This window comes from Leucoraja erinacea, chromosome 4, assembly GCF_028641065.1.
Source record: "Leucoraja erinacea ecotype New England chromosome 4, Leri_hhj_1, whole genome shotgun sequence".
NCBI lineage: Eukaryota > Metazoa > Chordata > Chondrichthyes > Rajiformes > Rajidae > Leucoraja > Leucoraja erinaceus.
The window spans coordinates 40,137,911-40,209,999 of record NC_073380.1 but is presented as its reverse complement, the minus strand read 5'-3'; positions in this window follow the sequence as shown (position 1 = coordinate 40,209,999).

Here is a 72,089-nt window from a genome sequence, read left to right as displayed (position 1 = left end):
GAGCACTATTCGCGAAAATGCAAAGTGTGTAATAGACCCCGAAAGTGGGAAGACATAATGAATGATGTTTTGTTTAAGACCTAAGAGCTATTTAAAATAGTCCTTTAGTACCTGATACTAATATTATTCTGTCATCTATAACGGCAGAAGCCGACACCTTTACAGTTATTGACCTATGTTTAACCTTTTTTGCCCATATCCCTGCATAAAAGCCTATTGTTCCGTGATTTACCAACAGTGGTGGAATAGCATGCCAGCCTGCTTACGCGCTGTAACGGCTAAGGGCTACAATTATAGAAGTGTTAAGCAGTGAACTAGCTGCTGTAAGGTAAACAAGCTTCTTTATCTGATTAGGATGTTGGGTTTGTACCATAGCCCATTACGACCTAAAGGACAGATTCAAAACCAAATTACAATCAGACACATAGTGCTTCTAGTTCATGGTATCTTGTAACATTTGAACTTATGGATGTTAATCTCTTAAAGAAGCTAAAAACTAATCTGCAGGTCCCACAGTCATGGATAAATGACATGAAGCAATTCAATGGGGGAATTTGTATAAGAGTTAACGCTGACAGACTGAAACGTATGAATTCTAAATATTACTCTAAATTTTTTTATAAGCTCTGCATAAAATAGTTGACAGCTCCATTCTCAAATCTTGATAATCTTTGTACGTGATTTAACTGTTTTACAACTATTGGATATTAAAACACTTTCTTACTATGAAATAAGTATTGATCATGAAGATAAACAAAGAGGAACCAATATTATAATAAGAAGAGTGTTGTGCCTAGATCCCTGATGAATCCTCTAATATAAATGAAAAGAGAAGATAAGTTGAATTTTTTAATTAATTTGGTTATTAATTATTTAAATATTAAAAAAAATGTTTTAACTCATTTTATTTTTAAAACATTTAATGACGATTTAAATCTTAAAATTATATATTTATTTTCAATAGTTTTAATATTTCTGAACGTAAAGAACATCAGAAACATTTACAGGTTCATGAAAATTTGAGGCTGACAAGAGTTGGTGCAGGCTTTCACTGACTGTCAAACATTTTTGAGTATTTCACAGAAAAGGGGACCTAAGTGCACCACTAAGGGACCTAAGTGCATCGTCACTGCTGCAATCGAGGATTACCAGGCTCTCAAGATTTAGACTTCACTTTAAACTTTAGAGATAAAGCATGGAAATAAATTCTTCGGCCTACCGAATCCATGCCGACCAGCAATCAACCCGTACACTACCGCTATTCTATACACTAGGGACAATTTACAATTTTTCCATAACCAGTTATCCTACAAAGCTGAGATAGACACAAAAAGCTGGAGTTACTCAGCGGGACAGGCAGCATCCCTGGAGAGAAAGAATGGGTGACGTTTCGGGTCGAGTCCCTTCGTCTGGAGAAGGGTCTCAACTCTAAACGTCACCCATTCCTTCTCTCCAGAGATGCTGCCTGTCCTGCTGATTTACACCTGTTTTTTGTGTCTTTCTTTGGTTTAGACCAGCATCTACAGTTCCTTCCTACACATTTAATCTACAAACCTAGACATCTTTGCAACACGGGAGGAAACTGGAGCACCCGGAGAAAACCCACAAGGTCAAGCTAATGGAAAGTTGGCCTTCATTACAAGAGGATTTCAGTATAGGAGTAAAGAGGTTCTTCTGCAGTTGTATAGAGCTCTGGTGAGACCACATCTGGCGTGCACAGTGTACAGTTTTGGTCTCCTAATTTGAGGAAGGACATCCTTGTGATTGAGGCAGTGCAGCGTAAGTTCACAAGATTGATCCCTGGGATGGCGGGACTGTCATATGAGGAAAGATTGAAAAGGCTAGGCTTGTATTCACTGGAGTTTAGAGGGGGGAATCTTATAGAAACATATAAAATTATAAAAGGACTGGACAAGCTAGATGCAGGAAAAATGTTCCCAATGTTGGGCGAGTCCAGAACCAGGGGCCACAGTCTTAGAATAAAGGGGAGGTCATTTAAGACCGAGGTGAGAAAAAACTTTTTCACCCAGAGAATTGTGAATTTATGGAATTCCTTGCCACAGAGCGCAGTGGAAGCCAAATCACTGGATGGATTTAAGAGAGGGTTAGATAAAGCTCTAGGGGCTAGTGGAGTCAAGGGATATGGGGAGAAGGCAGGCACGGGTTATTGATAGGGGACGATCAGCCATGATCACAATGAATGGCGGTGCTGGCTCAAAGGGACGAATGGCCTCCTCCTGCAACTATTTTCTATGTTTGTATGTTTCTATGTTAAGGTGAACATACAAACTCCTTGCAGACAGCATCCAAGGTCAGGATCAAACTTGGTTTTCTGGCACTGTCAGACAGCAACTCTACTGCTGCGCCACCATGCCGATGTCTCATTAATTTTCTTCTGAAGAAATAAAATTCACACGTGTAAAGTTAACTTTTCAGAACAAGTGATGTTCAACAAAATTAAAACGTAGCTCCTCCTTAAAACTCAGCGAATCCCTGTTTAAAAGGCTTCAATTTTCAATTTAATGGGTAATGAGTTTCACACTCTGACCGTGACCTCAGGAGAGATTTTATTGGTGATGACTGAAACCAACACTCCCTCTGAAGTAGTAGAGTTCCACAAACAGCAGCTTCCGATTTTCTATGTGTAACTGCATATATGTGAGAGCCAGACAATTTTATCCATTGAGAACAGAAAGTGCTGACAGCCTCACTGTAAGCAAAATCCCTGCCAAGTTATTTAATCTCATAGCAAATCTTTTACTGGCACTTAAGAGGAAGGTGTGTTTGTGTTTTATCAAGTGATTATTGGAATTTTCTGATATTTTGTTTGAAAGAAAACTTTAATTACAAAATTAGAATAAATTGCTGTGAAATCTGCATGCATTGTGCTATTATAAAATGTATGACCAAGTATCGTGAGAGAGAATTTGCTGTTTCATGAGGGTTTGATTAGAGACTTTGGAAGCAAAGACATTTAAAACCTGTACTTTATGAATCTATGTTGCCTTTTAAATTGCTTTATGGCTTTTCAAGCTTAAAGAATGAGGATTCAGTTAGCAAATATGGATTGATCAACAACAATTCTTAATTTTGGTGGTAGAATAGCAACAAGTCAGCGAACATGAGAAGTTAATGTGAAATAATGAAGCCAAACTGCATAACTCAAAACGCAATTGTGTCAGAGACCACAGCCTGTATTACCAACCAAATTTAATTAGTCAAATGAATGTATCATAATTTCTCTCTCAAAAGCTTCTAGATTGAGCCTGTAAGTGAAATAATTATTATTACATTTAAAATTGGCATGAACAAATTAAATATTCGGAAAACATTTTCTTAAGCCTTTTAAATATGTATGCTTATTTAATAATCATATAATTGTGATTGTAGCCAACAAAAAAATATTTCTTACGCCTTGAAGAACATGTTAAACTGGAAGTTTGCAAAAGCCCGTATAAATCTCTCAAGGATCTTTGTGCCAAAGGAGCTTCATGTCTTATGAGTGTCAGAAAATAAAAGACCAAGATTTGATTGAAATATCGTGAAATTTGGTGACAATGTTAAGGAAATTCTGAAGAGTAGATAGCCCATCCTTATACTTACTGAAGTAGCTTTGAGAATGCAACAAAAGGAATAAAAAGATGGCATTTAAAATATTGGGCTAGCACAGGGCATGAGGTGAGGCCATAGTTATCTTCCTGTTATCTTAATATTAGGAAAATGCAACTCCTCCACTACTTATGTAAAGATAGATTGAGAAGAAAAACAAGGAGCGATTGAGAGGGCTGGCATAGAGGTGAAGTTGCATGTTATCAGGATAGATGTGAAAGCTGACCCCATGCTTGCAATTGATGTTGATCCTGTACTTGGAAGTAATTTTACTTGAATAACACGTGTTATTTGAAATCTGTCCTTCAGGTTGCCTTCAAGTAATTTCGGAACCCCTGAGAGTTGAAATTGCTGTTACTAAGCAAAGTGCATCATGATTATTGAAGAATGATGAGTGACTAAACAAGTGAAATGGAACAATTTTAACGGAAGTGCATGAGGAGAAAGACCATGGAGTCCTGATATACAAACCTTTAATGGGCGGATTAAGAAAGCAGTTAATTAAGCAAAAGAGACCCCTGTGTTTTGTAAATAGAAGCAAGAGTAGAATCTCCTGTAGCATTGGACATGAATTACCTGATCCCATGTGCTCAACTCCAATTTCTTGTCCACGGGCAAAAAATGTCCCAGTAAAATCTAAATTACTAAGAGCGATATTTCCCACAATGCTCATTCCTTTGGTTGCATATTGTGGTGGAGTAGCACTGTACTAATGTTTGCTTTGGAGAGGTTACTTTAATCCAGCCCAAGTCTAAACAAAAGTAATCCAGAGAATGTCCTGCTATCTTTCAGTACTCAGCACTGTAACAATGAAACAGTGAGCATTGTCTAAGTTGCACTTTAAAATAATTAGCAACGTTGAATCAGATCCCACAGTGCTGGTTGACATTTAGAAAGGATGTTTGGGTACACCCTTGCTAACAAAATGATGGGAGATAATTGTATATATTTCTCCTGGAGCAGAGAAATTTTACCATGAGATAAAATAGAAACATTTAATATTATAAGAGTCCAGAGAGTTTAAATAAAGAGAAGCTTTGACAACAGCTAAAGGAGATATAAAATCATGTGGATTGAATGAGCAAAAATCTTTATACTGATCCTGGCGTGTTAGTTAAAAATTCAAAAATAATCTTGAAAAGGGAATCAGAAGAAGGAATGGGTGATGTTTTCGGGTCGAGGCGCTTCTTCAGTGATCCGAAACGTCACCCATTCCTTCTTTCCAGAGATGCTGCCTGTCCCGCTGAATTACTCCAGCATTTTGTGTCTACCTAATTATTAGGCAACTCTGGAAAAAATGCTAGCAGAGGCACACAGGCTGAATGGGCTGCTCTGTGGCACACACTTTTATGATACATAGGATCCCAATACTAGGCACAAAACATTGAAATCTATATTACTAACTCTCTGATCTTGACCGCTTTTGGCCCACTGTGCTGCGATTTCCGACAGAACAGCGCCACCTACTGCTGTAATTTTTGGCCACCTCACACAGAGCCCCACTCCGCCTTATGGGTGTGGAGGATTTTTCCCATCAGTGAAAAATCAGAGATATATTAATGTTTAAAACAAATTCACCATTCCCTCTGCTGCCCCTGCTGGAGGGAGGGGGAGTGACTATAAAGCCAGGAAGTGGTGTGCATCAGACTCTGCAAGATGGATGAAGCCAAGGGTCACGTCTCTCTGAGCTCTGAATAATACTGAACACATGTCTACACAACTGTGAGTACCCTTAATGTGGTTTGAAAATGAAAATATGGTTTGTTTGAAGTAAAAAAGCACTGCCTGTAAATTGTTGTTTGGGTGCTTTGGCTTGAAGTTGAAATGCACTACTGACTGCAAATGGTGGCTTGGGAGCTTTGGTTTAAAGTTGAAAGGCACTACTTACTGCAAATGGTGGCTTGGGACTTTGGCGTGAAGTTGAAAGGCACTACTTACTGCAAATGGTGGCTTGGGTGTTTTGACTTGTATTTGAAAGGCACTATTTATTGCAAATGGTGGTTTGTGAGCTTTGGCTTGAAATTGAAAGGCACTACTTACTGCAAATGATGGCATGAAGTTGAAAGGCACTATTTGCTGCAAATGGTGGCTTGGGTGCATTAACTCTGGCTTGATGTTGAATTGCACTATTTACTGCAAATGGTGACTTGGGAGCTTTGGCTTGAAGTGGAAAGGCACTACTTACTGAAAATGGTGGCTTGGGATCATTGGCTTGAAGTTGAAAGGCACTACTTACTGCAAATGGTGGCATGTAGTTGAAAGGCACTACTTGCTGCAAATGGTGACTTGGGAGCTTTGGCTTGAAGTTGAAAGGCACTACTTACTGCAAATGGTGGCTTGGGTGTATTGGTTTAAAGTTGAAAGGCACTACTTACTGCAAATGGTGGCTTGCGAACTTTGGCTTGAAGCTGAAAGGCACTACTTACTGAAAATGGTGGCTTGGGTGCGTTGGCTTGAAGTTGAAAGGCACTACTTACTGCAAATGTTGGCATGTAGTTGAAAGGCACTACTTGCTGCAAATGGTGACTTGGGAGCTTTGGCTTGAAGTTGAAAGGCACTACTTACTGCAAATGGTGGCTTGGGTGTATTGGTTTAAAGTTGAAAGGCACTACTTACTGCAAATGGTGGCTTGCGAGCTTTGGCTTGAAGCTGAAAGGCACTACTTACTGCAAATGGTGGCTTGGGCGCTTTGGCTTGAAGTTGAAAGGCACTACTTACTGCAAATGGTGGCAGGTCATTTGCCTGAAGTTGAAAGGCACTACTTACTGCACATGGTGGCTTGGGTGCTTTAGCTTGAATTTGAAAGGCACTACTTACTGCAAATGGTGGTGGGTGATTTGGCTTGAAGTTGAAAGGCACTTCTTACTGCAAATGGTGGCTTGGGTGCTTTGGCTTGAAGTTGAAAGGCACTACTTACTGCAAATGCTGGCTTGGGTGCTTTGGCTTGAAGTTGAAAGGCACTAACTGCAAATGGTGGCTTGGGTGCTTTGGCTTGAAGTTGAAAGGCACTACTTACTGCGAATGGTGGCTTGGGTGCTTTGGCTTGAGGTTGAAAGGCACTACTTACTGCAAATGGTGGCTTGGGTGCTTTGCTTGAAGTTGAAAGGCACTAACTGCAAATTATGGCTTGGGTGATTTGGCATGAAGTTGAAATGCACTTCTTACTGCAAATGGTGGCTTGGGTGCTTGGACTTGAAGGTGAATTGCACTATTTACTGCAAATGGTGGCGTGGGAGCTTTGACTTGAAGTGAAAGGCTCACTACTCTACTGCAAAATAGTAAGGGGCTTCTGTGTATTGAATAAAAGTTGGGCAACTTACTACACAATGGTGGTGGGAGTACCCTTGAAGTTGAAAGGTTTGAAAATGGAAAATGGGAGCTTTGTTTGAAGTGAAAGGCACTACTTACATATGGTTGTTTGGGTGCTTTGGCTTGAAGTTGAAGGGCACTACTTACTGCAAATGGTGGCTTGGGTGCTTTGACTTGAAGTTGAAAGGCACTACTTACTGCAAATGGTGGCAGGTGATTTGGCTTGAAGTTGAAAGGCACTACACTGCAAATGGTGGCTTGGGTGCATTGGCTTGAAGTTGAAAGGCACTACTTACTGCAAATGGTGGCTTGGGACCTTTGGCTTGAAGTTTAAAAAAATCACTATTCTCTCTGCTGCACCTGCTGGAGGGAGGGGGAGGAACTGTAAAACCAGGAGGTGGTGTGCCTCACTCCATCTCTGCAAGATGCATGAAGCCAAGGGTCACGTCTCTCTGAGCTCTGAATAACACTGAACAATTGTCTACACAATTGTGAGTCCCCTTAATGTGGTTTGAAAATGAAAATATGGTTTGTTTGAAGTAAAAAGGCACTGCCTGCAAATGGTTGTTTGGGTGCTTTGGCTTGAAGTTGAAAGGCTCTACTTACTACAAATGGTGGCTTGGGTGCTTTGGCTTGAAGTTGAAAGTCAATACTTACTGAAAATGGTGGCTTGGCTGCTTTGACTTGAAGTTGAAAGGCACTTCTTACTGCAAATGATGGCTTGGGTGCTTTGGCTTGAAGTTGAATTGCACTATTTACTGCAAATGGTGGCTTGGGAGCTTCGGCCTGAAGTTGAAAGGCACTACTTTCTGCAAGTGGTAGCATGAAGTTGAAAGGCACTACTTACTGCAAATGGTGGCGTGGGTGCTTTGGCTTGAGGTTGAAAGGCACTACTTACTGCAAATGGTGGTTTGGGTGCTTTGCTTGAAATTGAAAGGCACTACTTACTACAAATGGTGGCTTGGGTGCTTTGGCTTGAAGTTGAAAGGCACTTCTTACTGCAAATGGTGGCTTGGGTGCTTTGGCTTAAAGTTGAAAGGCACTACTTACTGCAAATGGTGGTTTGGGTACTTTGGCTTGAAGTTAAAAGGAACTACTGCAAATGCTAAGATAAAATGCTACCACTTACGGTTGTGACTTTTGGCCATCTTAGTCCCCCCTCCGTTGAGCTGGTGCAGAGAATTCTTCCCATCAATTAAAAATAAAATTGTTATTAGAGTTTTTAAAAAATGTTGAGAATCTCTCTCCTGTCAATCACACCCTGAAAGCCACAACTTTTCGGGTGGGAGGGGGAGTGGTTATAAAACCCGGAAGTGTGGGTGTGGCTCAGTCTCTGCATGATGGGGGAGGGAGAAGTCATGACTCTGGCTGAGCTGTGAATCAACTGAACACACTGAATATCTACTGAACTGTGAGTTTGGTGTTTTGTGTGGTTTTATGGTGGTTTCACCCTGCATGAAATTGTATGAATCTGCATTTGAATTTGGTGGCCTTCGACCCTGCTTGAAGTGGAATGAAACTGCACTTGAATTTGGCGGCCATGGATCCAGCTTGAAGTGGTATGAAACTGCACTTGAATTCGGTGGCCTTGCACTTGAATTCGGTGGCCTTGCACCTGCTTGAAATGGTAGGAACATGGATCTGAATTTGGTGGCCTTGCACCCTGCTTGAAATGGTATTTCAAGGAATAGTCATGTCAACTGCCAGCCCACCAGCCATGAGTTAGCTGCCAGCAGATCAGGCTTGAAGGACTGAGCTGCCACCCCAAGAACCCATACCAGCTCTCCAGAAAGCCCCCCACTGGCCACCAATATTGGAATTAGTGGAGAAGTGGAATATTGCGTTGGGGGACCAGCCCACCCGTGTGAACATGGGACCCAACGGGTCCCACTTAGTCTAGTAATTCATAGTATTTCTTCTAGTCCAATGTTTTAAATAATCATCCTTTGTTATCTTTGGTAAATTGCCATTCGCAAAATTACTTAATTTAGTGAAAGGATGGGCTATGGACTCTTCAGAATATCCTAAACATTGCCACCAAATTTAACAATCTTTCAATTAAACAGTCTTCATCATCATTTTCTTTCATGTTTGGCACTCATGAAACTCAAAACACCTTTGGCACATAAATACTGGACACATTTTTATAGCCTTTTGCTAGCTCACAATTCAACATATTCCTCAAGGCTTTATAAATATTCTCATTGGCTACAATCACCATTATATGATTATTAAATAAGCATACATATTTAATGGGCTTAAAATGTTTTCAGAATACTTAATTTATGTTCATACCAATTTTTAATGAAATAATAAGATAATTGATTTCACTTGGAAGCTCAATTTGAAAGCTTTTGAAAGCTATATTCAGTTCATTAATTTAATTTGGTTCATAGTGCAGGCTATGGGCTCTAACTATGAACTCTAACTATGGTCTGCATCCCAGGTTACTTAAGAAAGTGGATCTAAAAATTGTGGATGCATTGGTGAACATGTTCCAATGTTCTGTAGATTCAGGATCAGTTCCTGTGGATTGGAGGGTAGCTAATGTTATCCCACTTTTTAAGAAAGGAGGGAGAGAGAAAACAGGGAATTATAGACCAGTTAGCCTGACATCGGTGTTAGGGAAGGTGCTGGAGTCAAACAAGCAGCACATTTGGATAGCAGTAACAGGATCAGTCTGAGTCAGCATGGATTATAAAGGAGAAATCATGCCTGACTCATTTTCTGGAATTTTTTTGAGGATGTAACTAGGAAAAAGAACAAGGGAGAGCCAGTGGATGTAGTGTACCTGGACTGTCAGAAAGCCTTTGATAAGGTCCCACATAGGAGATTAGTGGGCATAATTAGGGCACATGGTATTGGGGGTAGAGTGCTGACATGGATAGAAAATTGTTTGGCAGACAGGAAGCAAAGAGTAGGGATTAACGGGTCCCTTTCAGAATGGCAGGCAGTGACTAGTGGGTACCGCAAGGCTTGCTGCTGGGACCGCAGCTAATAAAATAATATATATTAATGATTTGGATTAAGAGATTACAAGTAACATTAGCAAATTTGCAGATGACACAAAGCTGGGTGGCAGAGTGAACTGTGAGGAGGATGCTATGAGAATGCAGGGTGACTTGGGCAGGTTGGGTAAGTGCGCAGATGCATGGCAGATACAGTTTAATGTGTATAAATGTGAGGTTATCCACTTTGGTAGCAAAAACAGGAAGGAAGATTATTATCTAAATGGTGTCAAGTTGGGAAAAGGGAAAGTACAACGAGATCTGGGGGGGTCCTTGTTCATCAATGAATGAAAGTAAGCATGCAGGTACAGCAGGCAGTGGAGAAAGTGAATGGCATGCTGGTCTTTATAACAAGAGGAGTTGAGTATAGGATCAAAGAGATCCTTCTGCAGTTGTATAGGGCCCTAGTGAGACCATACCTGGAGTATTGTGTGCAGTTTTGGTCTCCGAATTTGAGGAAAGACATTCTTGCTATTGAGGGAGTGCAACGTAGGTTCACAAGGTTAATTCCCGGGATGACGTGACCGTCATATGCTGAGAGAATGGAGCGGCTGGACTTAAATACTCTGGAATTTAGGATGAGAGGTTATCTTATTGCAACATATAAGATTATTTAGTGTTTGGACACGCTGGAGGCAGGAAACATGTTCCTGATGTTTGGGGAGTCCAGAACCAGGGGCCACAGTTTAAGAATAAGTGGTAAGCCATTTAGAACGGAGATGAGGAAACACTTTTTCACACAGAGAGTTGTGAGTCTGGAATTCTCTGCCTCAGAGGGCAGTGGAGGTTGGTTCTCTGGATACCTTCAATAGGGCTCTTAAAGATAGTTAGTCAGGGGATATGGGGAGAAGGCAGGAACGGAGTACCGATTGTTGATGATCAGCCATGATCACATTGAATGGCGGTGCTGACTCGAAGGGCTGAATGTCCTACTCCTAAGCCTATGGTCTATTGTCTAACACAATTGCATTTTGAGATGCAGTTGGCTTCATTAGCTCACATTAACCTCTCATATTATTGGTCAATAAATATTGGAGGAGCTGTATTTTCTTAGTGTTAAAACTTTGGGAATACCGTCACCTTAGTCCCTGTACAAGCCCCAGTCACCAATGGATTCTTCCCCATTGTTCACATCTCAAGATAACTTTCAAAAACCAGAATTTCTTTCTGGCACTGGATTGGTAAAATGGTGCAGAATGGGTAGAGCCTTCGAGTTATGCACCATGAAAATCCAGAATAATTTTTTGAAAGATGGTGTGCAACTATCTTTATATTAATATTATTATATCAATATTGTTTCATTAGGTAATCTTAATGTCGTCAAAACTGGAAATGTTCTCCATTAAATAAATCCATGTCATCATTCGAAGGTAGATCTTTAAATTGTATACATTGTTGTACTCATATTTAAGCCATGTTCACAACTGATTGCTATCAAATCTGTGCCACCTGTGCTATAATTTTACATTAATAAATATTTCATTAACATATTATGTCATTAAGTGAGCACTATTATAGTTCAATTCAGTTTCTGTAATTGTTTCTTCCTAAGTAATTACTTTAAGATCCTGCTGAAAGTTGAGTTGACAATCTCCAGTGTGACCATTCTTCTTTTAGGATACCTTAGAATCAGCAGCTTAAAATCAATTCTGAGAAAAAAATAAGGAAAAGAAAATTCCAACACCACTCTTCAGACACTGGAAAAACAATCGTGATACCACCATTAGTATAAATTAACAAATTACTTTCTGTAGCAAATGATGTAAAAATACATGCTGAAAACATTTAGCATGAATCTATAAAAAAAACTATTTAGAGAGATATAAAGTGGAAAGAGGGCTTTTGGTCCACTGAGTCGACGCCAACCATTGATCACTCATTCACAGTAATTCCATTGTATCCCATTAGTGCATCCTACACGCAGGGGACAATTTACAGAAGCCAATTAACCTACAAACCTACACGTCTTTGGAATGTGGGAGGAAACCGGAGCACCCGCAGAAAAGCCATGTGGTCACAGGGAGAACATACAAACTCCACACAGACGTGGTCAGGATCGAACCCGGGTCCCTGGTTCTATGAGGCAGCAGCTCTACCGCTGCAGCTCTGTGCTGTTCTGCGGCACATAACTTTTTATTTTGTCAAATTTTCTAATAACATTTACCGGACCCATAAGAGGCTTTCCCACTTGGGCAACCTAATCCACGAGTCCAGAAGAGTGTCTCTGACCTTCAACTCACGGGCACTCGCCTAGAAAGCCTCGAGCTGGATCGACCGTCCATATTGAAACCGCGAACTGTATCGACTGACCACACACACACACACACAAACACATCGCAAAGGCGGGGCCAGGGAAAGCGGGGGAGCATTGTCTGAAATTCACACCTGCGATGAAGAGGAAGGAAAACGGCTGCCACAGTAAGTCCTTTAACCATATAACCATATAACAATTACAGCACGGAAACAGGCCATCTCGGCCCTACAAGTCCGTGCCGAACAAATTTTTTTTCCCCTTAGTCCCACCTGCCTGCACTCATACCATAACCCTCCATTCCCTTCTCATCCATATGCCTATCCAATTTATTTTTAAATGATACCAATGAACCTGCCTCCACCACTTCCACTGGAAGCTCATTCCACACCGCTACCACTCTCTGAGTAAAGAAGTTCCCCCTCATATTACCCCTAAACTTCTGTCCCTTAATTCTGAAGTCATGTCCTCTTGTTTGAATCTTCCCTATTCTCAAAGGGAAAAGCTTGTCCACATCAACTCTGTCTATCCCTCTCATCATTTTAAAGTACCCCCTTAACCTTCTGCGCTCCAGAGAATAAAGACCTAACTTATTCAACCTATCTCTGTAACTTAGTTGTTGAAACCCAGGCAACATTCTAGTAAATCTTCTCTGTACTCTCTCTATTTTGTTGACATCCTTCCTATAATTGGGCGACCAAAATTGTACACCATACTCCAAATTTGGTCTCACCAATGCCTTGTACAATTTTAACATTACATCCCAGCTTCTGTACTCAATGCTCTGATTTATAAAGGCTAGCATACCAAAAGCTTTCTTTACCACCCTATCTATATGAGATTCCACCTTCAAGGAACTATGCACGGTTATTCCCAGATCCCTCTGTTCAACTGTATTCTTCAATTCCCTTCCATTTACCATGTACGTCCTATTTTGATGTCCTGCCAAGGTGTAGCACCTCACATTTATCAGCATTAAACTCCATCTGCCATCTTTCAGCCCATTTTTCCAAATGGCCTAAATCACTCTGTAGACTTTGGAAATCCTCTTCATTATCCACAACACCCCCTATCTTGGTATCATCTGCATACTTACTAATCCAATTTACCACACCTTCATCCAGATCATTGATGTACATGACAAACAAGAAAGGACCCAACACAGATCCCTGAGGCACCCCACTAGTCACCTCTAAAAATGGCGCGGCCCTGTCCAGTCGCCGTTGTGGCAGCTCCGCGAAAATTGTGTGTGTTTTTAACTTTTATGTTCCTTTTTAACTTATTTCTAAGTTCTAACTCCCTAGTACTAACAAAGTATGACAGGGAAACCCTCTTAAATCTAAACTCCAGGGCAAACGGAGACTTTTTAAACTCTTTACTCACTGATCCAGCATGGCCAGCAGAGATCAGCAGAAGCTGCTGCAGCAACAACAAAGGGAGCTCGGCTGCAAGGAAAACCCGGAGAAAACATCGAGGGAAGCGGGGGGGGATTCGGAATAGGCTGAAAGCCCAAGCCTTTCGTCCCCCTCTGCCCAGCATTCTCCTGGCGAATGTCCAGTCCCTGGAAAACAAGCTGGATGACCTCAGGGCGAGGATCAGATTCCAGAGGGACATAAGGAACTGCAACATCCTCTGCCTGACTGAAACATGGCTGACCTCACTGATTCCGGATCAGGTAATCTGCCCAACCGAGTCCTTCACTGTCCACCGTGCTGACAGAACAGAAGCATCTGGGAAATCCAAGGGTGGAGGAGTTTGCTTCATGACCAATAACAACTGGTGCAACCCTGGAAATATCAAGATGCTTTCCCGTTCCTGCTCGCCGGCCCTGGAGCACCTGACGATCTCATGCCGCCCATTCTACCTTCCCCGGGAGTTCGGCTCAGTGATCATCACAGCCGTCTACATTCCACCGCAGGCGGACACCGACGTGGCACTATCGGCCCTACACGATGTGCTATGTCGACATCAAAACAAGTACCCGGAAGCGGCTATGGTGGTGGCTGGAGATTTTAATAAATCAAATCTCAAGAAGGTCATGCCGAACTTCCACCAACACATCACGTGTGCCACCAGGGGGGAGAGAACTTTGGACCACTGCTACACACCGTTCAGGAAAGGCTACAAGGCCGTTTCACTCCCTCCCCTAGGAAAATCTGACCACGCTGCTATTTTCCTGTTGCCAGAGTACAAACAGAGGATAGTTCGGGAAGCGGTAGAGACGAGGGATGTAAAGCGGTGGTCCGACCAGTCAGAGGCCATGCTGCAAGATGCACTGAGTGATGTCGACTGGAATATGTTCGAAGCAAGTTCCAGTGACATCAGTGAGTTCGCGGAAGCAGTCATGGACTTCATCGCAACAGTAACCGACAACATCGTCCCCACGGTAAGGGTAAGCAACTTCCCGAACCAAAAACCCTGGGTAGACAGATCTGTTCGTGTGGCCCTGAATGCTCGCACCGCTGCCTACAACTCGGGCTTGGCATCAGGAAACATGGACGTCTACAAGGCAGAGTCCTACCGACTGCGAAGGGCGGTGAAGGACGCAAAGAGAAGGTACAGGGACAAGATGGAGTTACAGATGGAGCAGCAGGACACCAGAAGCCTGTGGCAGGGGCTACGGATTGTAACCAACTACCGTAGCACCGCTCCCTCATCCGCATGTGCCGGCACCTCCCTAGCTGACGACCTGAACTCCTTCTACGCTCGTTTCGAGAGGGGCAACACCACTCCAGGTCTGCCGACTATCGACAATACCGACAGCGGGCTGGCTACCGAAGCTGAAGGGAGGAATATGCACACATTCTCGCTGTCCGAGCACGACGTGAGGAGGGCACTGACACGGGTGAACACAAGAAAAGCTGCAGGCCCCGATGGCATCCCGGGGCGAGTACTCAAGTCCTGTGCTACGCAGCTAGCTCCAGTGCTCACTACATTATTCAACCTCTCCCTGGACAAGTCCGTGGTCCCTGCCTGCTTCAAAAAATCCATCATCGTACCGGTACCAAAAAATGCCTCCCCAGCCTGCCTGAATGACTACCGTCCGGTGGCCCTTACCTCGGTAGTCATGAAATGCTTCGAGAGGCTGGTGAAGAATCACATCTGCGCCTTCCTCCCTCGGAACATGGACCCGTTGCAGTTTGCATACCGTCCGAACAGGTCTACGGACGATGCGGTCTCCCAGGTCTTGCACACCGCTCTCTCCCATCTGGACAGCCAGAAGGGGGGCTACGTGAGGATGCTGTTCATAGACTACAGTTCAGCCTTCAACACGATAGTCCCCACCAGACTGGCCGGGAAGCTACTGGAATTGGGGCTCAACACCTCCCTGGACTTTCTCACCGCCAGGCCCCAGGTAGTCAAGATGGGAGGGAATACATCGAAGTCCCTCACCCTGAGCACAGGATCGCCCCAGGGTTGCGTCCTCAGCCCCCTATTGTACTCTCTGTACACACATGACTGTGTGGCTAGGTTCAGCTCCAATTCAATAATTAAGTTTGCTGATGACACTGTGGTGGTGGGCCTGATCTCAGACAATGATGAGAGGGCCTACCGGGAGGAGGTGGCTGATCTAGCACTCTGGTGCCAGGAGAACAGCCTCCTCTTGAACATCAAAAAAACGAAGGAGCTGATCATGGACTTTAGGAGGGCACATCATCCGAGGACGTACACTCCATTGAGTATAAATGGGGATCCTGTGGATAGGGTGAACTGTTTTAAATATCTGGGAGTCCACATCTCTGAGGATATGACATGGTCATCACACGCCTCAGCACTGGTGAGTAAGGCAAGGCAGCGCCTTTACCATCTCAGGCAATTGAGGAAATTCAGAGTGTCTCCGAGGATCCTCCAGTGCTTCTACGCAGCAGCGGTGGAAAGCATCTTGTCCGGGAACATTACAATCTGGTTCGGGAATTGCTCTGCCAAGGACAAGAAGGCTCTGCAGAGAGTAGTGCGTTCGGCCGAACGCACTATGGGAACTTCACTCACCCCCCTGCAGGAACTATACAACAAGAGGTGCAACTCCAGAGCAAATAAAATCATGAGAGACCTCTTCCACCCGTGCAACAGACTGTTCCAGCCGCTGCGGTCAGGCAAACGCCTCCGTTGCCATGCAGTGAGAACGGAGAGGTTGAGAAGGAGTTTCTTCCCAGAGGCAATTCGGACTGTAAACGCCTTTCTCACCAGGGACTAACTGTACAGAACGTTTTTCCTTCAATTATTTATTACGTAAAATAATATGTGTGATTGTGTTTAGAATTTGTTTGGTTGTTTTGTTGTTCCGTGAGCATTGCCACTTTCATTTCACTGCACATCTCGTATGTGTATGTGACAAATAAACTTGACTTGACTTGACTTGACTTGCCTCCAACCCGATAAACAGCCATCCACCATTACCCTCTGGCTTCTCCCATTCAGCCACTGTTGAATCCATCTTGCTATTCCTGCATTTATACCCAACAGTTGAACCTTCTTAACCAACCTTCCATGAGGAACCTTGTCAAAGGCCTTACTAAAGTCCATATAGACAACATCCACTGCTTTACCCTCGTCAATTTCCCTAGTAACCTCTTCAAAAAATTCAAGAAGATTAGTCAAACATGACCTTCCAGGCACAAATCCATGTTGACTGTTCCTAATCAGACCCTGTTTATCTAGATGCTTATATATATTATCTCTAAGTATCTTTTCCATTAATTTGCCCACCACTGAAGTCAAACTAACAGGTCTATAATTGCTAGGTTTACTCTTAGAACCCTTTTTAAACAATGGAACAACATGCGCAGTACGCCAATCCTCGGGACTATTCCCGTTTCTAATGACATTTGAAATATTCCTGTCATAGCCCCGGCTATTTCTACACTAACTTCCCTCAATGTCCTAGGGAATATCCTGTCAGGACCTGGAGACTTATCCACTTTTATATTTTTCAAAAGTGTCAGTACTTCTTTTACTTTAGAGAGGGAGAAGGGAAGGGGAGAGAGGGGAGAGGGGGGGAGAGAATGAGAGAGAAGGGGAGAGACAGGGGAGAGAAGGGGGGGGGGGCGTATGGGAGAGAAAGAGGAGAGAAAGGGGGGGAAGAATGGGGGGGGGGGAGAAGGAGTAGAGACACTTTTAAGAAGTATAATAAAGTTCAGCGGACATTTTACCTATTGGTCGGTTGGTCCTGAAAACTCCAATGAGCCAATCAAAATGCCTGGTCAGCGAAGGAGATTGCCTATGGCTGCCCTCGAGTCCCTGTAACTACACAGCGACCCCACTCCACTGCACTATGAGTTAAAAAGTACCATGCCGACCAAATTTTACCTGCGGAAAATTTTTCAACATACTAAAAAATTTTCTGCGACCTAGCTGAGGCCATGAGTATTCGGGAACTTCTCTCAAGCATGGAGGAGAGTTCCAGCGACCTCATAGGACCTCCTAGGATCACGTGTCGACCATGCTGCGAGTTTGAAGGTCGAAGACACTCTTCTAAACTCGCAGATTAGGTCGCCCAAGTGGGACAGCCCCTTTAGTTCTCTAGTGCGATGCATGGTTTTGTTACATTTTAGTCAATTGCTGCATATGTAGGCCACAAATTGTTTTACTGTCATCTAATAAACCTGTTAATGCAGGTAGACATACATTTGACTGCAGATAAACTGCAATGTTGATAGAAGTACGAGTAAAGGGTCTGTCCCACTTAGACGATTTTTTTTGGTGTCGACAGGTGAGTAGGCTGTCACCACATTGTCGTGGGGTGACGCCTGTATGGTTGTGAGTTGTCTCCTCAAGTCAACTAAAGAGTTGTAACTTTTTTCTTGTCGCCGCTGGATTTTGAAATGTTCAAAACCTTTCGGCAACTGTGGGCTTGACGTAACTTGTCTTCTCCTGTCGTAGGTGTTGTTGTAGTTTGTGGCCAGGATGACGCACGTTGTCGCCTGATGATGTAAGTTGTTGTTGGGTGATGACCTTGGTGAATTCTATTGGTGACCTACGTCAACCGGCGACAGGTACCTGCGATTGAATTGTCTTCAGTTGTCTTCAGTTGTCGCCGAGAGGGTCAATGCTTGTTGTAGCTTGTCGCAGGTGGATGTAGGTTGACCAGTTTTTGTAGGTTGTCGCTTGTGTAGTCGTAGGTTGCCGTAGGTGTGGTCATAGGTGGACGTCCTAATGGGCCGCCAATTTGCCGTAGCTTGATATCGACTAGGTGGTTGGTTGTATTAGACATTGTTGCGGCGGGGTCCAGTCACCAGTTTATTGTTGTCCTGTTACGACTGTGACTGTCGCCAGCAGTCGCCAAAAAGATCGCCTAAGTGTGACAGGCCCTTAAGTCTCCTGGAAGAGTTTAAGTCATAAAACTAGCTTGAATGCTAGAGGACACAAGTGCTAGAGGAACTCAGCAGGTCAGACGGCATTTGTGGAGGGAATTGACAGGTGATGTCTCCGAACCCAACCCAAAATGTTGTCTGTTCATTCCCTCCACAGATGCTGCCTAACCCAATGAGTTTCTCCAGCACTTTGTGTTTTGCTGACTATTCCAGCACCTGCAGTCTCTTGTGTCTCCAGAAAAGTAGTTGGGTCTGAATTGGAAGACAATACTGTAAACAATTTTGAAAGAACTGCTAAAATCATAGTCCAGTGATTTTTCAGGAGCATTCATATTAATGGTTGAGGTATTGTGAAAATTAAAGTTTTGATTGTTGTACATGCTTTAGATTAGTAAAGCTCTGTGCCCTATGAAGCATGGAGTTGTAAATAGCCCACAACAACTCTGATCTAAAATAAGATATTATGCAAGAGAAAGGCTCCCCACCGAACATTATATAGCAGTGACATTAAAGTCAAAGCACAAAATGTTTCAGACACAGCCACACCTCACAAAACACATAAAATACATTTTAAAGTGATACATTTATAGGTTTACCAGAAATAGCTAGAGGAAGCCTCCTCTACAGTATATATATATATATTTTTTTAAATTTTATTTTTATTAGCAGTACAGTAAATCACATTAATACATCGCATATATCTTATTACATTATGTTGTACCACTTCATTTTTTGAGCTTTAAAAAAGATAGAAATAATAGAAGTAAGGAAAGTAAGCAAGAATCGTGAAGGTGCAGGAAAGTGTTGGGGAAAGAGAACCCCTTGGGGAAGGAATTAGAGAAGGAAGCAAAGAAAAGAAATAAGACCCTAGAAAGAAAAGAACAAAAAAAAAGAAGAAAGGAAAATCAATCGCTCTATTGTAACTCAAATCTCCGCAAAAAAGGATATACCAACCGTGTTTTTATTAAAAATTTATTTTATACCCCCCGTTTCCAGGTCTTGGTAGCCTTTATGTTATAACTTATTATTACACCTTATGATTGTAATAGTTCCATAAATGCAGACCACGTCTTTTGGAAGTGATCTGCTTTGCCTGCTAGGAGGAGTCTCATCTCTTCCAAGTGTAATGTTTCGAACATGTTTGAAATCCACATTTTTGTTGTTGGTATTGGAGCATTTTTCCAAAATTTAAGTATAAGCTTTTTTCCGATTATTAGCCCATAATTAAGTAAATTCTTTTGAAACATATTTAATTCTGGGTTACCTTCCGATATTCCAAAAATGATCCATTCTACTTTGGGTAGTAGTTTTGTTTTAAATAATTTTGTGAAGATTTCAAATATTTTGTTCCAGAATTTTTGGATTTTTATACAGAAAACAAAAGAGCGCGCTATGTTAGCTTCTTGTAACTGACATTTATCACAAATGGGTGGGACATTGGGGAAAAGTTTATTTATTTTAGTTTTTGAATAATATAGTCTATGTAATGTTTTATATTGGATTAGAGTATGTCGTACATTGATCGAGCATTTATGCACATATAATAAGTGTTTATCCCAGCTCTCTTTTGAAATTTTTATAGCTAATTCTTGTTCCCAGTCTCTTCTAATATTATCTGTTGTAGGTATTTCTATATTCAATATAATATTATGTAAATATGATATTAGATTTGCTGATTCAGCCTTTATCTTCATGGCTTCTAATAAGTCTGGGGGCATATTATAATAGTCTTTTGTATATTTTTTCAGATAATCACGGATTTGAAGATATTTAAAATATTGATTATTTTTCAAGTTATATTTCAGTTGTAATTATTGAAATGGTAATAATTTCCCTAATTCATACAGGTCTCCGAGCGTTTTGATTCCCGTTCTTTCCCATTGTGTAAATGATTTATCTATAATTGAGGGTTTAAACGAAGGGTTATTGGCTATTGGCATTAGCAGAGATAGATTTCTTAATTTTAAGTTCTGTTTTATTTGTTTCCAAGTTCTAATTGTACTATGTATCATTGGATTTTTATTATAATGTTTGTTATTCAAATTCGTTGGTGAGAGGAGAGTCGCTCCTGTATTACCAGTATTGTCGCTCCTGTATTGGCTGTTCATTCCCACCACAGATGCTGCCTAACCCAATGAGTTTCTCCAACACTTTGTGTTTTGCTGAATATTCCAGCACCTGCAGTCTCTTGTGTCTCCAGAAAAGTAGTTGGGTCTGAATTGGAAGACAATACTGTAAACAATTTTGAAAGAACTGCTAAAATCATAGTCCAGTGATTTTTCAGGAGCATTCATATTAATGGTTGAGGTATTGTGAAAATTAAAGTTTTGATTGTTGTACATGCTTTAGATTAGTAAAGCTCTGTGCCCTATGAAGCATGGAGTTGTAAATTGCCCACAACAACTCTGATCTAAAATAAGATATTATGCAAGAGAAAGGCTCCCCACCGAACATTATATAGCAGTGACATTAAAGTCAAAGCACAAAATGTTTCAGACACAGCCACACCTCACAAAACACATAAAATACGTTTTAAAGTGATACATTTATAGGTTTACCAGAAATAGCTAGAGGAAGCCTCCTCTACAATATATTAAACAGTATAATGTCACACTACTCTTTGTGGGATCCACATGCAACAAAAAGTCTACAACAGCTCTAATGGAGCAATAACATTACGACCACAATTCTACGAAATCCATGGAGCGAAGAATTATAACTACAGCTTTATCTCAAAAGGTGTAAACAGGAACTGCAGATGCTGGTTTAAACCTGGTTTGTGCTGGATTGACACAAAAAGCTGAAGTAACTCAGCGTGACAGGCAGCATCTCTGGAGAGAAGGAATGGGTGATGTTTCAGGTCGAGACCCTTCTTCAGACTCTACCCAAAATATCACCCATTCCTTTATCTCAAAAGGAGTTTGTTGAGAAAGCCTATAAACAAAACAGTTGTGCTTATGAAAAACTATTTCCAATTACAAAATAATTTAAACATTGTGTCCATTCAGGAAATAGAGAATTTGATGCCTCTTATTAAAAGATTATGTGAAGTGTAAAAATTATTATTATCTTATATATACAGCCACAATTCTTTCAAACAAGTTGGGTACTTTTTTTACTGCCGTGTTGACAGTCTGTTGTGTGTTAAAGAACACTGTGTAGGTGGCATTAGTCAATCAGAAGAAACCAATTGCTTCTGTTAATAGAATGCATTGAAAAACAAGACACCCATGAGTGCACAAATCCTTCAATTTAAACTAATTATCGCCTTCATAATTAACTGATCATATTAGGATGTATTCATATCTCACATCACATGAAAATATCAATAAAGTGTGCAATCATTTACATGGCATCAGCATGCCAAGGTATGAGAACAATTATTTTGATTAGCCTGAGAAATATCATCCAAATAGTTAAAAATGAAAGTTATTCGTTCAAAGTCAATTATAGCAAATAAACAAAAAAACTATATACCTGAGAACCCTTTATTCTCAAAGAGATATAAAGGTTTCAAAGATCTTTTACTGTCACGTACCGATTACCATATAGCCATGTGGAAAAAAAGGCAACAAGACCCACAACTACATAAAAGTTAACATAAACATGGACCACAGCAGATCCCCCACATTCCTCACTGTGACGGAAGGCAATAAAGTCCAATCTTCTTCCTCGTTATTCTCCCGCAGTGGGAGCAGTCGAACCATCTGTCAGGGCGATTGAAGCTCCCGCAGCTGGCGGTCGAAGCTCCCTCGTCGGGGCGGTCGAAGCTCCCGCGTCTAGGTGATCAAAACTCCCGCGTCGGGGCGGTTGAAGTTTCTGTGGCTTGGAGTTCCCGAAATTGGTCTCTGATCAGTGACCGCGAGCTCTGTGATGTTAGGTTGGAGCCCCGAGGTCGATCTCTGGCAAAGGGATCGCAGGCTCCACGATGTTAAAGTCCCACAGGCTCCCCGCGGTGGAGCTCTCAAAAGTCGGTCTCCAGCAAAGTCCACCAACTCCTTGATGTTACGAAAAAATTTGTATCTCTGTCGAGGTAAGAGATTAGAAAAAGTTTCTCCCAACCCCCCCTCCTCACCCCCCACATAAAACAAGCTAACGAACACTAAAAACATACATTTAACACACACTATTAAAACACAAAGAAGGAAAGGACAGACAGACTGTTGGCGAGGCAGCCATTGCTGGCGCCACCCGGTAAAAGCTAACATCCAAAATGAATGAAACCATTATGTTTACAAATACACAGGACAAGATGTTAAAAGTCCAAAGTACCAAGTATCAACTTACTCCCGATGGTGATGGGAGCCTTCTGCACTCACCTATGCTCCTCCGATGTTGAGGCGGACACGTTATTGGGGTTATCAAGTGGGCACCTACTTTCATCGATGTTTTGCTGATTGAACGCATGACATCTCCAGTAGGCTCAGCGGTGCATTCTGGCATCCCAGAGCCACCCCCCTCTACATCTGTCTAGTCGGCTATTTGGGGTCTTTCCTCTTCAGCCAGAGCCACTAGCTACTCCGCTCTGCCACCCATGATGTTTCTTTGATGGCCTGGCGTAGGGCTTGTCCGCTGATCCCCAGGTGCTTCATCAGTCTTAAGGTAGATGTTGCCACAAATCCTCGACATCCAATTTCTAACGGGCAGATCTTAGCTCTCCAGCCATGGCCATTTTCATACTCGGAAATTGGCATCTTGTTCCCTATTGCTTTTTCATTGAGTTAACACAAAAGCTGTGATCGAGAACATTTAAAAGCCCATAACTTTCTTAAAATTTAAGAGAACTGAAATAAATGTTCAGTTATTGTAGATTGAAGCATTCTGAAACAAATATGAAACAATCTTACTTAGATGACTTGAAATTAAAGCATATAATTAGTTAGTTACCTAATTGTAGCTAATTACAAAATTCAATTACTAGATCTAAACATCTATCCATTTCTTAAGAATAGATTAACATTTTTAAATAGCCGAAGTGTTCAAATAACATTCACACAAGAATTCAGAATATAACATAATTTTTAAATCTCATTGTCATGGGTTTATAGGCCAAATGGAAGGAATTTAATGTTTAATACCTGTAAATTAATGGCCATTTAAATCAACTTGTCTGTGGGATTTTCTGGAACGCGACCATTCGGAACGTTGATGTTGCAGTGATTTTAGTACCCCATATTGGCAGCAAATACACTGCCGGTTCTTCGGGGGAAAAAATAATCGTTTTACAACTTAAAATGTGAATTAAATGCATCTTAAGAAACACTTTTATACATAAAAATAACCTACTCTTTTACCTGTACCCTACATAAAATCCGGCCCCGTTGTCGGCATTGACGGCTTCAGAAGCTGATTTTAAAATCACTCCAGCGATTAACTTGTCTGGAGAATTTTTTTTTAAAACACACAGAACGGCCGTCGGAACGATTCTTTAGTAACATCTTGCACTCTAACAAATATAATCCAGGACCAGGTCGGGAAAAAAAACGTATTTTAACCCCCCCCCCCCCCCCCATCAAATGTGCCAAAATCGTGCTCACGGCCAATGGCAGAATTGCAGCGCCGCTGAAGGTAAGTATTGGAAGATACCTACAAGCCCGCCATGTATTGGTCATACCATATTGCCCTTGAGGAGGTGCCTTCATGAATTGCTATGGTTCTCTGACAATATTATTGGGAAGGGAGTTCCAGAAGTCAGCAATGAAGAAGGAACTGCGATTCATTTCTAGATCTGGATGGTGTACAACTTTATAAAACAACCTGGGGTCATGTGTTCCCATGTGCCTGCAATATTTGCCATTCTTGGCGAATGAAATTATGGTTTGGGAGGTGCTGTTGGAATGCCCAAGATAAGTAGCTACAGTATCATTTGTACACTGCAGCTGAAATGTTTCCGTGGTGGAGGGAACACTTATATATGATGGTAAGTGGTTTGCTTTGTCCTGGATGATTGGCTTGTGTCTTTGGAATTACCCTCTTCGAGGCAAGTGGACATATTCCATATTCCACAGACCAGACTTGGGCTTTGTATTTAGTGGAAAGACTTTCGCATGAAAACCAGCTGCTGATCTTTTCTTGTAGCCATTGTATTTATTTGGCTGCTTCATTAAGGTTACTGATCAACGGTGAGCCTCAAGTTGTTGATTGTGGGGAATGAGTATTGCTACTGAATGTCAATAAAGATGATTAGTTTAGCATTATTTTAATTTAGCTTAGTTTAGATTAGTTTAGTTTAGTTTAGTTTAGTTTAGATTAGTTTAGTTTAGTTCAGTTTAGTTTAGTTTAATTTAGTTCAGAAATGCAGTGCGGAGACAGGTCCTTACGGCCCACTGATCCGTGCCGACCAGCTATCCCCGCACATTAACACTATCCTATGCATACCAAGGAAAATTTACATTTATACCAAGCCAAACCTACAAACCTATCTGTCTTTGGAGTTGTGGAGGAAACTAAAGATCTCAGAGTAAACCCATTCCATTCATGGGGAGAATGTATAAACCCTGTACAGACAGCTCCTGTAGTCAGAATCAAACCCGGGTCTCCGGCGCTGTAAGGCAATAGTTCTACAGCTGCGCCACCGTAGTCTTTCATTTGTTGGAAATGTCTTTGCATGGACTTTGTTACAGTAACTTTACTCTCCTTTTATCAATCTATGTCTGAATTCAATATGTTGCCATGTGCATGCACAGAGTACTTCAATTGCTAAGAATGTCAAACAATTCAGGCACATGGGAACACACTACCCTAGGGGTTGTTTATAAAGTTGCACACCAAGTGGACATCACACAATCATCGGCCAATATCTCCACTCCCAAATTTATGATGATCAACGACAAGGCAGCCAAAGGTGATTGGACCAATGGCACTGCCCGAGGAATGTCCTGTGGCTGGGATGATTGACCTCCAAAAGCCACAACTGAGAGGGGTATAACTTCAGCCATTTGGAGTTTTCTCCCCTTGATGCCCACCAGTTTTATCATGTTTCCTTGGTGCCACACCCAATCAACTATGGTAAATAGCACTGAATCTTGTTTCAAATCAGGAATTCAGTTCTTTGATCCATGTTTTGATCAAGGTTACAACAAGATCTGGAGGCAAGAGGTCCGAGCAAAATCAAAATAAGTAATCAGTGGGCAGATTATTGGTACATCAGTATCACTGATAGCACAGTGGATGTTGTCTTTCAGAGTGGTTCAGAGTAGAGTTATTAAGTGATAAAGCAGCTGGATTAGACTTGTGCACACCTCCAGATTCAGGGACAGTTTCTTCTTATCTGTTATCAGGCAATTGAACAGTCCTTTCATCAGCTAGAGTGTGGTCCTGACCTCCCATCTACCCTATTGGAGACATTTGAACCATGTTTAATTAACTTTATCGGACTTCAATGGTATATCTAGCACAAAATAATAATAAAATAATAATATTAATAATAATAATAATAATAATAATAATAATAATGTTGTACACTTTATCCTTTATCTGTGCACTGTGGATGGCTAGATTGTATTATGTTTAGTCTTTTTTTTACTGGATAGCACGCAAACAAAAGCTTTTGACTCTACCTCAGTGCATGTGGCAATAATAAACTAAACCTAAATCTAAATCTAAACCTATACCTCTACGATGATTGAAACAAATAAACCAGCTGAGCAAATGGAGAGATGTTGTTTGATTTATATGTATTTGAAAATGTATGTATTTTTCATCACTGGATATACAGAAAAGTTTCCCAAGTAAGTAGCATTTCAGATCAATCTTATTATAGTTGTTTTTCTCTTTCGTGCATGAGGTCTTAAGGCTTCTTACACCCCTGAGGCCTCCACTTGTTTGAAGATGTTGTTTTATTGGCAAATGATATGTGATGCTCATTTGTTGCATTGCTCATGCTTTTTACACATTACAGATGGCTGAACTTGCTTATGAAGCCACATAATCAAATCCTTGTAACTACCCACAGTGTACTCCAATTCACAGAGCGGATAACACATTTCCAAGTATTCTATTAAGCTCATCCCACACATCTTCCTTCACAGTTGCCCTGTTAAAAAAAATATTTGAATGATCTGTCACTTCGAGTAATCTCCACTATTCATCTCAGTGATAAGTGATATCCTCTTCTTATTAGAGCAGGGAAACCCTGTTCATTCAATACCAGTGGTATCCCACATATCCCTGAAGGCTAATTCAATCAATGCAAGGGTAATTCCTGTTTTTTTCGTATTGATTCCAAGTTTCGAAAGCAATCCAACTTCTGCCAGCCCTCATTTTGCAATGGTTAATGGGTAAATTGTTCTGTAGACTGTTTGTTTTGAAGTATAACTACAAATTGTAAATGGAGATTGAAAATTAATTTAATTTAATGAAATAAAATACAATATTTGCGGAAGATTGCAAAAAATAATTATAGCCCTTTGGTTTATTTTTAGTTTCTAAATTTTCTCTCCTTATTGCTAATGATTTAATCTTATAATAATCCCCTGTAGCTCGGTAATAGGATACAGACAATTCTGCGAATTGAATCCTTTCATCTTAAGTATCCAGGACCAGGAGCAGATGCCAACCAGGACCAAACTCAACTGCAGAAAAACAGAGATAATGACTAAACATCAAAAATGCTCATTTTGTTCCAATGTGTGATGGCAAATTATAACTGCACATTGTTTGCATGACCAAAATTACCCATTAAACTGGGTTAAAAGATTGCACTGACCCTGCACATATGCTGAAAGTTTTACACAGCAAATGTTTGATGTTAATCCTTATGTAAGATTTGTTGGCATATTGGTGGTGTCTTGGGAGGAGTTCTGGTTGCTTTTGTCATTAACTTGAGAATTTACATTTTCCACTCATTATATGTGGCTGGAGCTCGCCTAACATCTCCAGTGAACCCATTTTGGAGAACCAGTCCTGGGGTTTGATAGCCATTTTTCTGTGTCTTAATCGCAAGAGGGGAAGATCTGGCCAATGTTCCAAATAAGGTAGTTTGTTCCAGAATTTACCTAGAAAATATTAGGGCCAATAAATACTATTTCAAAGTCCATTTGAATGGGCTTTGTACGTTTCCATAAACATAACTAAGAGATATGTTAACATAACTTAAGGCTTATTAACTCTACCTAACATTAGCTAAGTTTGCCTGACATCTCATAAATGGTTGCATTTGTTTGAGGGTAATCATTTCAGCTCCATGTGACAGCTGCTGGTATACCTCAGAGCAGTTATGTTGTTTCATCAATGACATTCTCTTAATGATGGCACAATGTTTAATTCCATTCAGAACTCTTCAGTTTATCTACCACTAGTTGCATACCATCCTTACTTGGAAACACATCACTTTTTTTAAGATAGGCACAAAAAAAGCTGGAGAAACTCAGCGGGTCAGGCAGCATCACTGGAGAAAAAAGGAATAGGTGAGGTTTTGGGTAGAGAGCTTTCTTCAGAAGAGAGTCAGGAAGTTTGAAGAAGGGTGTCGACCTGAAACGTCACCTATTCCTTTTCACCAGAGATGCTGCCTGACCACAGCTTTCATGTATCTCTTCGGTGTAAACCAACATTTGCAATTCCTTCCTACCATTTATTTTTTTGTTGCTGCATTAAATTCTTGGACCTTCCTAAACGGGAATGTAGGAGTGCCTTAGCCAGAAGGGGTTCAGTAGTTCAAGAAGGTAACTCATCGCCAGTTCAAGGGTAATTAGAGATGGGCAACAAATGTTTGTCTCAACAGCAACCTAGTCAAGAATTACGTCAAGAGTGTTTAATTGTCATATGTATCAAGGTTTCGTTTCAAGGTCTCAAGGTCAGTTTATTGTCACATGTACCAATTAAGTGAAATTCGAATTCAACAACCGAACAATGAAATTGTTACTCATAGCAGCTTAACAAGCCCATAAATAAATATAACAATTTTTAAAATAATTAAAATAATCGTCATAATACCAGTGGAAAAAAAAAGCAAAGTTCATAATGCAACCAAACACACCGTCTATAGAATTTCATAGTTGTTGAGGTTAAGGGCCTGTCCCAATTAGGCGATTTTTCAGCGGGCTGCCGGCGACTGTCAAGTTGCCAACAGTCGCCTGAAAAACCAGCAACTGGAACGGCGACTGTCAGAGTGGAACACACACCAAAACATCGCTACCCTCACCAGCCCTTTATGCAGGCGGGGGACAGGGCAAGCAGGGGGAGTGCACGGTGCAAAGCCAAGGTGAAAAGACACACACCGCGATGAACAGGAAGGTTGGCGCTGTAAAAAGACAGCTAAAGCACAGTGTACAGTAAGTCCTTTAAAAGAGGGGGGGGGGGGCGAGTGGGGTGAAGAGGGGAGAAGGAGTGAAGACAACTTTTAAGAAGCCAGAGATACACGGCTGTGAAGCTCGGCTGACGTTTAACATCACCGATCATTTATCCTTGGTTCTGAAAACTACTGCTTACCTTCTTTTTCCAATGAGCCAATGAAATTCACCGGTCAGCACCGGCCACAACCTATGAGAACCTCCGATAACCTTCAACCACCTGGCAACCCATTAGGACCTCCTGGCAACCCACATACAGCTCGAGAATTCTCGCTACTCTACATGGCGGCTTCATTCTGGTCGCCGCTAATTTTTCAACATGTTGAAAAATTCACGGCGACCATAATGAGGACATGACTCGTTCCCAGAATACTGGAACTCCTCATGACCATGAAGGCGACTCCCCGACAACTACCCATGAACACGTGGCGACCATGTGGCGACTGCATAATCTCCTGCATTCGCCTAAAAAGTCACCTAAGTTGGATAGGCCCATTAGTTATCAAGTCTTTTAGTTTAGCTTAGAGATACAGCACAGAAACAGGCCCCTCAGCACACCATGCACGCACAGACCAAATCCTCGCACATTAAGACTATCCTACACACACTAGGGTCAATTTACAATTACACCAAGCCAATTTACCTACGTACCTTTATGTCTTTGGAATGTGGGAGGAAAATCCACGTGATCATGGGGAAAACATACAAACTCCGTACAGACAGCAAACATAGTTGGAATCGAACCCGGGTCACGGTGGTGCAACTCTACCGCTACGCCACCATGCACAGAACATACAGAGATATCCACCACATACATAGCCATAGTCTTACAGTGTAAGCACTGCAGCCTAACTTCCCTACACGGACCAACATTTCCCATCTACACTCGTTCCACCTGCCTGCATTTGGCCCGTATCCCTCTAAACCCATCCTATCCATATACCTATCTAAATTTTTTTAATTTGATGCCCAGTCTGAAGAAGGGTTTCGGCCTGAAACTTTGCTTATTTCCTTTGCTCCATAGATGCTGCTGCACCCGCTGAGTTTCTCCAGCATTTTTGTCTACCTTAAATTTTTGTAAAAGTCGCAATAGTACCTGCCTCAACTACCATCTCTGGCAGCTCGTTCCATACACCCACTACTCTTTGTATAAAAACGTTACCCCTCAGGTTCTTATTAAATCTTACCTTAAACCTAATTCCTCTTGTTCTCAATTACTCTACTCTAGGTAAGAGACTCTGTGCATTTACCCGATCCATTCCTCCACGATCTACTTAGTTAGTGTTGTGTAGTGTTCAAGAGCCTAATGGTTACTGAGAAGAAGCTAAACCTGAACCTGATGGTCTCAATATTCAGGCTCTTGACCCTTCTTTCTAATGATGAGCAAATTAAGAGCATGGCCAGGATGTGTCTTTGATGAAATTAGCAGCCTTTTTGAGGCAGGGCCTCCTACAGATCACTTAAATGGTCTGGACATGAGTACAGGTAATAGATTGGGCCTACATATTTAGCAAGTGGGAAAGGAGACATCCAGACTTACAGAAAATAAAACTATGGGAAGAGCAGAAAATAAACTATTATACAATAAAGATTGGGGTGATTTTAAGTGAAGTAAATGATTAGTTGTCAGTCTGAATACAAATCCTGACCCAAAACGTTGTTGGTCAATTTCCTTCCACAAATGGTGCCGGACCTGTTAAGTTCCTCCAGCAGTTTGTTTTTTACACCAGCTTACGTGGCTGTGTTCAAAGGGCAATTAATTGGTGCTTCAACTTTTAATCCATCAATCCCAAGAAATTTGATTCATGGTGAGTAATCTATTTCAAAATATTGTTTTTTTCCTCAGTAATAACCTATTCACCAGAAAATAAAGAAAGGCATTGATAAGTATATATAAAATAATTAAATTAAAGAAGGAAATTTGTTTAAAATGAAACTCTAATACTCTGGTAATAAAAAACATATACCTCTATCCCTGTAGATTTCATAATACTGCGAAACTTGGAATGTAAAACATAAATTTGACTCTTTTCAAATTGAAGAGATTATCTTTATACTTTTCTTTGTTCTTTAAAACACACAATGCTCCAATATGCATTCCCTTCTGGTTTCCACATCTACACACTTTATTTGCTTTAATATGTGAAAGGATGTTGGACTCCAAACCCTCATGCAAAGATACATGCAATATAATATTTACAGGCTTATATTCGCTACATTTTTTCGCCAACTTATTTGGCTGGAAGTGAGCACTCGGAAGTCCTTCTTAATCTGTGGAGAAAATGTAAAACAGGAATGAAATTCAAAAGGAGCCGAACAAATAACATAGAAATTAATTTAATTCAAACAGTAAGACAGTAACATTAATATCTATGTTGGTAACCTTTATTTATTTCAATGTTCTTTTGCCAATTTAAACAGGTAAAACAACTTGCAATTACATCCATCAGAAATCAACATTAATAAATCCCAACAGTAGTACCATTCCTGGTTGACAGAGGGGTACTTGGGGTCAGTGCATTGTCACAACAGGTAGTGCTGCCGCTGCACAGTTACTGCACGTCCAAATTCAACAGTGGTAGGTCTCATCAGTGACAATGATGAGTCGGCGTACAGGATGGAGGTAGAGCTGCTCACAGGATGGTGCAAATCCCACAACCTCATTCTCAACGTGGGAAAAACTAAGGAGATGGTGGTTGACTTCAGGAGGGCGGGAAAACAACACCATACACCTCTGCACATCGATGGAGCTGATGTGGAAAGGGTCAGCAGTGTGAAGTTCCTAGGACTCCACCTGTCAGATGACCTGATGTCCACGACCAACACCACAGCACTGGTCAAGAGAGCCCAGCAGCGACTACACCCTCTCCGAAGACTACGTAAAGCAGGTCTCCCCACTACACACCTACAAACTTTTAATAAGGGGACAATTGAGAGCACATTAACCTGCAGCATCACTTCCTGATTCGGGAGCTGCAAGGCGTACGAACGGCACCAACTAGACAGGATTGTGAAGACCGCCAGCAGGATTATTGGTGCTCCACTCCCTTTCCTGCTGGACATATACAGGAAGAGATGTATCAGCAGAGCCATCTCCATCATCAAAGACCCCTACCACCCATCGCATCACACATTCTCCATCCTGCCATCTGGGAAGAGGTACAGGAGCATTAGCTGCAAAACCAGCAGGATGCTCCTCAGCTTCTTCCCGCAGGCTATAAGACTGATAAACGGACCTTGCCCCCTGCCAAAGTAATGCCAAAGTATCGCGCACCAACCATCAACCTGGACACACTGCAGCAGAGCCACTGTTGTGCCGCTGCCGATCGGAACGCCTGTTGATGTCTAGTAGAGAGTAGAGTGTTAATTTGTTCATGATATATGTATTTTTATTTACTTTTACTGCACACTGAATGGACACTGGTTGAGCATCTTTTTTTTTTGTTTCCTCTGGGTATGTGAGTACTCAGGAAAATTACTATAAAGATATACAATAGAATACAATACAATCTTCACCTCAGGTGCTAACTGCGTGGAGTTTGCGTGTTCTTGCTGTCACCATGTAGGTTTTCCTGTGTCCGCCACTTACCTCCCACATCCCAAGGATGGGTCAGGTAGATTCATTAACGATGGTAAATTGCTCTCGGTGGGAAGGTGAGGGGTGGAATTGAGATTAAAAATTGGATTAGTGTGATATTAGTGTAAATGGATACCTGATGGCCTGTATAAAGTTGGTGCCCAAAGCATCTGTCTCTGCCCTGTGATCCGTGACTGCATGACTTACCAACATGATTAATTTTCATTTTGAATATTTTGAGAAGAGTTGACGAGTACATTGTAATAATTCATGGGAGCCATGCATGATTTGTATCTAGGGTTCTGCACGGATGAGTACTGCTTTTTGCTTTATATAATCACAAATACTGATTGAAATTTAAGTGCAGAGAGTTTGAAGAAGATTCAAATATTTGCCCATGTGTTTGACAGTGAGGAATTAGGCTTTCGACTGTAGGAAGTTAACATGGGTCTAATCAGCTCAACAGAAAAGTGATAAATAGGATTTTAAATGTTTATCCATCTTGCGCTGTGATAGATATAGATATAGATATGCCATTTACTGTCACTACACATGTACAATGAGATTAAAAGCAGCTCGTACTCAGTGCATACATATAATTTAGTACAAAAAACAAGAAACAGAAAACAAAAACAAAAGGGAGGGGAGGGGGGGGATAGGTGCACAATTCTGCGGCGCTATATACATATCTATAAAGGCAAAATGGTGAAGGATGAATAGGTAGTATTCTTAGGCAGATGTTTAAAGATTATATTAAATATTTTTTTTTTTTTTTTTAATATTAAAAATTACAGTTACAATACACATTACAGTTCCAAATTTCAGTACGTGGATAGAATAGATGGAAGTCCGGGTGTTGGGCTGTGAAGTCAGTGCATGTGTGAATTAAGAGTAGTTATGACTTTCAGAAAACAACTATTCCTGAGTCTATTTGTCCTAGATTTGATGCACCTATAGCGCCTTCCAGAGGGCAGCAGGTCGAACAGTCCAAACGCAGGATGGGAGCTGTCCTTGATGATATTCTTTGCCCTGCTAAGGCAGCGGGAGGTGTAAATATCCATCAGGGAGGGGAGAGGGCAACCAATGATCTTCTGTGCTGTCCTAGTTACCCTCTGAAGCCTCTCCCTGTCTGCCATGGTGCAGCTGCCGTACCATGCTGCAATGCAGTATGTCAGCAGGCTCTCGATGGACGAGCGGTAGAAGGTCAGCAGCAGGTTAGAGTCCAGGTTGTGCTTCCTGAGAACCCTCAGGAAGTGCAGCAGCTGCTGAGCTTTCTTGATGACCGCTGTCATGTTGTCTGTCCAGGAGATATCAGCAGAGATAAGGATGCCAAGAAACCAGAAGGTGTTGACCCTCTCCACACACTCGCCGTTGATATGTAGGGGGACTAAGTCGGTGCTGTGCTTCCTGAAGTCGACAATGAGCTCTTTTGTTTTCCTGGTGTTCAGAGCCAGATTGTTTTCTGAGCACCAGGTTGTCAACTTCAGGACTTCCTCTCTGTAGGCTGCCTCGTCTCCCTTTGAAATAAGTCCGACTACAGTAGTGTCGTCAGCAAATTTAACGATGCGGTTGGCACGGCAAGGAATAGACTGTAAATAGGAGAATGTTGAGTTGCATGGAGGTACAGAGGGCAATTTAGGTACATAACTACAGTTCCTAAATTACTTGAATTAACCAAAATGCTATGGGGTTGAAACACTAACGATAAATAATAATTAGGAAAGCCAATAATATGTCATAGAACATGTAACACAAGCACAAGAATAGACAATAGACAATAGGTGCAGGAGTAGGTCATTCGGCCCTTCGAGCCAGCACCGCCATTCAATGTGATCATGGCTGATCATCCCCAATCAGTACCCCGTTCCTGCCTTCTCCCCATATCCCCTGACTCCATTATCTTTAAGAGCCCTATCCAGCTCTCTCTTGAAAGTATCCAGAGAACCTGCCCCCAGAGAATTCCACACACTCACAACTCTCTGTGAGAAAAACTGTTCCCTCGTCTCCGTTCTAAATGGCTTACCCCTTATTCTTAAACTGTGGCCCTGGTTCTGGACTCCCCCAACATCGGGAACATGTTTCCTGCCTCCAGCGTGTCCAAACCCTTAACAATCTTATATGTTTCAATAAGATGCCCTCTCATCCTTTTAAACTCCAGAGTGTACAAGAACAGGCCTTTTGGCCCATATTGACTATGCCGAATATGATGCCAAGTATCTTATATCTGCCTGCACATAATCCATATCCCTCCATTACCTGCATATCCATATGCCTACCCAAAAATCTCTTAAATGCGACTAACATATCTGCCTCAACCACCGCCCCTCCCTGCATGTTCCAGCAACTCACCACCCTCTGCAGTTAGTAGCCCCTAATCTATGTATCATTCTGGTAAACATTCTCTGCAGCCTTTCCAAAAACTCCACATCTTTTCTGTGAAGCACATTGAAGGAAATTCATGCTAATATTGGCAAAGATTTAAAAGGAAAAATGAACAATTATTGTAATAGAGGTGAGTTTTCTTTTTCGATTATCTTATAAATCAAGAAACAAAGTCAAGAACTATATTGATCCTACCAGAGATTAGCCTAGGCTGGTGAATAATGAGGTGAAGATTATGTCACTGACTATCGCACTACCAAAGATTTGCATTATTGGTTTCAAGAACAATGTTCAAAAGTGAGACGTAAAATGTTCCCACATTAAGAACTCAACTTGTTACATTAAATGAACGTTCGAGATCTGATTAAAAATATGACTGCATGCTCAAGTGCTCGTTAAGTCATCAACCCAATGAGTTAAAATATCTATTGCCCAGTTAAGCATAAAGTACTGACAGTCCTCCAGTTTTTCCAAGACTGACAGTAATCCAGTTTTCATGATCACATTTCTGTACACTTGCATGAAAAATGCTGATAACTAAAATGTTTCTTCCACTCCTCTGGTATTTTAACTTTTTAACCATGACAAATTCAGATTTCTATCATCATTCCATATGAACACCCACATGCATTTACTTAACGCGTTTACATAGAAATACTGTAAGCTATTTGAACGGCATGTTATTAACCAAATGTTATTACAAAATGCCTACCACATGGTGAAATGCAACATAAGACAAAGATAGACACAAAATGCTGGAGTAACTCAGCGGGACAGGCAACATCTCTGGAGAGAAGGAATGGGTGACGTTTTGTGTCAAGACCCTTCTTCAGTCTAAAGAAGGGTCTCAACCCGAAATGTTGAGTCTGAAAAAGGGTCGCGACCCGAAATGTCAACGATTCCTTCTCTCCAGAGATGCTGCCTGTCCAACTGAGTTACGCCAGCATTTTGTGTCTATCTTCAGCTTAAACCAGCATCTGCAGTTCCTTCCTACACATACAACATAAGACTCCTGCTTCCAGTCTCTTTCTAACACTCCATCTGATTCATGTTATTGATTTACAAGGCACTACAAATGCTGGAATCTTGTGTAAAATGCAAAATGCTGGAGTAACTCAGTGGGTCAGGTAGCATCGGTGGAAGGAATAAAACCCCCCTCCAAAATGTCACCTATCTATTTCTTCCACAGATGCTGCCTGACCTGCTACATTACTCCAGCACCCTGTTTTATGCTTCAATTAATTTGTCAGCTTGAAAGTGTTTGTGTTTATTACTGCTCTCTTTTTCTGCGCTGATATATTATCCCCAAACATTTGACCTCTTATTTTTTTTCTAAGGCGGAGGTAGATATATCATCAACATGCAAGGAGTGAATGGTCACTCTGGGTATTCACAATAAAGGTACATCAATACATTATATGTCAGATCGCTGAGTGTTTTGAAGGGCAACTTTCAGGTGATGAGATTGCTATCCACCTAATGTTCTTTGCCTTCTTGGGATGTGCTATCAGAGTTGTTTCAGTTAGTAACTGTAGGTAGTGGAGGGAATTAAGTTTTAGGGTGACTGATTAGGGCAGATAGCCTGCTTTCTCCAAGATGGTGTTGACCTTGTTAAGGGTTGGCATCACACTCATTTAAAGGGCAGCAATGGTGGAGTTTCAGCCCTACAGTGCCAGAGACCTTGGTTTGATTCTGTCTATGTGTTCTGTCCGTATAGAATTTGCATCTTCTTCTTGTGACTGCGTGTGTCTCCGGCTGCTCCAGTTTCCTCCCATATTTCAAAGACATGCACGTTTGTAGGTTAATTGGCCTTTGTAAATTGCCCCTAGTGTTTTGGATAGAACTAGTGTATGGATGATTGCTGGTCGGCGCAGACTCGGTGGGCCAAAGGGTTTGTTTCCATGCTGTATCTCTAAACTAAAATAAACTAAACTAGTGGAGAGTTTTTAATTACTCTCCTGAAGTGTCTTATAGATCGTGGAAAGGCTTTGAGTCATCATAAAGTTAGTCTCTCACCACCCATCCTCAGACTTAGTAGTAGTTATGGTATTTATGGATTTTTTTAATCACTTCTAGTCAATGTGGAGCCTCAAGATGGTGATGGCACAAGATGCAGTGAAGGTAATGTTCTTGAATGTCAAGTGTAGAAAGTTAAATTTCCTTTTTTATCATATGGATATACAGGGAATTGAGGAATCGGGATCAGGTGCAAACAGGGAAAATTAGTTTGGCATGGGCAATTTGAGCAGAAGTGCCTGTTCCTGTGCTGCACTGTCCCTTGTCCAATGTTTTATGTTCTTGTTGGAGGTGATCATTGTCTGGTACTTTTCATAAATTCATAAATTTTATATGTCATAGGAGTGGAATTAGGCCATTCAGCCCATCGAGTTTGCTTCACCATTCAATCTTTTGGAGTATGAGTTACATCATTATTTTAAGATAATTGTTATTTATTCCTTGGTTTTCACTGGTTATGATTATGTTAATCATGCCTTCTATAGTCAAATCAGGTGCAAAATATTATTTTCTATGTTTTGTTTTTTTCTCCAAAACTCTCCGTTCACTCTCTCAGAGTGTTTATTTTTGCAAACTCGTAGAAGCCCATGTAATTTGTTTCTATATATCTTGTTAGTGTACTCTCAATTTTCACCGATTGTAAATATTTTGCATTTCTAAAACCAACCCAGACCTGAGGTGGAGAAAAAGAAACTTCAGATGTAGCTACAAAAAAAACACAAAGTGCTGACGTAACTCAGCGGATCAAGGAGCATCTCTGGAGAACATGGGTAGGTGACATTTTGGGTCAGGGCCCTTCTCCATTCCTGAGATTTATTACTCTACTTAGCAACTGTAAAATCGTCTTGTTTTAACCGAATTAAAAAGTTAACCTTTATAACTTGTTGTGAAATTTCCAGTTCTCCATAGAATTGAAAAGTTTGTGATCTTTTGTGCAAATTCTCAAATAACCTTTTTCATAGCATTGGAAACTGTTCAAATGCACTTCATAAATTTGTTCAAATCTGTTCAGATTTATGAAGATTAAATCCTCCACAAGTATTGTATTATCTTCTTAGAAACACTTCTTCAGACTTAAAAATGGGAAAGTGCAGTAAATGTGATTGCATCATGAGCCCTTTCCTGGAAATGGAAAAGTGAGAAAATGAAAAGTGACAATTGTCTCGTCTTCCCGCTCCACAGTTTTCCCGCAACTTAAAACATGCATGTCTTTTTCTCCACTTGTGCTTGTTGACTTTATGAGCCTTCAAGAATTTTTCCTTTTGCTTATTATTTTATGATGAGTACAGTAGTGAACTACCAATCCTGGTCTGAAGAAGGATCTCAACCCAAACGTCACCCATTCATCTCTCCAGAGATGCTGCCTATCACACTGAGATACTCCAGCTTTTTGTCTATCTTCTGTCTTTTGATAGCCTGGTCAGCAATATGTGACTTGTTACTTAATGAATTAAGTAGTGAATTGGCAATTTAATGTCTGAGTTTATAGTGTACAGTTTAGAGTTGTACAGCACAGGAGCAGGCCCTTTGGCCCACCGACTATCAACCACCCACCCATAGGTACTAATGTTTTATTCTCCTCATATTCTCATCAACTCCCCTCAGATTCTACCTCTCACCCATACACTGAGGGCAATTTACAGCAGCCAATTAACCTTACAACCAGCACATCTTTGGGATGTGGGAGGAAACAGGAGTACCCCAGGGGGAATCCCACATGGTCACAGGGAGAACATGGAAACCATGCAATCCGTAGCTGAGATCAGGATCGAACTGAACTCATTATATCACTGTGCTATCCCTAGTTGATCTGTATTAATGGATACATTATCACAATACTAAAAGCAAAAACACCTGAGAAAATACTCAGGTCAACAGCATCTGGAAGAAGTGTGAAATAGAATTAAAATATGTTGGAAAAAGCCTTCCATTAAAAATTGGCATGCACCAATTTTATGTAATACAGAGGCCAGTAACTTGAAGTAATTGGGAGAGCTGGGAAATTAAGAGTTATTTGACAGAGTGTAAGGCAGGAGGGATTAAAGTGGTTAATGACTCAGACATATGGGAATAAATACAAGGCAAGAAATTAAAGATTAAGGTGTAAATGAACTAAAAGCTTTAGAAACAAAGCAGGTCAGTTACATGGCAATTTCTTGAGCAAAAAAAATACATGGAAGAATCCATGATCAGGCAACATTTGTAGAGGAAAATGGGCAGATGAAGGCTGGGTCTTTCCTCAGTCAGATGGACTAGTAGTGAGAAAACTAGAAAGGAAAGATAAATGTGGGGCAAAGCCTGGCAAGTGATAGGTGACTACAGATGAGCGGGGGTGATTGGCATAAGAGCAGAAGATATAGGAGCAGAATTAGGTCATTTGGCCCTTCGAGTCTACTCTGCCATTTAACCGTGGCTCATCAATGTTACCCTCTCAACCCCATTCTCCTGCCTTCATCCAGTAAACTTTGACGCCTTTACCTATCAAGAACCTATCAATCTCTGCTTTCAAGATATACCCAATGTCTTGGCCTCCATAGTCATCTGTGGCAATGATTTCACTGATTCACCACCCTCTAGCTAAAGAAATTCATCCTCAAGGGGCAAGACGAGGCAAGGGCATATCCCTGCAATCTCTTCTCTTGCCTCTCTCAATAATCTGGGATAGAACTATCAGACCCTGGGGCTTGTCCATTTTAATGCTCTTCAAGAGTCTTAACACCACCTCCTGCTTGACCTCTAAGTACCCTAGAAATTTAGGGTCCCGGGATGGCGGGACTGTCATATGCTGAGAGAATGGAGCGGCTGGGCTTGTATACTCTGGAATTTAGGATGAGAGGGGATCTTAATGAAACATATAAGATTATCTAGCATTAGAACACGTTAGAGGCAAGAAACATGTCCCGATTTTGGGGGAGTCCAGAACCAGGGTCCACAGTTTAACAATAAGGGGTAAGCCATTTAGAACGGAGATGACGAAACACTTTTTCACACAGAGAGTTGTGAGTGTGGAATTCTCTGCCTCAGAGGGCGGTGGAGGCCGTTTCTCTGGCTACTTTCAAGAGAGCTAGATAGGGCTCTTGAAGAAAGTGGAGTCAAGGGATATGAGGAGAAGGCAGGAACAGGGTACTGATTGTGGATGATCAGCCATGATCACATTGAATGGCGGTGCTGGCTCAAAGGGCCGAATGGCCTACTCCTGCACCTATTGTTTATTGGTATTTCTAACAATGCTGCTTGCTATTCACCCTACTCTTCTCCTTGGTGAGCCCCTGTATAAATTATTTGTTTAGTACCTCACCCACATCATCTGACCACAAACATAAATTCCCTCCTTAGTCCTTCAGTGGTCCTAATCTCTCCCCTGTTCCCCTTTTGCTTTTATTGTGTGTATACTACGCTTTGGGATTATTTTCAATCAACCTTGCCAATCATATTCAGGGATGCATATGGCCCTCTTATTACTGTGTAGGAAGGGACAGCTGATGCTGGTTTAAACTCAAGATAGACACAAAATGCTGGAGTAACTCAGTGGGACAGGCAGCATCTCTGGAGAGAAGGAATGGGTGACGTTTCGGGTCAAGATGTTCAGTAGGTCTGAGGAAGGGTCTTGACACAAAATGTCACCCATTCCTTCTCTCCAGAGATGCTGCCTCCCGCTTTGTGTGTTGTGCTCTATCCTCTTAATATCCTGCTTGTTCTTTCATGCTTTTGTTTTTTCATTCTTCAAAGGCCCTGTCTGATTTCATCTTTGTAAACCTCGCATATGCTTCCTTTCTCTTTTTGACAATATTTATAATCTCTCTCGTCATCCCAGCTGCCCTTACCTTGCCATCCTCATCCCTCCTCCTTAGTGGAACATGACACCCCTGACCTCTGGTCAGCTGCTCTTTAAATGACTCACACATGTCAAACATTGATTTACTATTAATTTAATCTCATGACTTGTTTAATGCTGCAGTAATTTGCACTCCTCCAATTTAGTACTTATCTTTATTCATAATTTTTTTTAAACCTAAGGAGTTGCGTTAACTGTTCCATAAATGCCCTCGAATATGAAAGCCAGTCACCTGGTGATGTGTGTTTCAGTACAAGGTCCAGTATTGTCCTTCCTATGGTTTGACTACCCAGAAAATATTTCAAGTAACCCTTTTGGATACACCTAATAAATTCTGTACATTCTAAGCCTCTTGTACTAAGGAAATCCCAGTCAATATTGATGAAGTTAAAGCCACCCACTACAACAAATCAGTTCCATAATCTGCCTATATATTTGTTGCTCTATCTCCCACTGGCTTTTGAGAGGCCTATGATAAGAGCTCCAACTTCATCTGCACTATCTATTACCTTTTGAAATAAATATACTTCAGCTCATTGTGATTGAGGCAGTGCAGCGTAGGTTCACGAGATTGATCCCTGGGAAGTCGGAACTGTTATATGAGGAAAGATTGAAAAGACTAGGCTTGTATTCACTGGAGTTTAGAAGGATGAGGGGGAATCTTATAGAAACATATAAAATTATAAAAGGACTGGACAAACTAGATGCAGGAAAAATGTTCCCAATGTTGGGCGAGTCCAGAATCAGGGGCCACAGTCTTAGAATAAAGTGGAGGTCATTTAAGACTGAGGTGAGGAAAAACTTTTTCACCCAGAGAGTTGTGAATTTATGGAATCCCCTGCCACAGAGGGCAGTGGAGGCCAAGTCTGGATGGATTTAAGAGAGTTTTAGATAGAGATTAGATGGAGTCAAGGGATATGGGGAGAAGGCAGGTACGGGTTATTGATAGGAGACGATCAGCCATGATCACAATGAATGGCGGTGCTGGTTCGAAGGGCCGAATGACCTCCTCCTGCACCTATTTTCTATGTTTCTATGTTCATCAGGCTTACTATGTTCATTAACCAGACCCTGCCTGTCCTTCCTTTGAGACTTATTTGTCATAACCTCTACTTTCCCATCAGTTACTCCATTTGCTGACATGATGTGTGTGTACCCTTCCCAATGCCAGTTTAGTTTAAATCCTATCAAGCAGCATTAATGAACCTCCTTGTGAAGATATTGGTTCCCCTACAATTTAATTGCAACTCATCCCTCTTGTGGGGTTCCCACTTGTCTCACATCTGAATCTCCTGCACCAGCTCCTCAGCCACATATTGAATGGTAATATCTTTCCATTTCTTGCCTTACAACATCTTCAAGTTTGCGGATGACACAAAGCTGGGTGGCAGTGTGAGCTGCAATGATGATGCGATGAGGCTACAGGGTGACTTGGATAGGTTGGGTGAGTGGGCAGATACATGGCAGATGCAGTATAATGTGGATAAATGTGAGGCTATCCACTTTGGTGGCAAGAACAGGAAGGCAGATTATTATCTAATGGTATCAGATTAGGACAAGGGGAGGTGCAACGATACCTGGGTGTCCTTGTACATCAGTCACTGAAACTAAGCATGCAGGTACAGCAGGCAGTGAAGAAAGCTATTGGTATGCTGGCCTTCATTGCGAGGATTTGATTTGGGAGCAAGGTGGTCCTAATGCAGTTCTACAGGGCCCTGTTGAGACCACACCTGAAGTATTGCGTGTAATTCTGGTCTCCTAATTTGAGGAAGGACATTATTGCTATTGAGGGAGTGCAGCGTGGGTTCACCAGGTTAATTCCCGGGATGGCGGGACTGGCATATGATGAAAGATTGGGTCGACTGGGCTTGTATTCACTGGAATTTAGATGGACGAGAGGGAATCTTATAGAAACATATAAAATCCTTAAAGAATTGGACAGGCTAGATACAGGGAAAATGTTCCCGATGTTGGGGGAGTCCAGAACCAGGTCACAGTTTAAGAACAAGGGGTAGGCCATTTTGGATTGAGATGAAGAAATATATTTTCTCCCAGTGAGTTGTGAATCTGTGGAATTCTCTGCCAAAGAAGGCGGAGGAAGCCAATTCACTGGATGTTTTCAAGTTTCTCAGGGCTAAAGGAATCAAGGGATATGGGGAAAAAGAAGGAATGGGGTACTTGTTTTAGATGATTAGCCATGATCATATTGAACGACTCGAAGGGCTGAATGGCCTACTCCTGCACCTATATTTCTATGTGCTATGTTTCAATTTAATCCTCAAATTACAACTCTGGAGGTCCTGTTTTATAATACTTAAACCCCCCCCCCCCCCCCCCCCCCCCCCCCCCTCCTTCCTACCTAAGTTCCTGGTACCAATATGATTGATGACCTCTGGTTGATCACCCCTCTCAGAATGTCCAGTGCCCCCTTAGAGATATAGTTGACCCTGCCACTTGCTCACGTAGAGTTACCTGTCCCGCTGTCAAGTTGCCGGCAGTCACCTGAAAAACCCGCAACTGGAACGGCGACTGTCAGAGTGGAACACGCATGCACACACACACACACACACACACACACACACACACACACACACACACACACACACACACACACACACACACACACACACACACACACACACACACACACACACCCACAGCTTCCTTCACCAGCCCGTTATGCAGGTGGGGGACAGGGCGAGTGGGGGAACGCTGTCTAAAAAATTCACACGGTGCAAAGCCAAGGTGAAACAGACACACACCGCAATGAACAGGAAGGTTGTCGCTGTAAAAAGACAGCTAAAGCACAGTGTGCGGTAAGTCCTTTAAAAGAGTGGGGGGAGAAGGAGTGGAGACAACTTTTAAGAAGCCAGAGATCCACGGCTGTGAAGCTCGATGAACATTTAACATCAGTTATCATTGGTTCTGAAGGACATCCGGTGGCGTCATGGAGTAGGAAGCAGGCGTCCGCTTTAGCTCCGCTCCTGAAAATGACCTAAAAAGTGTTATAAAGCCTGAAAGAGAAACGGGACCGATTTAAAAACACTTACTGGGAGATACCTGTCGTTGCGTAAGTGACGTCATCAGAAATCGCCGCAAACTGACTGGGACACCGGTATTTTTAAATGAACAAACGGAATTTACCGACACTGCCCCAGACAAGACGACTAACCAGACTGCGGGTCGCTCAAGAGTTGGAGAAAATAACACCTCAAACAACACCTGAAGAATCTAAGGAGGAAACTGAAGGACAAAGATTTATTGCTGCTATGGAAGAATAAGTAAAAGAACAAGAACAATCTTTAAGATAAGCTGTGGCAAAGGACTTTGGTGAGATTCTGTATAAGGAGCTTTCCAAGCTGTCTACAGCTTGGAAAGAATGGATGCATATGTGTTTTTTGTGATAGAATTGGTATTCTACAGGATCGTATTGAAGAAGTAGATACTGATTTAAGTGAAGAAATTAAACGGGTTGAAGAAGGTCTCAGTAAAAAGCTGGAGCCTGTTTTCCTTACTTCAACAGAACAAAACAAAGCTATTAAAGATCTGAAAACTACAACTATGGACATGTCTGAAGCGATGCAAAGAATGAAAGAAGATGTAGACCGAGTTTCTGGGCAACTGGCCAGAATGACCGACAAATGCCTTAATCTCGAAGCCCGGTCCAGACGGCAAAACTTACGAATTGTTGGAGTGAAAGAAGGGAAGGAAACAAGAATAGACCCTCAGGTTTTCACTGCCAACATACTTCAACAAGTATTCAGTCTGTCTGAAAGACCCAAAGTAGATGCTGCACATCGAGTTCAGAGAGCACACTCAGGGGTCGGAGCTCCACCAAGGCAGATTATCCTGAAACTTGATGACATAGCAGTTCTTGAAGGCATTATGAAGAAAGTGCCAATCGGAAAAAACCTGATGTTTGAAGGCAAAAGTATAAGATTCTTCAAAGATTACCCAGCAGAGGTGGCAAAAAAACGTGCCCTTTTTACAAGGACCCAGCTGATTCTTAAAGTAATCCCAAACCTGAGATATGGAATAATATATCCCGCCAAACTGAGGGTCATATATAATGACTCGGAGCGTTTCTTTACTGATCCAGAAGCAGCATTCAAATACGCACAAGACTTAAAAAAAGGACACTAAAGGATAAATAAAATGCTACGGCTTTGCTGATTTCGTGGATTAAACCACGTGTTTAATGTATACCTTTTTAATATATATTTATAAGGGATAGATTGAGAGAATATGCTTCTTTACGTAAAAAGATATACAAAAGTTGCAGATAAATGGCCGACTAACTCACACGTGCTAACGTCTAGACACCTTATCAGGGATGGATTGAAACGTAAGCGGATAAAGTGTTATAGGCTGTCGTGTTTACTAAAGAAAGATTCAAGAAACTGGAATTATGCAGTATAGAAAACAAATTCAACGGAGTGGAACGTAATAATCCACTAACAAATTATATAATCAATTATATCACTAACACATAAATAATTGTACGTAATCATTTATTTTAACCTAAAACGTAATATCATAAACAAATAATGATTCATTCCTCTTTAAAGCTAACACTGAATAATCTCTAGATTTGTGACCTCTAGTTAAGGTTCAAAAATATGGTTAATCGATTTGTGTGGACAAATTTCCAGAAACGGTCAGGCCAAACCGACAGAGAATCATCCAAGCTGGTAAGGAGCCAGTAAAAGACAGACTGAGATGAACCTGGCAGGCAGCCAAGATGCGGATTCACGACTTAGTTCTCGGTTAACCCCTTCCAGCCAGATGATTATTACTTAAATATGACGATTATTAATAAAAATAAAGTTTGTTTTTTCTTTTAATTTAAATACAGCATTTAAATAGTAAATATCTATTTAGTTTAACCTATTAGATGATACATTATAGTATATAGCATTATAGTACATGCTTGGTTGTTTTTTCTGCAAATATATTATCCGGTTCTGGCTTGTTCTTTCTCTTACATAATACTAGTTTCTAAGGAACGGAACTAAATGTAATCTGCATCTACGGAAGGTTACCCAAATTCTTCCACCATTCGGTGATTTCACACAGTATTTTTAAATACTGTTTTTTCATATTATTTATGTTATTTAGCACCTTTTTTGCTTTTTCTCTATAGGGCACCTTTCTTTGGGATATACCTACAGAGTTCAGAAACTGGGAGCACCCACCCAACACCCAGAAGGTTGAGTTATTGTGTTGCACCATCTGAAATAAAGGAACAACGCAAGACGATCCTCTAAAGAAAACTGGAGGAATTACGTTTTGTAGCTGGAATATTAGGGGCGCTAATGAGCCAATCAAAAGGGGTAAGATTCTTGCCCAAATAAAATCACTCAATGCCGACATAATATTTTTACAGGAAACACATCTTAAAGTCCAAGTCCAGACCAGGCTGAAGGCCAATTGGATCCAGTGAACTTTTAAATACGTATATAAAAAATACAAATATAACAGACGTATGGAGGATTGCAAACCCTGCCGGAAGAGAATACTCCTTTTACTCATCAGTACATAAAACCTATACATGTATTGACTACTTCTTAGTGGAAACTAAATTAATGCCCTTCACAACTAACCCTAAATACCACAATAGTAGCATTTCCGCTCATTCTCTGCTAACCTTCTTCTTAAAACTAGAAGGAATGTTTAATAAAACATCGTTCGGGAGGTTTAATCCTCAAATACTAAATTATCCGAACTGTTGTAAATACATAAAACAACCGATGGATCTCTTTTTTGAGACCAATGATACCCCAGACATCTCGCCCTCCCTATTATGGGAATTTTTTTAAGGCTTTTATTAGAGGTTCTATCATTTCATATCAAGCTTATCAAAATAAAAAGAATAGGACAAAACAATTGCAACTAGAAGAACAGATCCGACAACTTGATTTAGAAAACACGATAGATCCAACTGTAGATAAACACAACAAGATAGCAATATTGAAATTTAAACTTAACCAAATTTTATCTGCAAGAGTTATTAGATTATTTCAAATTATAAAGCAGGAAAACCAAAGCACCGGCGACAACTTACGAGAACCTCCGAGAACCTTCAACCTACTGGAAACCCATTAGGACTTCCTGGTGACCCACCTACAGCTCGAGAATTCTCGCTACTCTACATAGCGGTTGAAAAATTCAAGGCAACCATAATGAGACTGCAACTAGTTCCCAGAATGCGGGAACTCCTCTCGACCATGAAGGCGACTGCCCGGCAACCACCCATGAACATCTGGCGACCATGTGGAGACCATGTGGTGACTGGATATTCTCCTGCAGTCGCCTAAGTGGGACAGACCCATTAGGTGACTCTTTAGGCGACTGCCAGGGAATAGTTTTAATTGAATTCAACTACGCAACCTGGCGACAACCTAAGACAGCACCGACATCACCCTATGACAACCTACGATATCTTACAACAACAAAAATTATTGCAGCTGTCACCGAAATGTTTCAACATGGTGAAAATTTTGCAGCAGTCGCCTGAAGTCGCCCAAAAAATCGCCTAAGAGGGACTGGCCCTTTACCCTACCCTGCTGTTCAACAGGCATAAGACCAATGTCCAGGCTCCTGCTCTTTTTAATTCTGATAACTTTCCTTAACTACCTCAATCAAGCACCACAACTGAGCAGACTACTATGTTCCTAAAAATAGTTGCTCCACCCATGTGGCCTTTTTGACATCCTAGAGTCATACAGCATGGAAACAGACCTTTCATGTCACGTTGACCATCAACCACCCATTGGCTAAACCCTGAACACAAAACCTTTTTCATTCTTTGTACATTGCTCTCAACTCCTCTTGCATGCCATGATCTTTTGTCTAATTTCGTTTAGTTTAGAGATACAGTGTGGAAACAGGCCCGTTGGCCCATTAGGTCCACACCAACCAGCGATCCCCATACACTAACACCATCCTATACATGCTAGGAACAATTTACAGTTATACCAAGCCAATTAACCTATAAACCTGTACTCTTTGGAGTGTGGGAAGAAGCTGGAGAAAACCCATGCAGGTCACGGGGAGAACGTACAAACTCCGTACAGACAAGCACCCATAGTCAAACCTGGGTCCCTAGCTCTATAAGCAAAGCGGTGCACCACTGTACCACCCTTTCCTCCACTGCACTCCCCAGATCCACCCACCAAACTCGCCCACCCAACCTCTACCTAACCCTATTGCCAATCTCTCAATCTGGCTAGTTATGGCCAGGAATTGGAGAGAAGCCAACAATGTGAATTTCATCTTGGCAGGGCCCAAGGGAAACCTTTTCTTCCAGACTTCCCAAAAACATTGACAAACGAGTTGTCACAAAAATACACAATCTTTCTTTTATTTACAGTTCCCGATGAATTTCCAACATCATTGAATATGATGCAATTATATTTATTTTGTGCAATCCAAATTTGTAATGGTTTTATACTCTGGACAGAACATTTCAATTTTAGTTAGTGTTCTGCCTTTATATCTTGGCTGGGAGAGTTCGGATTGCATTCTTTATAAAATATTCCATCAGTTACTCTGGGGATTAAAATAATATGAACATTCTCCCATTGATTGGGAGTCTCAACAGTGATGAGTTTTCATTCAAAACGTGTTATCTGTGCAATTGGATGCAAATGTAAACAATATTTCCTACACAGGTTGCTTTAATAATGTGTAGTTCATTGGTCAGCTTCTGAAATGCCAAACTTGTCAGTTTATCTATTCTCAATAATTGAATGTGAATAGTCTAACGATTAAACAGTGGAGCTGTGGGATACTAAAGACCAAACTGGCAACGAGTTGCGTTGCACTGCTGGTCCTTCGATTAGCTTTGTTTCAGGGAATTTGGGATGCTAAAAGTTGATTACTCTGTGAATAAACAAGAGTTCATTTTTTTTTTTTTTTAATCACCAAGGTGAGAACTTGTTGCTTTATAATTGCCATAATTCAGGGGAGTTTTGTGCTGGAACCATGTTTCTAACACTCATGAAATCCCTGCCAAATAGTTGCCGTTGTGTTTCCTGCCAGGCATTAAAGAAGCCCAAAAGTGGTGGTAATTTACCCTGCTCAAGGTTCAAGCAACTCTCCAGGATCTTATTTGAACAGAGCAAATGGGCTACAATTGACATACAAAAGACGAAGTGAATGATAAATATTAAATTGTAAATCCTGGAAAATAAGGCTTCAACAGAAAGCAGAAGTTTAAGCTGAAATATATATTTTAGTTTGGTTAGCCAGCTGTCAAATATTCATTGATATCCATCACAGTGCTTAAGAACGTCCAAAACAAACAATTGAAGAATCCGCAAAACAGTTTCTTTGCCAGACAGACTGTTTAATGTCTCCCAGCAGGTAAACAATCCACTTATCTAAGAACCGTTTGACAGGAGCTTAAGCTTCGGAACCCTTAAATATATGTAGTTCTCTCTGTTCGAACTAGCTAGCACAATCTGGATTACTGTGCATCTCTGCCAGGATATGAGTTTGCAGAGTTATCAGAGGATGAGTAGGATCAAACCCCAATAGCAGGTTTAATGTATTTGTATCAGTGAGCCAAGCTGTCTGGACAACCATCAGCTTTTTCATGGTGTACCAAGGACTTGTTTACCTCACTTAATAAATTAACTATTTTAGTGTACTGGACTTAGTTTAGTTTAGTTTAGAAATACAGAGCCGAAACGGGCCCTTTGGCCCACTGAGTCCGCGCCGACCAGCGATCCCCACACACTAACGCTATTCTACACACCAGGGACAATTTACAATTTCACCAAGCCAATTAGCCTACAAACCTGTACGTCTTTGGAAATATTCCATAACAATTGTTGAAGGAAGCTCCTTAAGTAAAAAGTTTTAACAAAGAGATGGTCAGACCTAGAAACTGAATCCTTCTCCAGGGAGGAATATGGCTCCTCATGGTGTGTCATTGGGCACTTGAATTTACTTTTTTTTTAACAAATGTTCACATTTATTGTAATTTTGTAAGTAAATATTGTAAGTAAATTTCCAAGCTAAATTGTGTTGCTCTAAAGGTTTAACTGAATACATAAGCTGTGAATCATTGTTGTGTGGGGCAATGCATCAGATGCACACCCAATAAAGTTAATTCCATTCCCCATGATCACTCAGGGAAGTCCTAGGAAACTTAATCCACAAGCCTAAGGTTTCCTATAAGCGGATATAAGTGGACAATAAGATTTTAATCATGTAGGAAGGACCTGCAAATGCTGGTTTATACCGAAGATAGATACAAAATGCTGGAGCAGCTCAGCAGGTCAAGCCGCATATTGGACAAATGGAATAGGTGATATTTCAGGATGAGACCCTTCTTCAGACTGTTGCTTTCACTGTACCAGTACAATATTAAGACACCACACAGTCATGATCCCAGACAATATCTGGGAACCTAACTCTGGTTTACCCTGTGCCCAAACCAAACCTGATTCAGATACGTTTATTGTCAAATACATCAGGGTGCAATGACGTTTTCCTGTTTTCATAAAACTCATAGAATAAATAATATACAGTAAGCAGTCACAATAATAACATTTAAAACTTATTTATACAAGTACATTAATAGGAAAGGTTTAAAGTAATATTAGCCAAACACTAATAATATGACTAGCTTAGATGGGGCATCATAAACGGCATAGACAAGTTGGGCTGAAGGGCCTGTTTCCATACAGTATGGCACTATGGCTGTCACTCTACACTTGGTCATGATTGATACCACAATAAATACATTGACTATTGCAAAACAGCAGAATGGTGTAAAGTTTGTAGTGATATCTGAAGTAGTGTGTAAAAAAAACTAAAATGCAATAACAGAAGAACCAAAACTAAACTAAACTAAAAGCTAAAAGGTAGCTTTAAGTGCATCGCAGTACCTCCGGGAATGGGGTATGAAAGGCACGATTGGTTATGGAGTCTAATAGCAGTGTGTCTAATAGCAATCTGCCGTCTAGGTATTTGTTTCTCCCAGAAGATACTGTAGAAGAGGGAAAAGGGAATGGCCAGGGTGGCAGACATCCTTGATGATACTTGCAGCCTTCTTGATGCAACACACTGTAAAGATAGACTGGATGGAAGGATGTGATGAGCCTGTGATGGACTTGACCGTGTTCACCGCTCTCGGAAGGTTTGTCAGGACCAGAACAGATGCGGGCCATCAGAATACCATCTATAGCATATCTGTAGAAGTTCAAGAAATTTCCCATGCCAAGTCTTCTTAAACACCGAGGAGCGTAAAAATGCTGATGCTGCATCAATGTGAAGGGACCAGCACAGATTGCCAGTGGATGCCGAGGAACCTGAAGTTCACAACCATCTCTACGGCAGCGCTGCGGATGAGGACAGGGTTGTGTTCACCCACCCTTCCACTTTACTCTTCTTGGGCACTGGAATGAAAAAGGTTTTCCTGAAGCAAATGGGGACAGTGGTCTGTCGAAGTGAAAGGTTGACAATGTCAGTGAAGACTGTGGAGTCTCGATCGACACACAATTTCAGAATACACCCAGAGTCTCCATCGGGCTGGCCGCTTTACAAGAGTTTACCCTTGTGAAAGCGGATCTAACGTTGCACTGATATGTATGGGACAGTGGAAGTGATGAAATTGTGGATCGTGGAACAGATGAAAATAACCAAGTAATTCAGGAATGCTTTGATTTATAAATATTAGGATGATGTAGGAACACCACACAATCTGAAGCATGTGAAGGTGAGATTGAAAGGTTGCAGAAGGAATTACGGAGACTGTGTGATAATTGGGTCTGCAGGGGAAACTGTATTTGTTAAGCATGTGATGGAAAAGATGATAGGAGCCGTGGAAAGTGAAGGAAACAATTTCAGTGCAGATTATGAAGCACCATGTCTGCTTTCAGTTAACATTCTAGTTAATGTGAATTATTTGAGAAAAGTGATCTGCAAACACAAAACCTTGAGAATTTTTAAATTTTGTAGGTGCTTGAAACAATCAGGGATAATCTCGCATGTTTATTTAACAAGAATGTATTTTTTTAACACAGGACTTATTCTAACATTCCTCAAAACGTTTATCTTCCAAACTGTTTTTTTTCGCTGCTAAGGAAACTTGTGTAAGTTCAAAAAGTGTTCAAAAAAACACGGTAAAAACAAGTCAATGGATTAAAGTTGCAACCTCACCAAGAAAAACAAAGTGCTGGAAGGACCTAACGGGTCCAGCAGCCTCAGTGGAGGCAAAAAGTGTGTGTTGATCTTTAGGGCTCAGACTCTCCGTCAGGAATGAGTGGGAAGAGGGAAGAATACCAGCATGCGGGAGAGGTGGGAGAGAGACTGATAGATGTTAGGTTCAGCCAGATGGGAAGAGGATGATAAGCAAATCAATCAGGTGGGTGAAGGGGCTGGGAGGGATCGACATTACTACAGAGAGGCCAAATGCAAATTGGAAAAACAGCAACTAATTTTCCAGTTGTGTAGCTGACAACATGATGGTATGAATATTGGATTTTACAGATACAGGAACACTTGTCTCCCAGTGGTGTCCTCCACCACAGTAGACAGCAGTGTGAGGGCCGGGTTGGACAGAGGCTGGTAAGTGACAGGTGGAATAAGAAGGGGGTGAGAGGCGGACGGAACCAGGTGCAGGTTTGGGTGGGGAGGGATTGGAAAATGTGACCATGAAGGGAGAAGAAATCTGGCTGATCGGTTGATCATGTGTGGGAGAAGAACATCATGGGTGCATGGGTACCTAAAATTGGAAAATTCAATGTTTACTCCATTGTGTTGTTATCTGCCCAAATAGAATTCCATCTGTCTCTCATGTCTTCCTCATCTGGTTCCATCTATCACCTGCCAAACAATGTTACACCCCTTCCTCATGCTGCTATCCACTAGCAACCTTTCTTCTTTCCTCTTATTCTGATGTAAGGTCTCAGTGATAGGTATTAACATGCACCACCACCTCCACAGAAGCTGCTGGACCCTGTGTGTTCACCTACTATTTTGATTGTCATTGCATAAACTCTTTGGTTTTATGTATTGTGTGGGACTTTGGTTAGGCCACATATGGAGTGTCAATGCAGGTCTGGTCGCTGCATTACAGGAAAGATGCGGAGGCTTTGGAGAGGGTGCAGAGGAGTTTTACCAGAATGCTGCCTATATTAGAGGGTTTCAGCTACAGGGAGAGGTTCGAGAGGTTGGATTGTTTTCTCTGGACGTCGGAGGTTGAGGGGAGACTTGATAGAAATATATCAAATTATGAAAGGTATAGATAGGGTAAACAGTCAGAGCCTTTTTTGCCAGGTTGGAAATGTGCAACACTAGAGGGCATACCTACGCGGTGAGAGGAGAAAAGATTATTGGAGTTGCGCGAAACAAGTTATTTTACACTGAAATTGGTTGGTGCCTGGTACATATTGCCAGGGGTGGTGGGAGAGGTAGATACAGCAGAGGTATTTAAGAGGCTTTTGGATAGGCACAAGGAAGTGCAGGGAATCGAAGATCACATACAGGCAGATGAGATAGGTTTAACTTGGCATTGTGTTTGGCACAAACATTGTGGGCCGTAGTGCTCATATCCTGTTCTATATACAACATCAGCTTATGATTACAGCTTGGACAATGAGTTGTGTGAACTTTGTGATAGAAAATGTTGGAATACTCTGAAATGAAATGAAGAACATTCGTAAAATTGTGTAAAGAATTAAGAACTTATACTTCATGCTCAATTTCAGCCTGAAATAATAAAAAACTGTAACTGTGAACAAGTGACTGGTCTGCTATCAATTGAGTTTGTTTACAAAGGGCTGTGTTTGGATTCAATTAACATCAGGGACAACTTTGACATTAAATATAATTGAACATTTATCTCTGCCTCCAAATACAAACATTGCATCACATCAAAGAAACATAGAAAATAGATTCAAGAAGAGGCCCATTTGCCTCTTCGAGCCTGCACCGCCATTCATTGTGATCATGGCTGATCATCCACAATCAGTAACCCGTTCCTACCTTCTCCCCATATCCCATGATTCCGCTAGCCCCTAGAGCTCAATCTAACTCTCTTTTTAATGCATCCAGTAAATTGGCATCTACTGCCTTCTGTGGCAGAAATTCCACAGATTCACAACTCTCTGGGTGAAAATGTTTTTTTCTAATCTCAGTTTTAAATGGCCTCCCCTTTATTCTTAGACTGTGGCCCCTGGATCCTGCATCTAGCTTGACCAGTTCTTTTATAACTTTATATGTTTCTATAAGATCTCTTCTTTTCTAAATTCTAACCCTTCTAAATTCCAGTGAATAAAAGCCCAGTCTTTCCAATCTTTCCTCATATGACAGTCCTGCCATTCCGGGGATTAACCTTGTGAACCTACGCTGCACTGCCCCAATAGCAGGGAATAGAAGATCACGTACAGGCAGATTAGGAGACCAAAACTGGACACAATACTCCAGATGTGGTCTTACCAGGGCCCTGTACAACTGCAGAAGGACCTCTTTACTCCTATACTCAAATCCTCTCGTTATGAAGGCCAACATGTCATTAGCTTTCTTCACTGCCTGCTGTACCTGCATGTTTACTTTCAGTATGCCTAGATTCCCTGCCACTGTGGAACTGAGCAAGAGATTTGACATGATAATTAACATGTGCCAAAAGCCCAAACAACAACTTCGGAAATAAGAAAATCACTTACTTACTCAACCACATCTGCATAGTCCACATCATATTAAGAGGGACAAATCAGAGAGAGGTTTAATTTTTGTTTTATTTCGGCAGGGAAAAAAATGTAGAGTTATCTTTGGATTCATATGGAATGTCAAAGCTGATTATTGCTTATCTCCTGTTACGTATCTGGGGAGAGAAGCTGAAATTTAAAAAAAAACACAAGAGCCACATTCCACCTGTCACTGTGGCAGTAATATTAGCACTGAGGAAAGAAAAACAAATTCTGATGGAAAGTTAGCCTTGGATTACATGAGAGAGGTTAGAGAAAGGAGACAGGTTTTTAACCAAAGTCTAGCTTTGAGTTATCTTGGACAGCATCAATGCACAACAGCTTAATTACAAAATCCACAGGCATATTACCTCGCATTTGCCAAGGGAAAATTTCCTGTGAAAAGCTTGGATGAAGAGCTAGTCGTATTTTGGAAAGTGAATGAAACTAAAAGGCCTGTCCCACTTAGGGTATTTTTAGGCAACTGTCATAGTCGTAGCAGGCTGCCGACAAACCGGCGACTGGACTCCTCTTCAACATAAAATTTGAAATAGAATCATTACTTTAATACCAACAACAATACTAAAGTCAGCACCGGCGCCAAACTACGTTAACCTGGCGACAACCTACGTTAACCTGGCGACAACTACGACAGCACCTTCGTCAGGAGAAGTCAAGCTACGCTCATTAGCGTCAACACACTGTCACTGACTGTCTCCCAAAATGTTTCATTATGTTGAAAATCCAGCGATGACCAGAAAGACGCTACGACTCTTTGGGCGACTGAGGAGACTACTCACGACCATACAGGTGACACCCCGGCGACCATGTGGTGACAGCATAGTCGCCTGTAGTCACCTAAAAAATAGCCTAAGTGGGACATGACCTTAACCACTCTTGGCTAAATAGATAATGCATTGTGAAGGCTGATGAAATTGAGAGCAGAGTGCACTTGGCAACAAAGTGCAGAAAGGATGAAGTAAACCATCAAATAATTTCATTTAGTTTGGAAATGTAGTGCAGAAACAGACCCTTCAGCTCACCGAATCCACGCCGATCAGCGATCCCCGCACATTAACTATCCTACACACACGCAGGACAATTTACATATACATCAAGCCAATTTACCTACATACCTGTACGTCTTTGGCATGTGGGAGGAAACTGAAAATCTCGGAGAAAACCCACGCAATCACGGGATGAACGTACAAACTCCGTACAGACATCTTGTAATCTGTTTTAATATATTTTCAGTGGAGTTCTACATTATGCTATGTGAGCCTTGAATAATTTGGCATCATCTTTTAGGTTTAGTGGAACTCAAATAATAAAAGTAAAAACCAGTCTACACAAATGTTTTAATTTTGGTTAGTCATAGGACTTTCAATTTTACCAAGCATTTCAGAATCTGCTGCTAAAATACAAAAATGTTCACAGCATGTGATTATGATTCATGGATATTATTTCCTGACCTACTGATTTTCATGGAAAATCTTTTTCTTGATTTGTACAAATATTCTTTTGTTCATTAAATGAGTAACTCAGAGTGCATCCTAATATAGCATTGATCCTGGGATTAACAGGAATGATATGGTCACAAATGATTTTGTGAAACAAAAAACACTTGTGCTATTGCAGGACTTTGCAGAATTATTTTCATTACATATTACCAAGCTGGAAAATGTTGATCTGTCAACAGTAGACAGTATCTACACGTCATCCTAATATAATTTCAATCAAAATTCAATCCTCAACCACATGGAGATAGCTAAACATTAAACATTTTTCAAAATATACTGTTTCGTACAACAAAGCAAGAAGTAATTTGGCCCATTGGATCTCTGCTGATTCTCAGTGAAATCCCATCAATCCTATTCTCCAATTCATTTTCTGTTCTAATCTGTTCTGACACACATCAATACACTATTGATTTTCCCCAAGCATCTGCACTAAAGGTCACTTACAGTCAGCAATGAACTTACTGAGGTATAGAAGTGTGAAAATGCACTGCTCCAGATTCAGGGACAGTTTCTTCCCAGCTGTAATCATACAACTGAATCACCCAACCACAACCAGAGAGCAGTGCTGAACTACTATCTAACTACTTGATGACCGTCAGACTATTGATTGGACTTTGCTGGCTTTACTTTGCACTAAAAGTTATTCCTTTATCATGTATCTATATACTGTAAATGGCTCAATTGTAATCATGTATTGTCTTTCTACTGGATAGCACGACAAATAAAGATAAACCCACCATAAGAGCACTCTTTATTAAATACACCAAATTCTCAGTAACAGTAATGTCTTATAAAATAATCTATCAAAAGTCAAAAATAAAGTACACTAAAATCTTAATACAAATATTTACACAATCCATTTGCTTTTATTAAAAAAAAAGTAGTAAATCTGTATACCCCTACAAGTACATATAAAATTATACAATCATTTAACTATTTTCATAAATGAAATTATACGAATAATCATTTATTTTCAGAGGAATATATTTACATAGCTATAAAATTAACCAACTATAAATTCACAGTCTCCTCATCTGTAATACTCTACGCTAGAAAGTGTATTTAACATCTCTGAAACATTTGCTCCAGTCACTGAAAATTCCAATGGATCATATCCCCAGATGGATCTCATACACATCTGCTCTCGCATTCTGCTCCACAATTGTTGCTCCATCATAATTGCCTTCATGACTATGATTACAGTTCATAACGTTTCCCAGATTCCCATCTTCGTGGAATAACCTGTATAAATATAAAACTTAAAGTTGATCATTCCTCCGAATTACTGCAATAGTTACGATAACACAACGTATTTGGTATGTTATTGAATACCATCAATCCATTCAGATTAGCTTCTTCTTAAGGTTCTGTAACATTTTGCCTCCATTTTCCCACCTTCTTGCATCCTGACTCCAATTTTAATCCCTTTAGTCATGGGATTTTTTCTTTTTCCTTCTTTTCCTTTTGATGACATGAGTCATTGTGTCTAATTTTCACTTTTGGATCATCCCCAAGCCTTTTAACTTTGTGTTACAGATTTAACTCTATAATGGCATTGGCTATGCAGGATTAAGTTAACATTGGCCTCATCAAGTCAAAGAGTCATATAGTCATGCAGCGTGGAAACAGGTCGTTCTGCCCAACTTTTCCACACCGATCAATGTGTCCCATCTACACTAGTCCCACCTGCCTGTGTTTGGCCCATATCCCTCCAAACCTGTCCTATCCATGTACTGTTTAATTATTTCTTAAATGTTGCAATTGTCCCTGTCTCAACTATCTCCTCTACCATCACTCCTTTTTGTGAAAAAGTTATCCCTCAGATTCCTATTAAATCTTTCCCCCTTCACCTTAAACCTATGTTCTCTGGTTCTCAATTTCCCTACTCTGGGCAAGAGACTCTGTCTGTCTGTCTGTCTGTCTGTCTGTCTGTCTGTCTGTCTGTCTGTCTGTCTGTCTATCTATCTATACCTCTCACGATTTTGTATGTGTCTCTATAAGATCACCCCTTATTCACCTGCCCTCTAATGAATAGATTCCCAGCCTGCTCAACCTCTTCTTATAGACTATTATTATTATTATTATTATTATTATTATTATTATTATTATTATTATATTATTATTATTCTACTATTTTTAGTTTTTTGAGTATGTGTGTATGTGTACGTGTGTATATACATACACATACACACACATCTATATAACTAAAAGTCTCATCTTGACCACTTCCTGTCTGTGCTGTTAATGGATTTTAGAAACAATGCTACCCTATATCACTATGATTTTTGACCATCTTACTCACAGACCTCCTCTGCTGTGGCAGCCCCAAGGATTTTTCCGATCAATGAAAAAAAAAGGTATGAATGTTTAAAAATTCTTGAGATCAGCTGATTGGTCCTCTTGTCTGTCAATCACCATGATGACCACTTCCGCTGGCGCCATGCTGGACTAGCATGTCGCAACTTTTAGCTTCGCTACTGTAAAATCGCGATTTTTCGCGTTAAAATTGGGTCTGGAGGTCGGGACCGATTCAAAAACTGACCAGAGCCCCGGGACGTCGCGCTGATGATGTCATCAGTAAGCGCTGTGATTTAAAATGGAGGATAAAGGATTTTAAATGAAAAAACCGTCTTCAGCTCAGAGCCCTCAGAGAACAATCTCAAAACTGCTGAAAACACAGAAAACTGAAGAACAGACCTCCGAAGTGGATTCTGGTATGGCTACAAGGGCCAAGACTGAGTTGGCTACTAAGGAGAAAAATGAAATGGAGGAGATAAAGAACTCGGTAAGAGAACTGAGAAAGGATATTGAGGCTGGAAACTCAAAAATGATGGAAAATATTAATGTCAAATTGATGGAAAATATGTCGAACATTAATGCTGGTAATCAAAAAGTTATTGACTGCATTGGCATTATACAAAAACGAATTGAGGATGTGCATGAAGAGCTAATGGGGAGAATTAATAAAGGGGATGAAGAATCTAAGAAGAAGTTTGAGGTTGTGCATGTAATTGTTTCTTCTCATGTAACTGCAATGAAAGACATGGAAACAGTTGTTGATCAAATGGCTGAAGATATGCAGGGAATGAAGCTAGAACTAGACAGCCTCAAGAGTCAACTGGCGAAAGTCTCAGATAAATGTCTTGATCTTGAAGCACGGTCAAGATGCCAAAATTTACGAATACTGGGAGTGACTGAAGGAGCAGAGGGAAACAATGCCCGTGAGTTCACTGCCAACCTAATCAAAAAGGTACTCAATTTACCTGTAGAACTGGAAATTGAAGTGGCACATCGAATACCCAGATTTAAGCCAAGATCACAAGCAGATCCAGCCCACCCATGACAGATTATAGTCAAACTTCGGGACATTTCAGCACTTGAAGAACTAATGAAAAAAATCAAATACGGAGTGAAGATGACGTTTGGAAATGACTCTATCAAACTCCTCCGGGATTATCCCTATGAGATTGTGCAAAAGAGAAGAAAGTTCTCACAGACAAGACAGATTCTCCGTGGAGTTAAAGATGTCAGATGTGGCGTTTTTTATCCGGCCAGGATGTGCATTACTTTCAAGGGAAAAGAGAAAACTTTCACTAATTTGGATGCATCTTATAAATATGCCCAAGAGATTGTGGCAGAAACTGAAGATTAATCAAGGCAGTGGGACGATATGGACAATGTTTTTCCTTTTATTACTTTACAGAGAACACCTGAAGATAAGGGAAGAAACACCATTCTCTAAAAGTTTAAAATGGAAGAGCATCTCCACGTGCGCTGGTCTAGACACCTTATCTCCTTTGCACACTTTGGAATTCAACTCAAGGACACTCTTTGTTCAAAATGAAGGAAAGACTGATAAGCAACGCAGAGACGAGCAGCAGAGCCGAATGTGGAAAACATCACAAGGACAAATGGCGGTTTAAGATCTTAAAACAGCTTTACAAAATATAGAGAATTAACAATAATTAACAATACTAATATAGAAATATAAATGGAAACTAACCTGAACTATATAAGGGGCAAAATGTAATAAGGTGCTAAAAAGACTGACCTGCGCGTATATAGAGATAACAAATTTTAGAATAAAAGTAGATATTATTGAATGTTTAAGTGTTATGTAGTTCGTGTGGGGAAGGAAGGAGACTCAGGCACCTGGCATAATTCCAGGAGCCTGTTTCTGGTTAACCCCTACAGGTAACAGCTTACTATTATCAAAAGTATAACTAATTATAAATAATTAGTAGATGAAAGTGTTAGATAAATACATTTCATAGTAGCTGAACACAGATCTGATAAGTCTGAATGAAATATATATATATAGTGTAACTGGGGGAAATATAATTGATTTTGAAATGGTACCGCCCTCCTAGGTTTAGAGTAAAAAAAGGAGCGGAGCTAATTGTACAACATCAACTTCGGAAGTCGAATAGATGTCGAATCCCACAGACGCGTGGGACACGCACTACAGTGTCAAATACTTCAGACACTGTAATTTTACTTGTTCAATTTTTTATTTTATCACAATATGTCACTACTATGTGGGTTTTTTTCAAGGAAAATCGCAAAAGGGATCTACCAAGGAAGTTAGTAATATAAACGCACCCCCCCCAATATCCATAGTCCTGAGGTATGGACGCACCGTAATAAATAAGGGTATTAAAATCAGAGAAAATGCAAGATGATAAACAAAAGAAAATGGGAGGAATCACATTGTGTAGCTGGAATATAAGGGGTATTAATGAACCAATTAAAAGGGGCAAAATACTAGCTCAGTTGAAATCATATAACACGGACATTACTTTTCTACAAGAAATGCACCTTAAACATCAAGATCAGATGAGATTGAGGGCGAATTGGATAGGCCAAACATTTCACTGCTCATATACTTCGAAATCCAGAGGCACCGCAATCATTATTCGCAAAGGAATACCATTCAAATCAAAGAACATTATATTAGATAAGGAAGGGAGATATCTTATAGTTACAGGAGAGATCCATGCTACGCCAATCACCTTGGTAAACATATATGCGCCCACTTTTGATAATCCTCAATTTTTTAATAAAATTCTGAATACAATCGCAGAATTTAACTACCAAAATGTTATAATTGGAGGAGACTTCAACTATGTTTTAGATCCGTACTTAGATAAATCGATGCAATAACAAAGCGGTAATATGAAATCTAAAACTAGTGAACTCTTAAATACATACATGAAAAATACAAATATAGCAGACGTCTGGAGGATTGCGAATCTGACTGGAAGGGAATACTCGTTTTATTCAATGGTACACAAAACATACTCACGTATAGACTGCTTCCTAGTGGATACAAAACTAATCCCTTATACTATGAACCCTAAATATCACAACAATACGATTTCAGATCACTCCCCGCTAACTTTCGTTCTAAAATTAGAAGGAATGTCTACGAACAAATCATTCTGGAGGTTTAACTCGCAAATTTTGAAAGACCCACAAGGGAGTATATATCTAAAAAAACAGATGGACCTATTTTTTGAGACAAACGATACACCAGATATATCGCCCACTTTATTACGGGAATCCTTCAAAAAGCATTTATTAGAGGAGTCATTATCTCGTATCAAGCATTTCAAAACAAAAAGAATAAGAATGAACAAAGACTATTAGAAGAACAAATCAGACAACTAGATAAAGATAACTAAAGATCCAACTATGGATAAACATAATAAAATTTTAATACTGAAATTTAAGCTAAATAAATTATTATCAGAGAAGATTATAAGATTATTCCAAATTACAAAACAAGAACATTTCGAATTTGGTAATAAACCCCATAAACGTTTGGCACGCCAACTGAAAAAATGGGAAAAAGATCATGCAATTTCAAAGATTAAATCAGATAGAGGGGAATTATTAACACTACCTAATGATATCAATAAAAAATTGCTCAATTTTACAAGAATTTATACACATCAAAAACGCTAATAGACAATATTAAAGTTTCAGAATTTTTGGACAATTGTAACCTTCCAAAACTAGAACTGAAGGAACAAGAGGAACTGGGAGCACAAATTACATCTAAGGAAATAGAAGACACAATAAACACACTTAAGAATGGAAAAACACCAGGACCAGACGGATTCAGTAATGAATTTTATAAATGTTTTTACGACATAGTTAGACCACTTCTACAGAAAATGTATACATACGCTTTTAAAGAACAAACCTTACCTGAAACACTAGCAGAATCAACAATCACATTAATACTTAAATAAGATAAAGATATAGAAGAACCAGGCTCATATAGAGCTATTGCTTTGTTAAATACGGATCAAAAAATATTAGCGAAAACACTAGCTAGAAGACTAAGTCAATATGTTAGTAAATTAATAAATGAGGATCAAACAGGATTTATACCTAAGAGACATTAATTTATTAACCTGAGATGTCTGCTTAACATAATGCACTCTCACAAACCTCAAGAACAAGATTTATCTATCATTTCATTGGATGCAGAAAAAGCGTTTGATCAAGTAGAATGGGATTATATGATTAAAGTATTGCAAAACTTTCACATGGGAGAGAACTTCATCGCATGGATAAAATTATTATATATAAGAAACCCACGGCTAGAATATTAACTAATAATATACTATCTACGAAATTCCAATTAACAAGGGGCAACAGACAAGGATGTTCATTATCACCGCTGTTATTCGCTCTGGTAATTGAGCCTTTAGCTGAAAAAATTAGAACACACCCGGGTATTTACGGTTATAATACAAACTATTAAAATAACAAAATATCCTTATATGCAGACGATGTATTACTGTATATCACAAAACCCCAAATCAGTATACCAAACATATTAAATCTAATTGAGGACTTTGGATCTTTCTCAGGATACAGAATAAACTGGAAAAAAAGTGAAATTATGTCGATAAAACCAAAAGACTCAACACATCTCTTGAAATTCCCCTTTAAAATAGCCACAGAAAAATTTAAATATTTAGGAATTTAAATCACTAGAAACTATCATGCTATGATTAACGCCAATTATAGTCCCTTACTTAAGAAACTAAATAATCTAATCAAATTCTGGAAAACGCTTAAGATGTCTTTAATAGGTCGAATAAATGCGATAAAAATGATCTTTTTTACCACAAATCCTATATTTATTTCAATCAATTCAAATATATCTTTCAAAAAAGTTTTTCAAAAAACTAGACTCAGACATTACAAATTTTATATGGGATTATAAATCCCACAGAATACAAAGAGCACACCTTAGTAAACCAAAAGAGATGGGTGGTCTAGTGCTCCCTAACTTTATGTACTATAATTGGGCAGTAAATATTAAAAATATGATTCACCTGCTGGACAACTCTGCCCAGCAGGTGGACTTGATTGTAATGGAGAGAGAGGACTGCTCTCCGTGTAATACAGGAGCGACTCTCCTCTCACCAATGAATCTGAATAACAAAAATTATAATAAAAATCCAATGATACATAACACAATTAGAACTTGGAAACAAATAAAACAGAATCTAAAATTAAGAAATCTATCTCTGTTAATGCCAATAATTAATAACCCGTCGTTTAAACCTTCAATTATAGATAAATCATTTACATAATGGGAAAGAATGGGAATCAAAACGCTCGGAGACTTGTATGAATTAGGAAAATTATTATAATTTCAACAATTACAACTGAAATATAATTTGAAAAATAATCAATATTTTAAATATCTTCAAATCCGTGACTATCTGAAAAAAAAACACAAAAGACCATCATAACATGTCCCCAGACATATTGGATGAAGCCATGAAGACAAAGGCTGAATCAGCAAATCTAATATCATACTTATACAACATTATTTTAAATATAGAAATACCTACAACCGATGGTATTAGAAGAGACTGGGAACAAGAACTAGCTAAAAAAATTTCAAAAGAGAGCTGGGATAAACACTTACTATATGTTCATAAATGCTCGATCAACGTACGACATACTCTAATTCAATACAAAACATTACATAGACTATATTATTCAAAAACTAAAATAATAAACTTTTCCCCAATATCTCACCCATTTGTGATAAATGTCAGTCACAAGAAGCTACCATAGCGCACTCTTTTGTTTTTTGTATAAAAATCCCAAAATTCTGGAACAAAATATTTGAAATCTTCACAAAATTATTTAAAATAAAACTTGTACCAAAAGCAGAATGGATCATTTTTGGAATATCGGAAGGTAACCCCGTGTTTCAAAAGAACTTACTTAATTACGGGCTAATAATGGGAAAAAAGCTTACACTCACATTTTGGAAAAATACCAATACCAACAATAAAAATGTGGATTTCAAACATGTTCGAAACACTACACTTGGAAGAGATGAGACTCCTCCTGGCAGGCAAAGCAGACCACTCCCAAAGACGTGGTCTGCATTTATGGAACTATTACAAGTATAAGGTGCAATAGTAATTTAAAATATAAATGGTACCAGGATCTGGTAACGGGGGGTATAAAATAATTTAAAAAAAAACAAAAAACGGTTGGTATATCATTTTTTGTGGAGTTTTGTGTTACAATAGAGCGATTGTTTTTCCTTTTTTTTCTTTTCTTTCTAGGGTCTAATTTCCTTTCTTTACTTCCTTCTCTAACTTCTTCCCTAAGGGGCTTCCTTTTCCCAACACTTTCCTGCACCTTCATGATTCTTGCTCACTTTCCTTACTTCTTTTATTTCTATCTTTTTTAAAGCTCAAAAAACGAAGTGGTTCAACAAATGTATTAAGATATATGTGATGTGTATTATTGTAATTTACTGTACTTATAACCATATAACCATATAACCATATAACAATTACAGCACGGAAACAGGCCATCTCGGCCCTACAAGTCCATGCCGAACAAATTTTTTTTTTTCCCCTTAGTCCCACCTGCCTGCACTCATACCATAACCCTCCATTCCCTTCTCATCCATATGCCTATCCAATTTATTTTTAAATGATACCAATGAACCTGCCTCCACCACTTCCACTGGGAGCTCATTCCACACCGCCACCACTCTCTGCGTAAAGAAGTTCCCCCTCATATTACCCCTAAACTTCTGTCCCTTAATTCTGAAGTCATGTCCTCTTGTTTGAATCTTCCCTATTCTCAAAGGGAAAAGCTTGTCCACATCAACTCTGTCTATCCCTCTCATCATTTTAAAGACCTCTATCAGGTCCCCCCTTAACCTTCTGCGCTCCAGAGAATAAAGACCTAACTTATTCAACCTATCTCTGTAACTTAGTTGTTGAAACCCAGGCAACATTCTAGTAAATTTAAATCAAGTACTTCTAATCAAAATTTAAAATAAAAAAAAATAAAAACAAAAATCACCATGATGAAGATAATGCCCCTTCCAGGGGGGGGGGGGCAGGACTATAAAACCCCAGATGCCTGGACATGAGGATGTCACTCTGGAAGATCGTGAGGGAGAGGCCACAACTGTGATTCTAAGCTGTGAATCAACTGAAATGTGAGTCTGCAATGTACTTGCAATAAATGATTTGTTAGCCCTTAATGAAAATGCAATGAGTCGTTTGGCCTTCCCTGTGCTTGAAACTGCAATGCAAAATGGGAATTAAATGACAATGCAATGAGTTATTCGGCCTGCCCTGTGCTTGAAACTGCAATGCAAAATGGAAATGAAATGACAATGCAATGAGTTGTTTGATCTGCCCTGTGCTTGAAATGGCAATGCAAAATGCAAATGGAAATGGAATGAAATGAGTTGTTTGGCCTGCCCTGTGTTTGAAATGGAAATGGAAATGAAAATAGTTATTTGGCCTGCCTGAAGCCACTAATTTCACCCCCACAAGGCCCCTATTAGCCAAGAAACCAGTCCCTTTTGCCCAAAATGCCCGCATTTTTATTTCCCTGTTCGGTTGAAAGGAAATAGTAAAAATTGGAGAGAGCCATGGTTTTCAAGGGAAATTGGACACTTGGTTCGGAAAAAGAGAGAGATCTACAATAATTATAGGCAGCATGGAGTAAATAAGGTGCTTGAGGAGTATAAAGAATGTAAAAAGAATCTTAAGAAATAAATTAGAAAAGCTAAAAGAAGATATGAGGTTGCTTTGGTAAGTAAGGTGAAAGTAAATCCAAAGGGTTTCTACAGCTATATTAATAGCAAAAGGATAACGAGGGATACAATTGGTCCATTAGAGAGTCAGAGTGGACAGCTATCTGCAGAGCCAAAAGAGATGAGGGAGATATTGAACAATTTATTTTCTTCGGTATTCACCAAGGAGAAGGATATTGAATTATGTGAGGTAAGGGAAACAAGTAGAGTAGCTATGGAAACTATCAGATTCAAAGAAGAGGAAGTACTGACACTTTTGAGAAATATAAAAGTGGGCGTCGAGCCGAGGACCCCGAGCGAGGTGGCGGGTGATCGTCGACCTGAGGGAGGCTGCGGGTGGATGTGGACTTGATGGAGACCGAGGGTAGGCGTCGAGCCAGACTCGGCCTGTGGCAGCAGCCTCCTCACTAGGTGTGCGGATGCCGAGTGGGCAGGACCACTCTCCATGCAGCAGAGGGCCAGCCGATCGTGGCTTCTGCGAGGGAAGCCCACTCACTCGCATGACAGACGATCGGGCAGGGGAGACGGAGAGGAGGTCGTCTCCCGTGATGGCCAGAGATCGCCAGCTGGGATCGGGATCACCAGCAAGGAAAAGGCATCGACGGAGGAATCATAGGTCTCCATAGACGGCCTCTCACAGAAGGAGTAATGGGTGCCAGGGCCACCTTTCCCATCACGCTACCCCGCACTCTCACCCGTGCCCAGCAGAGCACGCAGCACGACCTGAGCAGCAGTTTAAAAATGCTAAGTGACAAATTTAAAGAAACAAAAGTTAAGAAACCAAGAAGTACAGAAGACATAACAGGGGTGACGTCACTCGCAGCGTGAGCAGAGGCAGGCAGTCAGATCCATTGTGACGTCATCAGCCTGACCATCTCGTTTATTTTCGAAGTTATTTGAGATTTGTGAACATTTTCATAAATAACTTGAGAACTAATGCGTGAATTTTTCAGATAAGGCAATTTATTACATCATGGCGTAAATCTCTATCGGAATGTGTAAACATTTCACCGTTACCGCGTCGTTTTTTCGAGGAGATGTGAAACACACACGGACATCATACAAATAAATACACATCCAAGATCAGAGTATTACAAGTATAGACCAGGATATGATATGATATATCAAACAAACATCCAGTTTCCTTTTTTTTAGTGAGAATTAGTGACCCCATTCAAATGAAAGGAATATTATTAGACACAGTATATCATCCATGGATGGTTTAAGAGAGATATCAAATGTAAAATTTATCCAACCGCTCGCTTTAGTATGACAAGGAATATTCCTTGGAATTGTTGCTAAATACAGAGGCACCTACTGCGAACCTGCCATATATTTCATATTTCCAAATTGGAATGCAGAGGCATGGATGGCGACAACGAAACGTCTTCTTCTTCTTAAGCCCTTTGCTCCTTTAAGGAGCATAGGCCATTGACAAATGTCATTCACCTCCCTCAGTTGTTGGCAGTTCTTCTGAGATCTCCCCAGTTGATCCCACTCTCAGACATTTTCATGGGGTGACCTCTTTTCCTGTTTCCTTGGGGGTTTCCATTTCAGGGCTTGCCAGGTGATGTTTGTGGCAGGTTTCCTCAGGGTGTGTCCAATCCAACTACATTTTCTCCTTCGAATTTGTAAGTCAGTGGGCTCCTGGTTTGTTTTTTTCCCCAGGTCCACATTGCTTACTCTGTATCTCCACCAGATGTTAAGTATTCTCCTAAGGCAGGTGTTAATGAATGTTTGTTGTGTGTTTTGTTGTTTTCCATGTCTCTGATCCATACAGCATCACCTGTTTCACATTTGAGTTAAAGATGCGTATTTTGATGTTGATTGAGATGTGTTTTGAGCCCCCCATCTTCCTGAGCATGTTAAACACCACCCTACTTTTTATGTCTGCCTCTGCCCCTCCGGTGATGTCCACAACACTGCCTAGGTATGTGAATGTTTCTACCTCCTCTAGAGCAGTGCTGTGCATAAGGATAGGGTTGCCGATTTTGGAGTGGATCCTCATCACCTGTGTCTTTGCTGTATTGGGTGTAAGACCAAGTTTTGTTGCAGCTTGTGAGAGTCTGTCCATCTTCTCCTGCATTTGTATTTGTGTGTGTGAAAGAAAAGCCGTCGTCTGCAGTCAGAATCATCTAGCTGCTCCCACATTGTCCACTGAATTCCATTTAGTTTCCCTTCAGTTGTTCCCATCATGATCCAGTCAATAGGCAGGAGGAACAGGAATGGTGACAATAGACACCCCTGCTTGACGCCCTGACAGTAAATCTCTGAAAGAGCTGGCCTGCATGCATAACTTTGCATGAGGTTCCATCATACGAGTTCTTGATTAAGTTTATGATCTTGGTGGGAATTCCATAATGGTCCATTAGGCGCCATAGTGTTGTCTTGTCTAAGCTGTCAAACGCTTTCTCAAAGTCGATGAAGTTGATGCACAGGGATGTGTTCCATTCAATGATGATGCATAATGTTGCTATCAGGTCTGTGCATGAGCAATCCTTCCTGAATCCTGCTTGCTGGTCTTGTAGCCTCTTGTCTCAAGCTTCCTGAAGACAGATGAGGATGACCTAGGTGAGAATTTTATTAGGTACAGAAAGTAGGGTGATAACTCGGTAGTTGTCACATTATCTTAGGTTACCTTTATTTGGCAGTTTCACAATGTATGCCTCTGCCCATTCTGTGAGTGTCTTTTCCTCGTCCCAAATTCTCCCAAAGAAGCCATAGAGCATGTCTGTTGATAAGTCTATATCTACGTTCAGTGCTTCAAGTGGAATATTGTCAGGGCCAGACAACAAAACTGCTAACCAGATATACGATACAATGCGATACGATATCCCAGGATGGAAATTGGTCTGTCAACAGTCATAAAACACAACAAGATACATGAAACATGAAATTAACATGACGAGTGGAAAGTTTAGGATTGGAGATGTGCAAAGTTTAGGGACGGGTGGGGGGAGGGTCTAATGCAGAAGGTGCTCCTCAGGTTGACCAGTGTGTCATGGAGGGGGTGAGTTGTATTGTTCAAGATTCTCCATAGATTGAGGAGCATCCTCTTCTCCAAAACAATCGTCATTGAATACAACTCCACCCCCAGAACGGAGCCAGCCTTCCTGATGAGCTCTTTAATTCTGTTGCCGTCCGAATAATCTGAATAATCCAGCACGTCTTTCTCGGTCAAATAAAGATTGCTTGTCTAAAAAATTCAGTGAAGGTAAATTATAATTACAATATAAGCACTAAAGGCAACCTGTGGGCATCTAAGACTGACAGTGACTTTTCCTTGATTATCTTGGGATGGGGATCGCTTGAATGAAAGATGTGTTCTACATTGATTGGTACGTCAATTGGTAATTTATTGTGTTGCAGATGCAATAAGACTGTACTTATACTCCAATATTCATTGCTGCTGGCGGTAAAAGTTTGCCTTTGGACTGTTCACAGACTAATCACTCCCCAAAATCCTTTAATACTGCTTGCATCTGAGCAGGTAGCTGAAATGTTTTCTCTGATAGTGGATCGAGGTCCAAGTAAAGCTACCTGTCCCATTTCACATTTTTTTCATGCATTATTCTAATAAAGCATTTTTCATGAGCGTAATCTTAGTAAATGACTCGAGTTTCTTATGAAAATTGTTACCCCCAAGGCAATTACTTTTGAAAATAGGCAATAGGTGCAGATAGTGCAGCCCTTTGAACCAGCACCGCCATTCAATGTGATCATGGCTGATCATCCACAATCAGTACCCTGTTCCTGCCTTGTCCCCATATGGCCCCCCACCCCCTGAGGCAGAGAATTCCACAGACTCACAAACTCTCTGTGTGAAAAAATGTTTCCTCCTCTCCATTCTAAATGGCTTACCCCTTATTCTTAAACTGTGGCCCATGGTTCTGGTCTCGCCCAACATCGGGAACATGTTTCCTGCCTCTAGCTTGTCCAAACCCTTAATAATCTTATATGTTTCAATAAGATCCCTTCCCATCCTTCTAAATTCCAGAGTGTACAAGCTCAGCCGCTCCATTCTCTCAGCATATGACAGTCCCATCATCCCGGGAATTAACCTTGTAAACCTAGGCTGCATTCCCTCAATAGCAAGAATGTCCTTCCTCAAATTAGGGGACCAAAACTGCACACAATACTCCAGGTGTGGTCTCTCTAGGGCCCTGTACAACTGCAGAATGACCTCTTTGCTCCTATACTCAACTCCTCATGATTTGAAGGCCAAAATGCCATTCGATTTCTTCACTGCCGGTTAAACCTGCATGCTTACTTTCATTGACTGATGAACAAGGACCCCCAGATCCCATTGTACTTCCCCTTTTCCCAACATGACACCATTTAGATAATAATCTGCCTTCCTGTTTTTGCGACCAAAGTGGATAACCTCACATTTACCCACATTAAATGGCATCTGCCATGCAGGAATATAAAGAAGGACAGTAAAAGCTTCTTTAGATATGTTAAGGTAAAAGAGTAGCAAAGTCAAATGTGGGTCCCTTGAAGGCATACACGGGTGAAATTATTATGGGCACAAGGAAATGGCAGAAGAGTTGAATAGACTTCGGGTCTGTCTTCACTAAGGAAGACGCAAACAATCTCCCAGATATTCCTCTACCCCCTTGGATCTAAGGGGGTAGAGGAACTGAAAGATATTTTCATTAGGTGAGAAATAGTTTTGGGTAGGCTAATGGGACAGAAGGATGATAAATCCCCTGGACCTGATGGTCTGCATGCCAGGGTCCTCAGGGAGGTGGCTCTAGAAATAGTGAATGCATTGGTGACAATTTTCCAATGTTCAATAGATTCAGGATCAGTTCCTGTGGATTCGAGGGTAGCTATTGTTATCCCACTTTTCAAGAAAGGAGCGAGAGAGAAAACAGTGAATTACAGACCAGTTAGCCTGACCGGTGGTGGAAAAGATGCTGGAGTCAATTATTAAAGAGGTAATAATGGGGCATTTGGATAGCAGTAAAAGGATTAGTCCAAGTCAACATGGATTTATGAAAGGGAAATCATGCTTGACTAATCTTCTGGAATTTTTTGAGGATGTGACAAGTAAAATGGATGAAGGGGTGGCAGTGGATGTCGTGTATCTAGACTTTCAGAAAGCCTTTGATAAGGTCCCGCACGGGAGACTGGTGACTAAAATTAGAGCACATGGTATTGGAGGTTGCAGGGTGACCTGGACAGGTTGAGTGAGTGGGCAGATGCGTGGCAGATGCAGTATAATATAGATAAATGTGAGGTTATCCACTTTTGCGGCAAAAACAAAGGGGCAGATTTTTATCTTAATGGGGTTAGGTTAGGTAAGGGAGACAAAACCTGGGCGCCCTTGTACACCGGTCACTGAAAGTTGGCTTACAGGTGCAGCAGGCAGGGAAGAATGCTAATGGAATGTTGGCCTTCATAACAAGAGGATTTCAGTATGGGAGTAAAGAAGTTCTTCTGCAGTTGTATAAGGCTCTGGTAAGACCACATTTGGAGTATTGTGTACAGTTTTGTTCCTAATTCGAAGGACATCCTTGTGATTTAAGCAGTGCAGCGTAGGTTCATGAGATTGATCCCTGGGATGGCGGGACTGTCATATGAGGAAAGATTGAAAAGACTAGGCTTGTATTCACTGGAGTTTAGAAGGATGAGTGGATATCTTATAGAAACATATAAAATTATAAAAGGACTCGACAAGCTAGATGCAGGAAAAATGTTCCCAATGTTGGGCAAGTCCAGAACCAGGGGCCACAGTCTTAGAATAAAGGGGGGGTCATTTAAGACCAAGGTGAGAAAAAAAAAATTTTACCCAGAAAGTTGGGAATTTATGGAATTCCCTGCCACAGAGGGCAGTGGAGGCCAAATCACTGGATGGATTTAAGAGAGAGTTAGATAGAGCTCTAGGAGCTAGTGGTCAAGGGATATGGGGAGAAGGCAGGCACGGGTTACTGATAGGGGACGATCAGCCATGATCACATTGAATGGCGGTGCTGGCTCGAAGGGCCGAATGGCCTACTCATGCACCTGTTTTCTATGTTTCTATGTTTTTATGTTTCCATCTGCCCACTCACCCAACCTGTCCAATTCACGCTTCATCCTCAAAGCATCCTCCTCACAGTTCACGTTGCCACCCAGCTTTGTGTCATCTGCAAATTTGCTACTATTACTTTGAATCCCTTCATC